The 72,089-nt window shown below is 25.9% G+C and overlaps 2 protein-coding genes across 2 annotated transcripts; one reads left to right on the plus strand and one right to left on the minus strand.

Moving 5' to 3' along the window:
• Positions 1–3,392: 3,392 nt before the first annotated feature.
• On the minus strand, positions 3,393–5,615 carry LOC145829720 (equilibrative nucleobase transporter 1-like). Its single transcript, XM_082937582.1, has 2 exons — positions 5,477–5,615; positions 3,393–4,934 (listed from the first exon to the last, which is right to left on the minus strand). Exon 2 carries the CDS (start codon positions 4,923–4,925, stop codon positions 3,489–3,491), a length of 1,437 nt encoding a protein of 478 aa, XP_082793708.1. The 5' UTR covers positions 4,926–4,934; positions 5,477–5,615; the 3' UTR covers positions 3,393–3,488.
• Positions 5,616–21,324: 15,709 nt separating this feature from the next.
• Positions 21,325–31,056, plus strand: LOC145829604 (general transcription factor IIF subunit 2-like). Its single transcript, XM_082937446.1, has 5 exons — positions 21,325–21,496; positions 27,685–27,830; positions 29,112–29,299; positions 29,572–29,715; positions 30,544–31,056. The coding sequence occupies exons 1-5, from the start codon at positions 21,345–21,347 to the stop codon at positions 30,640–30,642; spliced, it is 729 nt and encodes a 242-aa protein (XP_082793572.1). The 5' UTR covers positions 21,325–21,344; the 3' UTR covers positions 30,643–31,056.
• The last annotated feature ends 41,033 nt before the right edge of the window (positions 31,057–72,089 follow it).

The following is a 72,089-nucleotide window of genomic DNA, read 5'->3' on the forward strand; positions in this document are numbered from 1 at the left end:
CTACAGTATAAAGAAGTATTACTTTTATTTTACTAACTAATTACTGAGTTTTTTTTTTTTAATGCATACTATTTAAAACGAAAAAATATTTTCAAAAGTTAAAATCTTTTTAAATATGAAAATGTGGTTCATAATATAAAAAATGTATAAAAGTGACCCATAAATATTTTTCAAGCTGGGTTTTTATAGAGAGTTAGGTTGTAAGTAAAATATTAAAAATATTTTATTAAGTTTAACTTGTTAAGTGTTTAAGAAAGAACATATTTTATTAAGACTTAGTACATTAAACAATGTAAATTCTATTCCAATAAATATTTATATGCTATGTAGGCATTCTATGTGTAGTTAAAAGTCATTTAAAGTAATAAAGTGAATAAAAGTAAAACTATCTCTAGTGTGACCAAAACTAGTGCCAAAATATTATTCAAATATCACTAAAACTAAAACTGTGGCCCGCGAAGATTTTGAAAACTTGAAATTTGGCCCGCGAGCACCAACTGCCTGCCGACCCCTGCTCTAAACTAACAAACTATATTTTAATAGAAGCTTTATTTTATAGGAACACCTTACAAAGGTACAACTCCTGACAAATGCTAAATTAATAATTCAAACTGTTGTACATTTTAATTACTGAAATTTTAAAGTCCAAAGGAATTGTAAATGAAACTAAAAAGGCTTTTAGAATTATAAAAATTTGTAATAGTTTTAAATTAAAATAGTATTTTCAGCTATAAAACAATACGCTTTAAATCTAAAAATAAATACTTAAAATATACGATTATAATTGGTTAAATAAATGAAAAATATATAAACTTTTGTTATATACATTTTGATATATTCTTAAATGCGAAACACGTCAGAAATGAGAACGTAGCTTCAGTTTTTTTTTTCTAGTGGTTTCGGAATACTTTTATCTTGCAATTAACTTTTATTTTTTCACCGCTGGACTTGGTGAAACTACAGTTTTGACCTTTCTGCATTGGCATTAAAAACTAGAGCTGCTGAAAATATGCGACTATAACATCATTCATTACTTTTTGAATAAGGGTTATTTATGCTGGAGTTTTCACTTGACGCTTTTGAGTTTTTGTTTTTAATTATTTTGAAGTTAGTAGAGCTGTAACATTTTCAACGAAAATGCATGAAAATATATATTTTAGAAATAAAGTAAAATATTACATTATAAAATTATATTTTGTTTTCACTAACGTGTTTAACAGTGAAGAAAATATAAATTAAACTATGTCATATTTTTTACCAAACATGAAAAATTTCTTAAACAACACGTGAAATTAAAGCTATTTATTTAATAGATTACAAGTTTTATAACTATTATGAGTTATAAATACACATAAATAACTATTTTTAAATGTGCTTAGTAAAGCTTATTACATTTAAATTATCTTAAACCATTTTATCAAAATCATTTTTCTTATTCAAAAATGTAGTCAAAATAAATTTATATTTATATAAGTACTCTATTCTTTATAACTATAGGTTAAATTAAAACATATTGTTATAATTTTTTTTATATTATGTTCGAAAATAATAATTAGATAGAAGTACAATTAAGATGTTGGAAAAAAATAAGATTTTTTTACATCTGAGTTTATTATCATAGTATCTTGAACGACGAAAATAGACGCTCAAAAAGTTCGGTCTAAGGACCTGGTGCACAAAATAACTTTTAGGTTATCGAGTCGCACACCACGGATACCTTTTAGTATCTTGTCCACGGTAGTATTACTACAATGAAATAAACCAAACTAGAAACAAATTCAAATATAACAATTTACTTATCCGTTTAAAACTCAATTATTACTTTATAAATCAAGCTGTTAATTTTATTTTTTGTTAAATAAATAACTACTAATAATAAAAAAGTAAAACAACTTGCATACACAAACTAATATCTTAAACTTCACAAGCATCTTATAGAGTTTTACTAAATAAGAAATTATAGGTAAAATTGTAACTTTACCAATAGCTATACAATTAAGCTCTTATACTCATACATGTTAAGCATGCGATTGAAAATATCTAGTCAAAACTATGTAGTTCTAAAAAGTAATTTGTGCTTTTAGTGCTTTAATTTTACCATGCAAAACTTTGAAACTTTTATACTTTTAAATGTTATCTTTAGCTAATGTTTGTTTGGTTTAATTTATATTTCTAATTATCAATACTGCTATAACGTAGTCTAATAAATCTTTAATTTTATTCCACAATTAATTACGAAATGACTTCACTTGTTAATATCAGTAAAATACGTATGTCGTACAATGTATTGATACATGAATTTAGATAAGTGAGTAAGGCAGCATTATTATTTAAGTAACAAAAACATTAAAGTACACAAAATCATGATCAAAAAACTCATTAAAAATGTTTAATTAAAAATCAGCAGTTTATGCTTTAAGTGAGTGAGCTTTATATTTTTTAAACTTAAGAATGTTTTAAAGGATATACACAACATGAATATTTTAAAGCTTTTTTTAATTTCAAAAAACCAGTGAAGCATCAAAGGCGATAAAACTTCTAAGAAATAAAACATTGATTTTGAAAAATAATGCATTAGACTTCATTTAAAAACAACACTTTAGAAAAGTTTAAGTAAGATACGTATTTTTAAAAACCTTTGTAACTAAATCTTGTAATTTATATTGTTAAATGAATTGTAAATAAAAGTCATATATCAATAAATAAGAGTTTAAGATATACAAGTTATACGAAACCAGATATACAAAATCTTTATGCAACAACATCTATAAAACACCTCAACTATATAAAAATGTTTTATTAAAAACCTTCCTACAACTGAATAAAACCAATATATCTATGATATAAACCATTTATACATTATGCATTATTCAGCTGGTTTAAAAATACTTGAAATAAGTTAAAACATCTTGTAAGTAAACTGCTTAAAGTATGAAAAAAAAACTTTTAGAATTAGTTTTTTTTTAATATTACTGAAATATATGAATTATTTTTAGTATTATTGTTAATAATAATTTCTTACAAATATAAGGAAGCAGTATAAGTACAAAGTGCGAAAAATATTTTGGATACAAATCAAACTAATTTTAGAGACTTTATACTTATGCAAATATAGATTGCGTTACGCATCAGTTCAAAGTCTAAATAAAGTTTATTGATTTTATTAAAACCCTAAAATTAAAAAAACTTTTTAAAGTATTATAAAATAACAATGAAATTTGTATTGAACTACAAGAAGTTTTTATCATTATGACTTTTAAACTTAAGTATAGTTCACTCAGAAGGTGAAAAAAAAAGTTGTATAAAGTTATTATACGAAATTTTGTCTTTAAACAGAAAATTATTAAAATTAATACAACAAGTATTTAATTGTCTTTGCAGAAACAGTAAAACAATAATTAAAACTTTATTTTCATTTGTATTTTAGTGTTTAATTACAAATAAAAGTTTTATTAAAATGTATAAATCTAAGACTAATAACAAATTGACTACATTGTTGTCAACAATTTACTATTTGACTCAATTACCTCTTCTTTTTTCAAGCGTCTTTGTTTAGGCAAAGCTACGTATAGCTCGTACAATTTACTGGCCGGAAGCAGCAAAGTAAACAAACAGAGGCAAGCGAAGGCGTAGTTTGCATAAACAAAGTTGCCTTCAAAATATCTGGTCACGAGAAGGTTTATCGGGTAGTTGACAAACAAAAACAGCCCGCCGAGCGCAACTGAAATGCCGTACATTTTTCCAAAGTGCTCGGCGGGAAACAAAATTGCAATGTTGGAGCCCAGCGAACCGTACAAAACTGATCTGGACAGCAGAACGAAAAGATAAGTCAAGTAGCAGGACGGTTCGGAACTGATGGATGATGATAGAAACAAACACAGGCAGCTTATGTTGGAAAAGAGCATGAAGAATGCAGAGAGTTTTTCGCCAGCTGTTTTTTTGTTGTTTGACGATTGCAGTGCAAGATGAAGTCTGTCCATTAGAACTCCGCAAATCGGACAAATAAGAACTCCGCAAGATTGTATGATCACGTAGGTTCGTGTGTGAAAACTCACGTTGTTTTTTGGTACAACACGCGTAATGATTGAATTAAAGTTTCCGATGAAAAAAATTAAACCAAGTTGTAAAACACAAAAATGAAAAATATTTGTCAGCGTTTTTTTAATAAACAAATGTTGAGCAAATGTCTTTCTTTCTCCTTTTATACTATTCGAGTTTGCATCAAGCCCTTTAACTTTAGTATTACGACTCGTTTTATTGACTTTGTGCAGCTCGTGATATCCGTATTTAAAACCAGGCGGCAAAATCTCAGGCACCGTGTGACGCGGCATCAGCAAAAAGGTTCTTAAATGCAGCAAAATAGAAAAAAAAGCAGCGCACAAAAGTATCGACTTTAAACTGAATCCGAACGAAACATAAAAAATTTTGAAAATGCAAAAAACCACGCTCGAAGAAATAAAGCAACCGCAAAGGGTCGTTATCACCGCGGACCGGTACCTCGGGTACAAGTTGGCGATCTGCGAGTTGACGGTGAGCATTCCGTAGCCGCCGATGTCCAGCAGAGGCACGGCGAGGAACAATATGCTAGAGAAGGAAGTTCCAACGAGCGCGATGAGAAGGTAACCGGCGCATTGGAGAACGAGCAGCAGAGTTCGCGTCTTCCAGATACCCTTGCAGTCGAGCAGCGCGCCCGTGAAGAAGTTTGCGACAGGGGTGAAAGAAGTTGAGACTGTGAAGACCAAGCTCAGCTGGCTGTTTTGTTCCAAACTTGTTGTCGCGTTCGCAGTGCTGTTTTGCGGAAGGAAAAATCCCTCCTGAACGAATACTTTGTGTATTGAAGTCCAACCGTACACTACGCCTGAGTAGAGGAGAGTTTCCAAAATTGTCGTTACCAATGTTAGAACGAGCAGAATTTTTGATGCCATTTTTAAGCTCTGAAAAAAAAATTCAAATTTTTAAGTTCTAAAAGTGTCAAATTATAAATCATATGGTTTTGACACGTCGTAAAGTTTGCTTTATAAAGTTCTTTTTTGTTATTAAATATCAAACTTTAATTTATATTAAGCACTATATTTTTTGGTAAACTTTTAAAATGTTAGTTACTAACTTTTTTTTATGTAAAACTAAAAAAACCAGCTGCATGTACTTATAATTTAATGAAGGTAAAAAGAATGTATCAATATATACCTAATAAAAACGTTTTAAATTGCTTAAATTCATATTAGTCACAAGTATCTATTGGTGGTCAAAATGCGTCATAAATGTAAACATGAACTTACATTATTAGTGACTAATAATAGACCTTTGTTTTAAAAAGTGACGTGTATTCATTACGTAAATAAATGTTGCATTAAAGCAACTAACAAACATAACACTGTTCATTTTAAAAAGTCTTGTTTTCTAAATAAAACCTAAAAAAAATACAAAAACAAACAAAGCAAAATATTTTTCTACCGATTGTAGCAAACAAACTCACCTCAATATAAACTTTGCAAAGTTATACCATGCTGTAATCGACGCTGCAATTAGCATCCTTTCTCTAATGTTCTATTTACTCGTATTTCTTTACTTTAAGCAAAAGCTCTTCAAGTGCATTTATTTTAAAATTTTATTAAGTATCTGTAGAACATTGAACTTAAAAAACCAGAATTAATTAAGTTTTTTTATTTGTAGAGTAAAAAAGGTACGAAATATTTATATTTAATAAAAAGTTTCTAGTATATAGTAGTAAATTATATATACATAGAATTAAGTTATTTAACTTGATAAATCAAAATTTTCACACTGAGCCCACCTTAAGGGCTTTATTAATAAAAAGGTTAATTTCAAGATGTAAAACTCGAGTCCTTTGAGTTTTACATCTTGAAATAAACCATTTTATTTTATATATACATGTATACATAATGTATATAATATATATATATATATATATATTATATAGTAGTAATCATTGTAAAAAGTTTAGTATAAAACTTATTCAAACTTTTATTTATAAACCACAGTTTGAAAGTTTAATACACAACTAAAAATAAAAGTAAATCAACAAAAAAAGCTTTCGTATTAGGTTTAAATTTTTTGATATTGTGTTTTAATATTGTATAAGAGTTAAAGTAACGTAGCAGTTTATAAACAAGATTTCACAATGTCTAAAGTTGTGAATTTTAAAAACATAAACTAAAAGTAAATTTATAAACAATGCAAACAAACTGTTTTTCTTACAACATTAAACAATATCTTTAAATAAAAGCTTTCTCAGATTAAAACCATGTAAAAACTAAGTTTTATCATCATAAGTTTATAAGTAGTAACTTTTTCTTAAGGAATCAGTCAATAAAAAGGTGAAAAATGTAGTAATAAACAAATGATTTAAAAAATTAGGTTTATTATCTATGAACACTAAAAAATGAATTTAGCCATATAATATTTTTAATTTTATAAATACGCAATTATATTTTTATTTAAAAACGTATCAAATTTTAAAGATAATAGTGTATTTTTTTTTAGTTGCATGCGGAGGTAGAATTATGTAACAAACGACATATTTTAAACTTAATTTTGCATAACAAATAATTAAATTACTTTGTTATTATACCTAAGTTTACATTTCGCAAATACTTTAGTCACGTTCTGTCTGAAAAAAACAATACAAGCTTTATAAAACATTTTTATTATTATAGCACACTTTAACTGTTCTCTGAAGAACACTTAAAAATTGAAAACTTTACAGATAATTTAAATTCAATGCTTCACAAAAGTTCCTGTTTTTCTGACTATCTAGTTTGTTATTGTAGAGGCTGTTTAAAATTAAATTTTTGTGTTTAAGTTTAAAACATTAAACTTTGTTTATTTTTGGTCTTCATAAATCATCAAAAACCAAAAAATAGATTAGAAAATAAAAATTAATAAGACTTTTTTTTACTATATTCAACAAACAATTACAGGCATAAAACTGAAAACAAAATTTTAATCTGTTTAAGTTGTTGAAGAAAGCTGTATGAAAAGAATAAAAGAAAATATGTTCACCCTATGTTTTTCAGATTTTATTATATCAGAAAGGACCTAAATGTACTGTACTTATATTTTAATGTATATATATATATATATTTATTTATTTAATTATATAAAAACTATAATTCAAACAGCTGTTTCACACATTGAAATGTAAAATTTCATGTGATCTTCAGTGAGTTGTAGTTTATTATAATAGTGAACAGAAATTTCGATTTTAGAATTTTTTATAGTAATTATGACGTAGTAATGGTACAGTTTATTGTACGATTAGTTGAATTTGAAATACGCTGTAAATGTTATTCTATGCTTTTTAGGAAAGTTTAAAAAGGTTATTTTGGAAAAATGTTTTAAGCTATTAGAAAAATTTTTTAGGCTGTTGGGAAAAATGTTATAAAATGCTATAAAATATATATATATATACATGTTTTAATTCTAAAAGTTGCACTTACCACAACATCAATTTATATATTTACCACATGATAAATCTAAATAACTATAACTCTGTCAAAAGGTAGACGCTGTAAAGTATACAATTAAAAGCATGATAATAGATTAACATAAGTATTAGTGATAATATACATTTATAAGTATAGTGTTTATTATAGTTTTTAAGTAGAAGTAGTAACAACTTATTTACCATAATATACATTGTAGTTTATACTCATTTTGTTATGAATTTTAAACAATTGTCCTTTTGAAATATTTCAATGCCTGTAAAAAAATAATTTTAGAGCTTTTAGATACATAAAATGTTAAAAGAATAAAACTAAAGAATGATTTTTTTTATAATCAGAGTTTAAAAAAGTTAGAAATTAGTATGAATTAGAGTACTCAATACATAATAGCTTATCTGTTAAAATTCTATTCAACGATTATTACTTTACTTAGAAGATCCTTTTAGGAGAAATAGTGTCAGCTAAAGTCACAATTGTTGAATAAAATTTTAATAATTATAGTTTATAAAAGATTTATAACTCATATGTATACTAGTTATTGTGATTTTCAACGAGCTTTTATTTAATTATTTTCTAAAAGTTATATATACTATGCAGCCATGAAGAAGTTTTTGCCAAAAAACCAAATAATTAAAAAAACAACTTTAAATAAATAAGATAATACTTTTTTGTCCTATTAGACTTATTAAGTAAAAGGCTCTTATTAACAATTCAAGAAAATGTTATCTATTAATAAGAACATTTAAACTAAAAGTTCAAAAAGAAGAAATTGATTTATAATAAATTCATTTCTGATTATTTCTACATCAGTCTACTTTTTGTTGAGACTACTTTGTGATAATAACTAACTTACTGCAACAGCATAAATAAAATTTTAAATGACTGTTCTGATAGCTTTTGTCATTGGCAACTTAATTTCTAAATAGTAGTTTTATTTTCAAACTTATTTACAAAATAACTGTTATTTTAAACAATTTTCGAACTTTAGAAAATAAACCGATTGCATAATTTGATTCTTAAATACTACAAAGTAATCATAATGGATTCATAGCAGTTGAAAGTTTCAACTTGAAACGTTTTAAAAAGTGACGTGTATTCATTACGTAAATAAATGTTGCATTAAAGCAACTAACAAACATAACACTGTTCATTTTAAAAAGTCTTGTTTTCTAAATAAAACCTAAAAAAAATACAAAAACAAACAAAGCAAAATATTTTTCTACCGATTGTAGCAAACAAACTCACCTCAATATAAACTTTGCAAAGTTATACCATGCTGTAATCGACGCTGCAATTAGCATCCTTTCTCTAATGTTCTATTTACTCGTATTTCTTTACTTTAAGCAAAAGCTCTTCAAGTGCATTTATTTTAAAATTTTATTAAGTATCTGTAGAACTTGGTAAGTATTCTTCAAAATCTAATTTTATAGTAAAGTTTTTCAGTATACTATGTTTTGTACTAAAAATATTGTTATTTAAAACTAGTGTTTTTGAGAAAACATTCATTAAATAATTTTTTATACTTTTTCTCGTCGCTTGTGCACCACAGAAAAAGTTAAACCGAATCGAAAAATAAAAAATACATATAAAGCTTTGAAAGTTTTATAAAAAATATCAGAATTGTACAGATTCAAAAACCCGTTTTAGTATTGAAATACTTGCAATAAATAACAACTAAAACATTATGTTAATATCGAGCAAGCCGTAAAAACGGATTTAAAAGCAGATTCCAGCTTCTAATATTTCAGAAAAAATTTAAAAAATTAAACTGAAAAACAGTTTGGTCTATTTCAACAGATATCTTGTTTTTGTGCTCTAGTACAGCATTATTGAACTAGCTTAAGCTTTGTACTATTAAAGCATCATGTTGCATAATTGTTTTTTTAAGATTAGTTTTATAGCAAAGGTAATTTTTGAAAATAAACAAGTTTATCGAAAAAGTTTGAGGTTTTTTTTTATAAACAAGTATAAAGTTGATCACTGAAATCCTTAAATCAAAAGTTATTATGACTAAATGTGATTTGTACTACTATTTATAAAAAAGTTTTAAACTTTTAGATATAAGTTTGCTAAAAAAACTGCTTAGGTTAAAGACTAAGTTACAGAAAAATTGACTTTTTCGTATTTAGTTAATAAAAATATTTGTTCATGATAAAGACTTTTTTTAATCATTCTAAAGTTTACAGTTTTGTTAAAATTGTTTCTAGTATATTAATAATAGTATGAATTCTAATATTAAGCATAAAAATAAAACTTTTTAAGTAGAATCTTAAAAATATAATTTTAATTTTATGAATACCTTTTAGCTAATTTAATATAACCGAAAGATTTTTTCGTGCATCAGGTCCTGGGACCAAATATTTTGAGCGTCTTTTTTTTGTCGTCCAAAAAACATTGCATAATATGTATCAAATTTTCAATAAAGTAATGTATGGACTTTTTCAATGTTATGCTAAAAAATATGATTTAAAATTTATTTGGTTCCGTTGCAATAAAGATTATATGCATATGAAGAAAATAAATAACTATTTCGATCCTAAAATACTGATTTGTCTTCAGTTTTTATTATAAATTGCAGTTAATTTAGTTTGGAAATTTAGCAAAGTTTTTTACATAAACTTACGTGTCTCTTAGTGAATTAAAAAATTATATGTACTTTCAAAACATCAAAACGAAAGTCTACTAGAAATTTTGATAAGCTACTATTTTATTTTGTTCAACTAATTTCTTTGTGTTCTTGAATAGTTTATAACAGTTTTGTACAAGTAATTTTATAACAGTTTAAAAATAAAAACTATCAAATTGACTAAACTAGTTATACATAATTAAACTTAAATATACTAATTAACTACTATTTATAAATTATAAGTATAATATTCTATGTAAAATAATACAATAAAAATCCGTATATTTTAAAACGAAAGTGATTCATTTAGAAAAGGAAACATTCAAAACTTTTTGTACATATTTCCTTAGTACACTTTTTTCCATTAAACATGTTTTTCCTTTTCATACTTTGTGTAAGTATTCAATTTTGTTGGCAAAATAAACGTCGTAAGTTGAACAAAATATTTGTTCTAAATAATTATTTTATTTTATACTGCTTTGTTTATGTTTGTTTTAAATATTAGTTTAGATTTTACATAAATTTCTACTTCAGAATTAAACAACATGTTCAAGTTTAAAAAATTCGTTACCAATTTAAATAAGTTCTTGCAAGATTAACGTTTCCATTTTTTAATTTTATTTACTAATTTCTCAAATATCATACACTGGTAATTACAAACGTTTTTGTGTAAAATATGTTTTTCGTATAATAAAAAAAGTGATGACAAATCAATTTAATTCGAGAAAGTGTGAAATAATCTACTTTTATATCAAATAAAAGCATATATGTATATCAACTTTCTAATAAGTTATTTAAACCACAATTTTAAACATTTATATTTTTTCATTAGTTTTTGATCAGCAAATGGTTGTAAAAATTATATTTGCTATTAATCTATTGTACTAACATTAGTTTTAAGCAATGCATTAAGTTTCTACAAGTGGTCTTAACTTACTTTGTAAAGTTTTAATTGTTTGTTTCATTTTTTTAAACTCATTGTAACTTTAAAAAAAAACAAAAACAGGTAATGTTAAAATGAGAAGTGTAAAAAACTTTAAATATAAGTTATAACTATCTTTGAAACTTTACAACGAAGTAGTGATTCTAGAGTCTTAGAAAGATCAGGTTAATATCAAAAGGTTTTGAAAGCATATTAAAGTCTAGTTAAAATAGTCTACTTGATTCATTTTAGTTCAAAATTCAAAAATTAAATAAAAAGTTTAAAATGCAGTCTACATTAACTCAAAAATTACTTACTTGTTTTTGTGTTTATCTTTATAAAGTTCATAAACGTTTGATTTATTTAGTAATAAAATGTTTCCGTTATATAGTGCTTGAATTTTGTTCTTTACTATAAGCTTCATAGATAACAATAGATAAGACTAGTTTAGTAAAAGTCATATGATTGATGATAGTAAACGGTTAGTATATTTTTTTATTGGTAGGAAAATGTTTAAAAACGGAAGTTGTTATATTCTGTATATTTCAAAATAGCTTACAGAAATTGGCTTTGACACTTTGCTTAATTTTAATAAACTTTATTATTTATTATTCTTCACAACAGTTTTTACTAATATGGAATATAAATTACGAAACATCGGGTTTTACTTTTCCCTGGTTCTATAACAAAGTTGGTCAAAATCATTAAATTAGAAGTGATGTAACCGAAATCATTGAAATATTAACTAAAGGTTGTTTACTGAACGACAAAAAGTGCTCAATAAGTTTGGCCTGGGAATTTGACGTAGAAAAAAAAATTGTTAGTCATACACCACGGATACAGTTTATAAATTGTCAAGGAATAACATAAATAAAAGGCTATATTAAAAATAAATTTGTTGTGTTATTTAGCATTAACTGTCGTGAAAAACTTAAAATTATTAAAATTGTTCAAATAAAATTACGTTTCGGAAGATTAATGGTAGAAAATGAATTATTTAAATGTAAAAACTTTGAAACTGTCATCAGTATAAGTAAAACTTGATACATATATGTTTAATTACTAGAAATTAAAATTCACAATTATCATGTTTTTTAAAAGCAAAGATTCCGGGAATACTAAAAAACCTGCAACTAGTTTGCATATATCTAATTAATATTTAGATTATAAAAAACTAAAATTTACAAAACTTTTTCTTCGACTTATTTGTTGTATGTTTGGGTAAGGATGAAGATTTTTTTATGTATGAAATTATATATATATATATTTGTTTTGTTATATGGAAGTTTGTTGCAGGTTTTTGAATAAACCCAAGATACCTTCTAATAGTTTTATCGTTTTTATGTAGTGTTCCTTATTTAAATTACAAAAGTAAAAGACCCGAGAAATTTTTTCATACTAAGTCTTGTTAATTATATAAAGTTATCTAATATTCTTGTAAAATCATATAAGCCTGAAGTCGATTTGAAAAAAATATGCTTAAAATGTTTAAAGAATAGATTACGGAGTCTCAAAAAAGCTCTAAGAGTATCTAAAATTCTTAGAGCTTTAAGGCTTTATGAAACATATGTACCAGTACTTTTTAAATCGTACTTTTCCAACAAATTATTTAAAAGCCCTTCAAGTGGGCTCTGTAGAAGGTGTTTAAGTTTGAATAATAACCTTATTTTATATATATAAGATGAAACACTAAAAGGCGTAAAATCCTAGAGATCCTAATAAGCTAAGCTTATCGGAGTATATATATAATACATATATATATATATTTGAGAGCAGTTAAACGCCGTTAGTCGGAATAAAGTTTTAACAAAAAAACATCTGTGGTATATATATATATACGTGTCTTGACTTTTTTCAAAGGGGGTTCACAATTTTTTTTTGTTCTAAATTTCCCACTTAAGTACGCATTTCTTGGATATGCACTGCCAATTAAGTACGCAATATTTAGCCGAAAAACTCTGTGTTTAAAATGCTTTTTTCTGCTTAGAAAAAAAAAGTAGTAATGGGAAAATAATATATATATTATTAGTATAAAATATTATACTGTATTTAATTTAGATAAATTAAAACTGAAAGAGCCGGAAAAATAATTTTATAATAAAAACATTTTTTCAAGTAATTTAATCGATAAAAACTTTAATTTCACAAAAAAATTTGGGTAATTGCATAGGATGATGTCGCACCAATATCAAGCTAAAATTATTTTAAATTCAATGTTGTCAATTTTTTTAGGTAACCTCTTTTACCATAGTTATAGGCTAAAAAATTTTATTTTATAAATACATAAATAGAACTTATTTATCATAAACCAATAAAACTTAAATATTTAATTGCTTTTATGTTTAAAATAAAGAAAATGACACAATAACTTATATACATTACTATACTGTAAAATAAAATCAAACAAGTATTTTAATTTATAACAAATGAATTTAATTCTAACTATGTATTTATATAGCTTGTTTAAAACGAAGTACAATTTTAGATCAATCATACAAGGCCTAAAATATTGATTTTAAGCCTAAAATTATGGTTCAAAAAGATATTTAACACAATATAATTTCTGCTTGATATTGGTGCGACATTATCCTAGGTAATTACCAAAAATGTTTAGACTTTTACAACTAAATTAAAATATCTTTAAATTATAATTAAATGTTTGCCTAATGGTGCAGGAATTCTAATAATAATTTTGAAATCTGTCTGAGTTAAAAACTTCAAAAAATCAAGAATTAACTTTGTGGCCAACAGATATACAAAAATAAAATAACTTAAATAAAAAATATTAAAATACCATTTAATGATACAAGAATAAGTTGAACTTTTCAAGGTTTAAACCCAGTTGGTTGACACATAAACAAAAAATATAAATTTTAAAGTACAAAAGCTTCACACGACATTATTATATACAACCAAATAAGTAAAATTAAATTTAAGTGATTATATTGGACATTTTTCAAGTAAAATTGTACTTACTAGTTCAAAAACAATTCTGTATCAAAAGTTATTTACACTAAGTAACAATTTATAGTTGGAACTAAGAGCATCTTAGTAAAAAGTTTCCTAGAAAGAAAATGCTACTTTAAAAATTTTACCTATTATGACGTCACAATTGAAATTTCATTTAAAATCTATTTCAGCTGGGCAAAAAAGAGCATTTTTTGTTAAGGAAACTTTTTAATCTTTCAGTGTTATAAATTCAACATTCATTATTCAAGTTTATTTAATAACCAAAACAAAGTCACTAGACAACGTTTTTAGTGATATTCTAAAAATCTTTTTTTTTTCTTTTTCTTTTTTCAGGGGGTTCCTAGTAAACAGAAAACCAGTCAAAACACGCCCCTGATATAGAACTAAAATACACAAAATAAACTTTTGCTTGGGACAGCTGTTTCTGCGTTTAATACGCGTCTTCAGCCAAGTTTTATTCAATGAAAAGCAAACTTGTAAGTACAGCAATAAAATTATACAAAACTAGGTATTACGTAATAAAAGAATAGATATTTGATTTTAGACAAAATTATTAACAGAGTTTTTAGATAAATTGTTTACGATAATGTATGCAGCCAGTTTGTAATTCGTTTCTTTTGTTTAGAGATTCAGATTTTTTAACTTTTAAAGTTTCGTTTTTTTCCGCATTGCACAATTTATATCCGTTTTTTAAACTATATTTATTTTTCGTTCTTGTTAATATTTCCCACTGAATTTTAAAATTAACTTCGTTATTTTTTAGTTTCCAAATATACCGCGATAAAGTTGTCGTATATTTATGTTTTTGTTACTTTATATGTTACTTTATACATATATATACAGAACTAAAATACACAAAATAAACTTTTGCTTGGGACAGCTGTTTCTGCGTTTAATACACGTCTTCAGCAAAGTTTTATTAAATTATGAATATATATAACCTGTATTAAAACATATAATATAATCTAAACTACATATAACATTATAAATTTATTTAAAAAATGTAAGCTAGTTAATAGAAAAATGTACGCTTTTTAACAATATTATAAATTTTAAAACTTCAACAAATAAATATACTTACAGTTAGTAGGTTTGTACAATTGTTTTCGGCAGTAAATTTCTGAACAACAAAAACAAAACTCTTGCAACTTAAACACTACACTGAAAACTGTTTTTACTGCTTAAAAAAAGCCTACTAATTGTAAGTATGTTTATTTTTCGAAGTTTTAAAATTTATAATATTATTAAAAAGCTTACATTTTTCTAACCTTAACATCAAGTAACCTGGTAATATTATGATTTTCCTAAATTGATAGCTTTAAACTATAAGTTTTATTTTGTTTTTTTACACCTATATTCCAGTTTTATTTCAAGTTTAGCCTAATGTCTTCTTGCACGTTTATATAAAAACTATTTACACAGTTACTGATCTATAAAGTAAAAATTACACAATATTTTTGATATGGCTAAAATAGTATGAAAAAATAGTAATTTTAGTAATTAATTAAAATTATTTTTTTGAAAAAAAAATTGTTAATGATTATAAATTAGTTAGACCTACGTACGCATTTAAAAAAAATATATGTAGTTTTTTAAATTGTGGTGGCCTTTTAAACATTTTTTATAAGAGTATGAATTGTCGAAATTTGCGTTAGCTGAATTTGAATTATCATGTAACTATTAAACAGGATGCTGCATAAAAAATGTCAGACAAAAATTAAAGGCATTTATCTTTAATTTGTCTTTACTTAAATGTAATAAAGCAAAGAATACAAACTTCAAAAATATTTCTGCCTTAAAAACCAAACCCAAACATATTTAAAGCTTATGCTGAACTTAATATAAAAAAGCATTTTTTGAAAAAAGTCTAAATTAGCAATATAAATTAGAAAATTATAAGTCATAAAGTTTGGACTTTTCTTAAAACAAAAGTTACTTTCTCTCATTAGCATTGTTTATTGAACGACAAAAATACGCTCAAAAAATTTAGTCCAAGGACCTGGTGGTAAAAACCTTTTAGTTATCGAGTTGTACACAAGAACAGTTTAATTTCATGTCAAGGACATGGGTTTGTCTAAACAGGGTTGTCAAAACTCCAGAAATAAAGAATTGTGAACACTAAATAATCAATTATTGAGCATTAAAACTGAAGCACTTTTTTGGTTATTAAGTCTAAGGGTCCAATTGTAACACCAAGGGGTTTCACCTATCATTTGCTGAATCAGCAAACTTTTGTAAAGCTTTTTAATAATTAATATTAAAAATAACATGAATAAAAGCTTATTTTTTGCTGACTCAGCACAGCACCTCGGCGTTTCAACAAGACTGCGAGTCTAACACCTCTTGGATATAGTTTAATGTCTTGTCTTGGACCTGAACTATAAAAATTATTTATTTTAATTTAAAAAATTATGGGCTAGTAACTGATCAAAATTTCTATCATAGAAATATTGTAACTATGCTCTCTAAAGTAACGGTCTTGTTTTATACAGCTTAAGAAAGACAGCTTATAAAATTAGTCTTGTTTTGTAACTACTGAGCCAAGATTAGAAACATTGAACATTTAGTAAAAATTTATGTATATCATTAGATAATTTTGGTTGCTGCATTTGTAAAGGTACAACTAGAAAGAGTTACATTAGAAATCTACCACATGCATTTGATTTACTAAATGTCATATTTACCAAAGTTAGAAGAACAATTAGTTATACAATATTAGATTTTAATTAGTTCTACTATCAAAAATTAATTATTGAATATCAACTGCCTAACAAAAACAAAAGTTTTAGTATTTCTTTTGATGATCCTACTAGTTTGACATTCACACCCTTATTCCAAAACCACTTACACCCACATTAACATTATTACTGCATACTGGTTTTGAACCTTAAGCCTTAAACAGAGGTGCCACTCTTTGAGTCAAAATAACTATCCTGAGTGACCAAAAACTGCCCTAAATCATGAGTATTTTTAAAAACCCTTTAGAAAAAACTTGTAGCCTCTGTTGCAAACAACTTTTACCTCATGTTTATTTTTCATAATTAAGAAGAATATTGTATTTGTATGCTTCTGCATTAAATCTTCACTAAACATTAGAGAAATACCTTTTTTTTTGTGGTAGAAAAACATCAGACTCACACTTCCCTCTACAATAAAATTTTTTGAAGGTCAAGCAAGCAATTTTTCTTCACCTGTAAATCTACCTCCCCCTTTAAAATTAACATGAAAATAACCAAATAATTTTATATCTCCTTAACTGAAAAAAAAATCCCTTGGCGACTTGTCATTAGGCAAACACTCATTATAAACTACAAAGTGTGGGAAAATCATGAAGCTTAAATTCTTAAACAAGTATCTGCGGTTGCTACAACAAAAAACACATTAACAATTCAATCATGTGATCACTGCCACCAGTGTGAACTCACAATCTGCTGTTGCAAACTATCTAACTGAAAACACATCTTATATTCAAGCAAACCCTCAACTGCACTCAAAAATTCCTCTATTTTATAAGTATTTGCATTCAAACTTCTTATATTCATATATACAATACTGATACTATGTTTTTGTTTAATTTCACACTATACAAGTCTAAGTATCTCTCTTTTTTATTTATTTTAGAAACACTAGGCTTAACAGATTCATAAAAACAGTTATGATCAAAGTTATAAACATTCTGAAAGAGAAAAACAAACTCCTTACATTTATCACAATAAAACTTGTAATCACCTTGTTTGTATAGCCTTAGTTTCATTTTATTTCAGTAGAACACTCAACATAACATTTTTAAAAGCATAAAAAACAGGCTAAACAATTTTTTAAGCTTTTATAATAAAATTTACTTTTATAACAGCATACATTTTTAAACTGCAGGTTTCACAAAAAAAAGGTTAATTAATTTCTGCACATTTCTGCAAACTTTTAACTGATACCTTTGGAACATTTAGGATGTATGTATTTAAAGCAGATTTCACAAAACAAACAATCATCTAGAATAAAAAAAATTCAAAACAAGATTTGCAGAAATCATCACTCCCAACATTATTTAATCCTAGTTTTATTACACAGTCTATACAATAAAAAGGATCTTCATTATTAAAATTGCAGTTAAGTTCATATTCAGATATTACACAACACTTTAAATGGAACTATCTCTAACATTTCTCACAACAAATAAAATCAGTTTTTGGAGGTTCAAAATATTTTATCATACCCTGTATATAGAATCAATATTTTAAACAACCTAACTCTAAATTATACACACTCAACTAAATATATTCAACATGTAAGCGAAAAATAAGAACACAAACAAGTTAATTGTAAGTTTTTTTTAGAACATTTTATTAATCTTTTACACAAAAACTAAGACTGCCTTGCTTGTTTCCTTCTCACTCATCAAAATAACCCCACCAGGCGACCAAGAGAACTTCTAGTTATTAGCCTTTTTTAACCTTCTTATATGGTAAGGCCCCAGCTAAATGGTGACAGATTCTCATTGATATATACCTTCTCAACATATTTACTTATGAAGTTAAGATTAGCATTTGCCAACTTTATTTTTCTGTCATGATCTTAACCTTCTGCTCAAATGATCTAAATATAAGCATAACAGGATTAAATACCTTCTTCTTATCTTTAGCCAGTCCGTTTGGTTTCATCCTTCTAATTAAAATATATTTCTTTCTTTGAATACACGGATCAACTACTTTCAATGTAATCATTACAAAACTTTCTTAATTTTCATTATCTGCTACTGGTACCCCTTGTTTTTCAATATTTGACCTTCTTAAAATATTGTTATGCTGATTAACTTTCTAATACAGGTCACAGCCCTCCTCAACTTTAGCAACAGTTTCTGATAGTCTAATGATATCAGCTTTCAGCAATTCTGTTTGATATTTTATCGTTTACTTTTCATTATTAACTGTTTCAAAGCCACCACTAATAAAGCTAACAGACTCTTCTAAAACAATAACTGTTTTCTGGGTTGTGAGCTCCTCCTTCAGTTGCCTTATCACCTCAAAAAGACTCTTCTGACTTTTTCCAAGGTCAACTTTCAACTGCTTAAAATTTTTCCATTCATTTTCATTATAAATTTTTCTAAGCTCTTTAGTGTTGTTTTTGTAAAGACATTCTAGTTTATATTAAATGCATTTTACTCAAATAGAAAGATTCAACGTTGGATCTGTTTTGAAGATTCAACATTTAAACTTAAAGTAGTTGAAACTAAAAAACTAAATTTCTGGATAATACATGTAAGCATATTTATAGACCATTTGCAACTTATTATTAACAGATTACTCATTTTGTTTTATATTTTATTTCACAAAGCTTTTCAAAACTATACAAGTTCCATTTCAAGTGATAAATGTTAAATGAAATCTGAATTTTTTTTGGTTAATGAACAGCTCAAAATATAAGTTTAAATTATGATGTATGAATAAATTAAAATAAATACAAAATGTAGAGGTTTAGCAAGTAAAACTAAAGTAAAGGTATGTTTATTAATAAATTGTTAATAATTTGCTTTTCCATTTAATGTTATTTGCATATTTAACTTACGTTGCTCTTCCTCAATCAATATTGATTCCAGGCTGTAGAGTTTGCTTTGTTTACAGTGTTTCAAAACATTAAAGTTTTAAACTATGTCAGAGTTTTGACAGGGTGTGAAATTAAACAGATGTTCAAATATTGTGCTGTTTTTATCTGTTCTGCAGTGGTCTGTAATTTGTCCAAATAGTTGCTGTGGTGTTTCTCCAATATAAGAGATTCTCTGATCTGCAGAGCAGGTGTATTTATATATAACATTTGCGCCAAATACTTCTGAGCATTTTCTTTTGTTGTTGAAATAGTCAAAAACTTTTTTTGCTGGTGTAGGCCGGTTTAATATTAATGTTGTGTTTTTGAAATATGGATGCTATTTGTATTTAGAATCTTTTGAACAACTACCTATGTAATCTGGTGTGAAATAAGAGCAGTTTTGGGTTTCTGTTTTCTTTTCTTTTTTTGTGTTAATTTTTTCATTTCGTTTAAATGTTGAGTTGTCAATTTTGTAAACTTCTAGGAATTTGTTGTATATTATTATTATATTGATTTTGGACTCTATTAACTTTTTTGGATACTGGTTCTTAAGCAATAAGTTTTTAAATTTTGAAAGCTCATTATTGAAAGCGGTAAAATTTGAGCATATATATAGCACTCTGTTTAGATAAAATTTTATTAAGTTTCCAAGATTTTGGACAAATACTAGTTTATTCCATTATTAGACCTGTGTCTGTTGCTTTTCTGTACACATTTGTGTGTAGTTGGTTTGATACTTGTTTTAACCATCTAGAATGAGATTTAGTTGATTAGTTTCAATATTTTGTTTTTTATACTACTAATTTTGTTCAAGAACATGATTTTTATATGTTTTGAAAATGCTTGAGTAAAACATTTTTAGCCTTGCAGCTAGTACTTTACTATTTTAAAAATAATATTGTAGTTCTTTTTTTTTTTGATCTGAAGTTAATATTTATCATGATTTGAATTTATATTAAGCCGTTTAATTAAGATTGAAGTTAATAAACATGCATTCAATTTAATACTTTATGTGGCAAGATAAAAGTTAGTCAAATATATTTTTTCATTATATATAAAATTAACTAACATTGTTGCATAAAATTATTCACAACTTAATTTTTTAATCTTTATTGATTTAAACTTTTAACAATGAATCTTCAAAAATAGTATTTTTCATAAGTATAGTGACATCTAATGCAGAGGCATACATATAAAACCTTCCTTTTAATTATTAAGTATAAAAACGAACATGAGCTTTAAGTAGTTTGCGCAAAGGGCAAAAACAATATTTTTTAAGGGTTTGATAAAACTCAGGATGACTCAGGGTATTTTAAGGTCACCCAGGACAGTTTTTTTGACACAAAAAGTAGCAACCCTGTGTTTTATTTTTGTTAATTTTTGCCTGTTTTAATTGCTTGGTTAGTTGAAAAAAAAAACAAAAATAACGTTAACAGAATTTTTAGTCTCTGTTTTTTTATATGCATTGCATAATATGAAAATGATATAGTTTTTAAAGAAAAACAATATTTTGTTCTTATACTGCTAAAGGCTAATTTGGCCATAATTACATAAAAATTTTGCCCATCATGGTCGGATTAGCAAAGAAACACTGTACCTATTTTTTTATGCCTAAAAGAGTGTACCCTGAATATAGTAAACTAATATGTTAGATGTTATTTTTTAGTTAACTTAGTAAAATACACAACATAAAATATTAAATATGTTTTAAAATTTAAACAGTTATTTTTTTAATTTCAAGTTTTTAAATTATAGCCTGACCAAAACTTATTAGTAAATCATGAATGGAGAAAGCAGTAATAGTGATAGTGCATTGGACATAAAAGGAAAAGGAAATCATTTGTGGCTGGTAAAAGTTCCAAAGCATTTAGCTGAGAAGTGGTTGAGTTCAGAGGGTGGACAGAATGTTGGAAAATTGTCAATCAACAAATGGTCTGTTTATCTTAGTAGAGTTTGTCTTTATTTAATATTATTATGGTTTACTGTGCAAGCATTAGACTCAGGTATCAGAACTTGAGCATTTTTAAGCATGAAAGACAAAAATACTCTCTAAACATAGGTTGTTATTAAAATTAAAATAAAATGAAAATATAGTACATAAATTGAGCATAACATTTTAAGGCAAATAGATTTTGTAAAACTACTGTTAAAAAATGTATCACATGTAGTCAAAACAAACTTCATTGTCAATTAGAAAAGGGGACAGGTTCAAAATCCACCCAAAATCAAAATCCACCCGATCAAAATCCACCCAGCCAATTTTGAGAATTGCTTACCAATCGAGGGTAAGGGTTAGGGGTAACAATGATAGTGAAAAATAAATAAAAATTAAATAAACAAAAAGATAAAAATGTATAACATAAATAAATAAATAAACAAACAAACAAAAATCGAGTGGACTTTGAACGCAAGTGGATTTTGATAGTATACCTAGAAAAGATAGTTTAAAAGCCTCAAGTTTTAAACAAACTAGTTTTAACTCCAGAACAAAGCAATTAATAATTATAGAGTACATGCTTAAGGAAAAGTAAATATTTATAGTTTTTTTACATTAGTAGTATTTAATTGGGATAAAGGTAATTTTTTACTAAGTATTATTTATTCATAAATTTTTTTTTGGGGCTTTTACAGAATTTTACTAATAACTATACTTCAATTTTTTAAGGGCATATGGGGTCCAACATTTTTTTTTAAAACTAAAAATGACATTGGATCTTAAATGAAAGCTTGAAGTACAAACTACAAGCCAGTTTTTATAAAAATAAAAAATATTAATTAGCTTTTGATATATTGTAATTTTTATAAAAATGTTTGGATACAAATGTATAGACCGCAAGTTTTCTGGGGTCAACTTTCTCAGTAATTTAAAGAATCACTAAAAATCTATCTTCTCCTTAATTTTTTAAGCTAGACACCTCAAACTTTCAGAAAATGTTCCTTTTATACTTTATAGTTTAAAAGACTTTGAATGTTGGAATTTTTTAAAAGTTAAAAAATAAGAGTTTTAGATAAAAAAAGGTAGTTTTTTTTTAATAATATTTTTTTTTAAATTAAAAAAATCATGCATTCAATCTTTTTAGAATTTAATAATACACTTTCTGTGAAAATTTGACGAAGATTGCTTAAAAAATGAAGGAGGAGATAGATTTTTAATGAAATGGTCTTTTTTTACGTTTTTAGTTTGCGCCTTCCATATGGAACCTATTGAGGTCACCAACTTTGATCGCTAATATCTCAAAAATTACTTTAATATTTTTCAAGCGGTTAAAAATGTCTGATAGCTCAGATAAAACTCTATAAAATAAGATCAACTTGTAAAAATCAAGGCGGACCCCCCTATGCCCTTAACAAGTTTTAAACTAAACCCTCTCACACAAAACTACATCCAGTGGTAATTTTTTCCACTAATGACTAAATCATAGCTCTATGAAAAAAATAGTTTTTCACTTGTTATTTTTTAAATTTAAAGTTTAGTATTCATATTAGTATTAGTAACAAGTGATATTCATAATATTTTAATTCAGTTTATCAAAATTTAAAATAAAAAGCTATATAAAACAGGGTTGCCACACTCTCAGGGCAACTCAGGATATTTTTAATATTTTTTTACTCAGGCTGACTCAGAATAGTTTTGCTTTTTTATATAAACAACTCAAGATAGTTTTAAAACAATTAAAAATTAAATTTTGTGGAAGAACTTGATGTTTATTTTTATAATTCAAAAAGCTTAAAACAAAAATTTAATTTAGGATTTAAAAAAACTCAGGATGGCTCAGGACAGTTTTTTGAATTAAAGAGTGTCAACCCAGATAAAAACCTAAAAGTTTTAATTTAATCAATCTAACTTAATATTTATCATTATCTTGTAAAGAAAATAAATACAAAAACAAAGTTATTTAAATATAATATATAAACATTCTTTTTTGATAAAATGTGTTCAGTCATTAATATTTTTAAAAATCTTAAATTTGTAAAGTTCAATACAAGTGTGTTTTTTAAAATGCTATTAAAAAAAATATCTTGTTATGATTCTAGTAAAGAGTATTTTTTAAACTTATTTATAGAGGTAACAATATTAAAAGTTTTCGAAGCATTTACATCAAATTAAAGGATATTTTTTAGTTTAAACTACTTGCACAAATTGTTCATTTTTTAAACTAAGTTTTACTCCTAAAAATAACTTTTGATGGCAGCTTTTTTAAAAATTTATGTTGTTATAATTAAACTAGCGTGAACTTGGCTTGAATTGCTTTTTTTTGTATATTGGTTTTAACCAAACTTAAAAACCAATTATTTTCTAATTCTTTAATGCTAACTTGGAACTTTTTTCTTTTATTCTAAAGAACGTTCTTTTGCTTTGCTTTTCACAATAGTTTCCATCGAATTGGGGTTTGACTTTTGTAGTGGGCCCCCTTTAAATTTTAATTATTGTTTTTTTATTTTTTTTCTAATTTTACAAGTTTTTATCCGAAAATAATAATTTTTTTAAACTTTTTTTTTTCAACATACTTATTAAACTAAGTTTAAACGTGTAATTAATTTTTTATTTTTAATTTTTTTTTATACCATAAGCCTAAATAAATTTTTCTGAAAAGTTCTAATTTTGCACGATTTTCGATTTTTAGGTTTACAGACTTTTATGTAAAAGTTTTTTTTTTTAGTTTTTATTTTAACAGATTTGTATAATTAAGTTTCATGATATAATTATATTTTTCTCCCAATTAATTATTGTTTTTAGAATATATGACCCTCACAAGTTTTACCTAAACTCTTAGCAATTGAGCAAGAAGTCCCTCAAATAGCTTTGCTTAGAATTTAGGTAAAACTTGTATGGGTCACATATTTAAAAAACAACAATTAATTGGGAAAAAAATATAATTACATCTTGAAACTTAACTAAACAAATCTGTTAAAAATAAAAATTATTGAAAAAAAAAATTTTTTTGCATAAAAGTCTGTAAACCTTAAAATCGAAAATCCTGCAAAATTAGAATTTTTCTAAAAATATATTTAGGCTAATGGTATAAAAAAAAAGGAACAAAAAATTAATTACAAGTTTAAACTTAGTTTAATAAGTATGTTAAAAAAAAAATTATATAAAAATATTATTTTTAGAGAAACACTTGTAAAATCAAATAAATAGAAAAAAACTTAAAAATTTTAAAGGGGCCCACTACAAAAATCAAACCGCAATTCGATGGAAATTATTGTGAAAAGCAAAGAAAAAGAACGTTCTTTAGAATAAAAGTTAGCATTAAAGAATTTGAAAATAATTGGTTTTAAAGTTAGGTTAAAAAAAAATTACAAAAAAAGCCATTCAAGCCAAGTTGTTGCTCGTCAACATAATGGGGTTACATAAAAAAAGTTATTGAAACAAATTTCTACAATTAAATATTTTCTCAGTTTTTTATTTCTAATTGTCTTATTTTAAAAAATAATGATTCATGTGATATAGTTTTGTAAAAGAGGATAACATTTCTACGATAATCTTTATTTTATATCTTATCTAGCATATTAATACTTCAAAAGTAATTAAATAAAATAAAGTGATTTACATTTGTTGTTGAGAGAGGGATCAAAGTTATTAAACATAATAACAAGGTACTTAGTTTAAACATCAAAGTATTCTTTATCAAACTTTATATTAACAACACTATGATAATATATACTATTTAAATAGATAGTTCAAAAGACAGCTAATAGTACTATTATAATTATACTCTACATGAAATATTAAGAGAACATATATGTAAACTTTTGTCTTTAAAATAAACTAACTTTAAGACTTATGATTTTTCTTAGTGAGAGTATATGTAAAACACTACATAGTTCATTTTAGAATGACAATTTTTTGTTATATAAGTTAAATCTTTTATGTTTTTTTTATAATTTTTATAATATCAATAATGTGTTCTACTTAAAGAATTTAGTTTACAATTTGTTCAATCTTTTTTCAAAATATTAGTTTATACAGTTTTTCACTTGTATTTACTTCTTTAATAATTATTTGTAGTCTTTGAGTGGTAAAACTGTTTAAACTTAAGCATGCTGATTCATGTAGAGAAATGTTGTATAAGCAATATACAATAAACTTAATATATTTGTAAGATACAGAAAACAAATATCTTTCTTAAATTGCCATAAAACAGGGTTGCCACGCACTCAGGACATAATTTTTAAAGATCTTGAATGATACTTAGTTGATTTATTTTCTATATTTTACTATTTTTTATCCAATTTTGTTGAAGAACTTGATATTTAATAATTTTGGAATCTTTATTCAAAGATATGAAAAAACTCAGGATGAATCATGGCGGTTTAAGGTCACTCAGGACAGATTTTTGACTTAGAAGTGTGGCAACCCTGTATAAAATGTAATTAAGTAGTTTTTATATGTATCTAAGAGTAGGATTGCCATAAGTTGCCATGATTAGAGTTTTTTAAAGTATTGTTTCTTAAAAACAATTAAATCCAATGGAGTTTAATATTAATAATTCTATTACAAAACAGGTTGAGTTTTAGCAACCTAAGTATAAGATAACTTTATCTATTATAAGCTTGTTTTAAAAAGAACTGACTGCAGTCCCATTTGGATTTGCAAATAACAACTATGCTTAGTAGAGCACAGCAATGTTTAAGAAATTAATGTCTTTATTAAAAACTACACTGTAAAAAAGTTAAGTTTATTTAAATAAATCTATAAATACTTAGATAACATTTTTTATGCATTTATTTTTGTTTTGATTGACTTGTCTATCTTGAAAGTATTTCAATAAATGTATTTTATGCAAAATCTTGCTTAATTACTTTTAAGAATAATTTCAATAGTTTTGTATATTTGAAACTGTTTTCTGTTTTTAAAGTTAGAAAATAGCTTAGTCAATGGTTTTAAATTTTTTATATTAGTATTTTATTGTTTTTGTAGTAGTTATTTTAAATTTTACATTAGATATAAAGTTTTATAACTTATAGATAGTAAAGTTCTGATTTCTATTTGAACTTAGTTAAAACCACTTTCAGAAAAAAAAATTACATGCTATATACGTTTGCATCTTTATTATTTTATTTGTCGTATAGCTTTTAACTTAATATTTTGGCTTAACAATGAATACCTTATTTAGACATTTCATGATTTTTGCACTTGTTGTATTGTATAGTTCACACTTTTGTTCAAAGCTTTAGCATTCAAAGGTAAAACACATTAAGAATGCTTATTAGCTAATTTTAAACTGTTTAGTTTCTCTTTTATTTCTTGAGCTTTAAGGTTACACATGGATGCCCAAAAACTAGGAATTTTTAAACTTAGGCAAAAAACCTGGAATATGAGGAATTTTGAAAAAAACCCTGAAAGTCAAACAAAATCACAATAACTTGAAAAAACCGAAATTTTAAATATTTTTTTTCTAAATGATGATGTTTTGATTAGGTACAAAAAATCTATCAATTACAAACATTTTTTGTATTATTTACAAGTTTATTTATTATAAATTACATTTAAAGTAGCATTACAGTATCTTTTCAATGTTTTTAAACTATTTGAGACAGTCTTTTACATTGAACTTAATTTTATACTAAAAATGAACAAAAAACTTATACGTATAATAAGCTTGATAAAATTAATAAAACCTAAGAAAGTTTTCAAGAACCCTTTGCAACCCTGACTAAAAACAACAGACAAAAAAAATCATCTTATAACAATTAGGTAAATTTAAAGCTTACTGAATGAACTTTACAAACAAATGGTAACTATGTCATAGTTTAAAGGACTAATTAGTATTACCGTTTACAACACTTGATCAATAAACAAAATATATTTGCATATTGAAATAGTTATAACATTAGTACTTTTTTGTGACAATGTTCTTCCCTAAAAGTTTTTTATATTTTGTTTGCAAGCCTATATTCTAATGAAATTAACTAGCAATTTATAAGACTTAATTAGGCTTAAGTACATTTTATATAAAGTATTTTTTGTTTTTGCCCACTAGTGTGCACATGTATTCCAAGAAATATTCTAATCAATTAACTGCTGTTCACAGAAGAAAAATAAATAGAATAACATATCAACGTAAAAATATATGTTTTTAGTTTTCTTTTTTAATTTGAACTGATACCAGCAGTTCGAAGATAACATACACAGCAAGTAAACGTATTCGGAATAGTGGTCATCAAGATGAAATACCTGCAGATTATGAGTTCAAAATTACAAAGATCACAGATAGAGATCAAGCACTAGCAGTTTTTTCAGAAACGCCTGTGGATAATGGTTAGCTTTTGTGTTTGAAACAGTTAAGTGGCAGTTTGTAATGGTGTTACATGCAAATCTTAGTTGTTAAATTAAAAATATAGCCACTTACAAGTTATGAAGTTTTTTAGTTTAAAATACTATGTTTAGAGTTTGAAAAAACATTTAATAATATTTTGAGATAATAATTATATTTTTTCGTATGTATGGTACTTTATGCTAAAATTTGTTGATAAAATCCAATTTAAAAAAAACTACAATCACATACAAAAATTGTTGTCTATAATTTTTAAACACTATTAGAAAATTGAAAAAAAAATTACTCTATATATTTTTAACTAAGATTTGAGATTAACTTTAAAAAGATAAAATTTTTCATATATAAAGAAGTACAAATTCACGTAGTTGTATAAAAGATATATAAAAATTAGAATTTATTAAAGTCCTTTTTGAATATTAGTAAAATATTAAACTTATTTTATTTTTATTTTACGACAACTTTAAAAAGTTAAGTAAATCTTAAAGAAAAAAAAGTAATATCTGACCATACTTATAAACCTTACTAAAAATGTTATTCAAAGTAGTAAGAGCATAAAATGTTAAAAATAATTTGATTAATGTCACATTTTTGTCAAGTAAGAAAATTATCTTTCACTACACAGAATATTTCTAATTTACTTTTAATTTTAGTCTAAAAAATACTATTTATTTAGTTATATATACAGGGTTACTACTTTACCTGGAATCCTAGAAAAACCTGGAGTTTGACAACTTAGGCAAAAAAAACCTTGAAAAACCTGGAATTTTTAACAATTTTAACATGTTCAGTAGTAAAATTTCGATTTGACACAAAAAATCTACCATATAGATAAAAAAAATTGTTATCATCTATTATTTTTTATTTTTTTTAACACATTTAAAGTAGCTTTGCAGTATCTTTTCAATGTTTTTATACTATTTAACACAGTTTTTCACCTTCAGGTTAACTTTAAACTAAAAATAGACCCAAAAATGTGTACTTTTAAAAACCTGGAAGAATTTTGGAAAACCTGTAAAAAATTTTGAAAAAACGAGTGGCAACCCTGTAATATAATGTTTTTATCTTGTATTTCAATTCTTAGCTTATAAACTTTAAATGCAAAAATATGCCTTGCTGACAATAATTCATGAAAGCTGAGCATCGGATCAGACCAATTCAAACTTGCTATGAAAAGCAGTTTTAAACTCCCGCACTCTTAAACGATTTTTAAGGAACCTCATTGATATGCTTAAATGCAACCTGAGCGCGCGTGTTTCAAACAGACAAGTCGGCGCTGGCGCTGGAAGGCAAGGTGGTGCACAAGGCCGACTGCAAGCCGGTGTTCAACGAAACGTACAGGAACTTGAAGAGGAGGCAGCGGGAGTTGGCGAACAAGCCGGTGAGAGAGACGAAGCGCATCAACGAGAGCGACGTGCAAAAGTACAAGCCCATCAACATCACCAAGGAAGAGGTGTTTGTTTGTTTTTTATCAACTTTGTTAAGTTTTCATCAGTTTTTTATTAAACTTTATATTAAACTATTAGTTGAAGTTGAAAATAAGTTAGTTATTGACATCACCAAGGGAGAGGGTATTTGTATGCAAGTTGTAAAATATTCTATACTCAGTTGTTGACTTTGTTTAAAAAAGTATTAAACAAAAAGTAAATTTCAAACAATGACAATTTAAAAATTTTAAATATCAAAAAGGCTTGATGAAATTTTAAATCTGTATTCGACACACAGAGAGACGAGCAGATGCGGAAGAAGAGCAAGGGAAACAAGCTGCGGATCAGCAAGGACGAGCTGCAGAACAAGCTGTACGAGCTGTTCGAAGCCCATCAGTACTACTCCACCAAGAACCTCCACGCCATCACTCAGCAGCCTCAGGTACAGAAGTGTTTTTATTTCTTTGAGTTCAAGAAGAGTTTTTTTTTTGCAAAAAATGACGTTTGTCCTTATATTAACTCAGCAACTTCAAGTCTGCGCTGAGTGTGATAATTATAACGTTTAATGGTACAAAATTAATAAAGTTAGTTGTTTACAGTGATAATTTAATTTGCACTGTGTTTTATTAAATTTTTTAGTTTATTGTGTAAATGAAAATTAGTTCCAAATAAAAAACTTGTTCTCTACAGACTGTTCATAAATTTTTAAACATTAGACTGAAAATTAAAAAAAAAAAACGATTGCTTAAAAACTACAGGAGGAGAAAAATTGTTAGTGAAAGAGTTTCTTTTTTTGGCTACCATTAAGAACTTACCAAACTCTCTAGCTTTGATCGCTTAATCTTAAGAGTTTGAAAATAAACAACTAGTAACTTAGTTATTAATGTAAAAATATGACTTAATTTAAAAAAAGTAAAACTACCCTTACCTCAATGCCTTAAATATTAAGTGTTCTTGTTCAAGTAGACACTAAAAAAAAACCACAATCAAAAATTGTATAGACACTAAACTATTTGAATATTTTAACAATTACGTACATCATTTTTGCACTTAATTTTCCGAATGAAGTTATTTTTTTTATAATAAAAAACTATAAATTTAGTTAAATAGGTTACGTTTATATATAAAGAATAAATTGAACAGTTTTAAGCTGGAAGTCCAATGTTGCACCGGTTTTCTTCTATATAGCTGAAAACGATATTCAGATTTATTTCCAATACCGTTATTTGAATAATATTTTTATAACTTATTGAAAATCTCTCATTTCCAGAACTTTTTATCGGAAGTTCTCAGAGAGATGTGTGAGTATGGAAAATCTCCAGAGCACCCTCACATGTGGGAGTTGAAGGAAGAATACAGAAAATACTAACCGCTAGGTGACGCTGCTTCATATTTACTGGTTTCTCCTGAAATTTTACTTAGTTGTCCATTTCATGGTATTAGGTTTTTATTGGACTATTTGTTGCATTACTTTGGTAAAAAATTTTTTAAATATGTTTTTAAACTTTATTACATATTTAAGTAAATGATTTATTAAGAATCTTAAAAAAATGATTTTTTTTAGAAAACTTTGTTTTGAAAATTTTGTATGATTTTTTTTTTTGTTTCTATCTCAAAAATTATTACTTTTTAAATAAAAATTTTATGCTTTTAGTAAGCCTTATAAACTTTTTAATATTCTTAATTTTTTTGTAATTAAATGAATAGTAGATAAAGTACCTTCTAAATATTATTAAATTGACTAATGTAATTAGTTTTAAGGACTTTTTTGTAAAATTCCACAACACAACAATCTGTTTAAAAATAATAAATATAATTTTAACTGTTTTTTATTGAATTGTCTAAATCCGTATTATTTTATGCTCTGTAAATGTAATTTCCATATATTTGTTTTTAAAATTATTTATATTATACCTATTCTTAGCTACATTTTAAAATTACAAATGCGTAAGTTAATCTTAAAAAAATCCATTTGTACAAAAAGATATTGAACTAATCTTTAAGTTTGTAAAAAAGACAAATAAGTAAAAAAAAGAAAAGTACACTTGATTTTTAAACAACTTTTTTATAAGTTTCATTCTGATATTTAGTCTACTTTCATACACTTTAATTATGTAGGGTTTGTCACATATTCCTTAATCAACTACTTCAAATTTTTGAGTCCAGTTGACTCTTGTTAGAATTTTTTTTTATTGAAAATACTTTAATTAAGTACAAGATTTAAATTATTTTGATAAATAATAAGTTGAGATCGTAGTAGTGGTTAAAATGAATATATTTTTGTATTAAATAATATTTGTAGAAATTTTGTATTAAATAATATTTAAAAAAAGGCACCCTTATATTATTAATTAAGGGGTTATTATTTTTAAATTTATCCCAAGGGGGCGATCAAAAAACAAATTTGCTTTAAAGTTAAATAAACTCTTTCTTCTATTTTCTCAGGGTTGTAGTTAAAGACTACAAACTATTGTTATAGTTGAAACTTTACTTGAACTTTTTTAAAGTAAGCTAAATTTAAAAGCACACAGCAAAAAATTTTTAAATAGCTTATAATAATAACAAACTAAATAGAATTTTTTTTTATTACACTAACACATGTTTTTGTGTGTTAACCCTTTAACATACAGAAACATGTGTTAGTGTAATAAAGAAAGAATACTGTTTAGACTGTTAATATTATATATTCCAGTGAACTTTTTTCGCCCGGATCTTAGTTAACAAACTTATATTTTTTAATAGTTAAAATAGCTTATATAAATATTTAATTTATTATGAGCAACAGTTTGTATTCGTCTTGTTGCTTGCTTGTTAAACCATCTTATATAGTTTTTAAAAAACTACCCAAAGACCATTTTTTGCTCTTCGTCACAAACTCCAGAATATCTAGTGTGGGTCTCAAATAATAGCTTTATGGCTCCCTAACTTACTAAAATGACCCACTTTTGTAAGCCTCAATCTAGTGTAAGTTTCATTACTAACTTTGAATACGCCTAAGACGTTTTTTCTCTTCATCATGAATTCCAGAATATCCAATTACATTTCAAAATTTTCCCGTTAAATCTAGTGTAAGTTTTAAAACTACCCTTTGATACACTTGAAACCTTTCTTTTATGCTCTTCATCATGAACTCTGGAATACCTAGTTTTAGTTTTAAAGCTACCTTTTAAAACGCCTAAGATATTTTTTCGTCATCATAAACATAGAGTATAAATTTCCCATAATATGTAGTGTTAGTTTCAAAACCACCCTTAGATACGCTTTTTTAAGACCTTTTTTATTGCGCTTCATCATAAACTCCAGAATATCTAAAAGTAAGTTTCAAATTATTCTTTTATGCCCCCATGGCCCCTTTTCAGTTTATGGCTCCCAAAGGAGCTATATAGCTCTCTTTGGGAAATCCTGTTTTAGACACATGTCGCAAATATTAAGAAATAAATAAAAATACTAAATTAGACAAGTGAAAACTTTATTTTTTAATACCGAAAAGTGATATCTTCTGTTATAACCTCGAATTAAAACCTACTAAAATAAGCACCTATCGAAAGTGATCTACAGAGTCAAAAATTTCGAGTCTGAATCTGAATATTTAATTTATTAAGATCCGGCTGGATCCGGATAGTTTTTAATTTAAGGCCCGGTTGGGTTTTATATTGTAGTAGCTTAATCTTAAGTCGAATTAAAAAACTTTTTATTACATAAACAATTCCTATTCTATTTTAGGCTTTTACCATAGTTGATACCATGTCTGTACTTTTTGACGGCTTAACACTATTTTCAATTGTACTTTGTTTTATAATTTTAAACACTTGCGAAAGAAAATGTTCTAGTTCGTATGTTGTAAAAGTAAAAAATTAATCTTAAATGAACGTAAAATATTTTAACTTAGTTTGTAATTTGTTTTCTATTTTAAGCACTTGTTAGAATAAATATATTATTTTTTTTACCTAAAAAAAAAACAAGTTTATCGTAATAGTGGCTTGTACGCATATCAAAAAATTCAAACTAAGATCTTGTGTATGTAGCATAATTTTTTTATTTTTAGCAAGACGTTTGATTTTTGTTCGTTTTTAAAACAAATTATCCCAACAATACCAATGGATTTATTTTTTAAGACGTTAAAAAAAGTTTTCTAATAAATAAGTGATAATATAGTACATAATTATTATTTGTGAGGTTGTATTCTGTTTACATTACAAGCAACCTAAATCTTTAGAGTTTCAATTATAAAAATATCTGGATTCGGATCCGGTCGGACTTTAATTTGATAAAACATATGGATCAGTTGCGAGAGTTCATCACAGCTTAGTTGCCGTAAGAAATAGATTGTTTTTATTCATAAGGTAGACAAGTGCAGTATTTGACAGTCTGAGCAACAAGTTTTCCGAACTTAACTATCATTACTAGAAATAAGTGATTAGTTTTAATCGAAAATTCCTGGTCTGTGGAATCGATTAAAGTTAAAAAGGAACTTAAAGATTTTTTGTGTATAAAATTACCTAAGGTATAGTAAAAAAAATGTATTACTGACTAAAATTTTGTTTGTCTAATATAAATGGAATGGGTTTTTTCATAAAAAACACTCAATATTTTCTTAAAATTCTTAAAACCTTTTTCTTAAAATTTTTAAATTTATTTTCTACACGAAATATTTTTAAGCATCCAACATACAAAATGGATTTTCAATTTTTTTCTTAATGTAATAATAATAAATTCCTGAAAAGAATATTTGACTGTTCATTACAAACTTTAAATTAATATTTTTTAGTTTTTTATTTATATAAAATACTAGTTTAGTATTCATTAGTATATTGATAAACAATATTATTAAAGAATAGCAGTTCTTGGTAGCCACAAAAACTTTTATTATTTAAATAGTGTATTTGTTTTTAACTCGTTCATTTAAGTTTATTATAGTGGTTAACAAATACTTACATACTCGTTTATTAATATGGTTGTTAAGGAATATCCTAAAATCTTTAAAACTGTGTATGAATAAATAGAGAAACGAAAAAAACGGGTTAAAAATATGTGTGTTATGGGATTGTAAATAAACGTTTTTAGCAATTGTAGTAAAATTAGTTTTTTTCCGTTGCAAAATTTTCAGGTGAATCTCAACTCGATATTGACTTACTAGTAATTAAACATACTGTATTATTATAGTAATTATAGATAAATATATCAGTGAACAACGCTTACTACCTTAAAATTAAAAGTTATTACAAAGCTTAAAACTGTTTAAAGTATGTTTTTAATTACATTATAATTCAAATTTGTAGAAAAAATTTTAAGAAGTCCTTTCTCAAAAGTAATATTTGATAAAATCCCATCAATGCACATCTTTACCTAGGCCGTCTATTTTTTGTACGCATATCTCAAGTTGTTGTTTAATGTTTTGGTTGTAAAATGTTTTCTTTTAAAGTTTTTAAAGTATTTTAAAGATGTTCTTTTGCGAAAAACGTTTTTTTTTCACATGAAAGGTTTAAAAATAATTTTATTTACCCTCACGCTGTATTACTAGCTAGATTATTTGCTAAAGACCTCCTAAATAACTCAAGTGTCCTTAAAATTAGCATGTAACAAACATAAAAGCAAGAAAAAATACTGAAATTTAAGCAAATTTCGCTTTCCAAAGAAATTGAGTTAATTTTGCTTGAACTCTTGTTTGTTTAATAATTTATAACCTAACGCCTTATCTAAATAAAACATATACTTTAATAAAGAACAACTTTTCGTGAATCTTTCATTTAGTTTTGTAAAAGTCTTCTACTCTTATAACTTTTTATGTTAAAAAAACGAAGTTAAAAGTATAATTTTTTATTAAATCAAAAGTGTGCAAACTAATTTTTTTAATTAGCTGCATTGAAAACATTATGGTGATGTATGACTATTGACCTCGAAAGCTCTCTTTTACTATTGTTTATTGAACGACAGAAAAAAAATGCTCAAAAGGTTTGGTCTGAGGACCTGGTGTACAAAAAACTTTTAGGTTATGAAGGTTTACACCAGGTTGTAGACCAGTTTATTTATCATGTTCAATAAACTTTGAAAACACAACCATCTAACTGGGCTGAAAAGCCAACTTTAGAATATAACAGAAAAGTAACACAAACGGGCATGCATTACCTGTAAACAGTCGCAAACAGTAGTACATGGATAAAGCATTTTTTTGGATAAAAAAACAAAGCTTAATTAATTAGTAATAGTTTAATTTGACGTTTGAATTTAATATCGGCAACAATTTTTTCAACGTCGTATTTAAGGATGTCTTCTCAAATTGTTTGCAAAATAAATGTCTGTCAGTTTAATTTTGCAGTTTTGTTTTTTAATCCATGCAATAAAGTTAATTTGTATAGACAACAGTATTGAAGTAAAAAAAATACTTACAAGCTAAATCAACTCAAATCATTTTTTTCCTTGTTTTTTATTAATTTAAATTTTGGTTTATTTTATCAAATAAAACTTTTATTTTTGTCAATAGCAACTAAAGTATTTTTTCAAGTTGAAACTTTACTGAGCCATCTAAATTTTTTTAAACGTACTAGGTATTTTAATTTTATTTTACTCATTGCCAATTTTGTAAAATTATCCTATAAATTTGCAAAGACTTTGACCTCTTGATCTGAAGAAAAAAAATTTCTTTGTATGATTAGTCAACACAAGTTTTGTGCTTTGCTTTTGAGGACATATAAGCAAATGTAATTGGGTATCATTTGATGATTGACACTTTAAATTGATAAAAAAAAATTATATACTGATTCAAGACGATGAAACGTAACTTTAGTTATCATGTTTTACTTAAATTAATCTAATGAAACAAACTTGTACATGTACTTGCCTGTTGATTCGCAATTTTTTTAAACTAAAAAGATATTTTTTCGCCTTTTGTTTGCATACTTGAAAAGCACTTAGAATAATATGTTATAAGTATCTTCTAAGTAGCGATCTAATTCAATTTTTTTATAGTCAATTGACCGAAAAAAAAGACGTTCAAAATATTTGTTCCTAGGACGTGGTGCACGAAGAACCTTCCGGTTATTGATTCACACACCACGGATACCTTTTAATGTCTTGTCTAGGACAAGACTAGTGGATCCAATTAATTAGAATCTAAATCTGTATCTTCTTTAAAAAAATATCTTTATTTACAAAATAAAATCTTAGTCTAAATAACGCTAAATTATACTCCAAGTAGAACTTATCATAAGTTCTAACCAATCATTCGATGAATTTAGATATATGATATAAATTATCTTTTTTTTGATTTTAAGTATAATCAATTTTGACACAAACCAATGGTCGGCAAATTACGGCCCATCAAGCAAAATCTGTAGTGATCGATGCATTATAACAGTTTTGCTTAAAACAACTTGTAAAAGTAAGTAAGTTGTTATTTTATACTCTAACATACTTACAAGTATAGCTTTATATACTATAGAAAGTAATGATTGTATAACCCTTTATTTAACACAATTACGGTTTTGAATAGTTGTTATTTTTACTTAACGTAATTCTAAGATTTTTTTAACAAACTTGGCCAGTAAATTATTTTCTTATGTTAAATGTGGTCCATTGTTTTCAAAAGTCTGAATACAGTTGTTATAGAACATTAAATAAAGCTTACGAAGATTAATTAGCTAAGGAATAAAAAAAATCATAAAAATTTTTAAAAATCAAAAAAATACAGTATAAGTGTTGGTGTGTCATAAAATAAAAGGAGCTAAAACATTTTGTTGATGATTTGATTATAGCTTGTGTCTTTTTATGGAACTTTTTGTAATAAGTTTTGTGTAACTATACTTTTAAATCTAGAGCAGGGTTTCCCAAACTCATTTACTAAATCGCCTCTTAAAAAATTAAAAAAAAAAATCTTCCCCCATGATTTTAAACAGTTATTTTTCTCTTGATTTCGTTATTTTGAGCCAAAAAAGTTGTGTTTGAAATGAAATTTAGACTGGTACTTCTTAAGCACGCACTTTTGGGCTGTGTTCAAAGTAATTTACAGGGCTTGAGAAAACAATTTGCAGTTATTTTAATAATGAATGAACTTTACCGCAAGATCAAATCAACTTTACCGCAAGATCTTAATTATTATTGATAGCGCGAAACATCTCAACTTTGTCGATGATGGCCGTAATAACTACTGGTTAAAACAGTTACTTATTATAAGCCTGGTAAAGTGTTTTATAATACTTAATTATTTAAAAGCTTAATATTTTCTGTAATCATTTATGTTTAAATATAAATTGTTTTGAAACTAATGAAACTTTTAGATTAGTGTTAGACAACTTTTTTTGTTAGCAGGTCATATTTACCAAAAAAAATCCTTTATCGTGTCTACTTGTTAAAAAAGGTACTTGCGGGCTGAATTATTTAAAAAACTAACAAATAAGAAATTTAAAAAAACTCTGAGCAAAATTGTAATAAAATGATCTAGTGTTATTGTGATCTAGGAAGTACTATTGTGAACTTAAAACCGAATTGTAAGCGTATTTCAAAATATTAAGAATCAAAAAACTTAATTTTATTTATTTTGCACAAGTAGTTTTCAAGTTACTTAGCGGTCCTAAATTTGACTAGATCTGGACCTACCCATCTGAAATCTTAACTGAAACCTGACATTATAATAATATCTAATACAACGAATTTCGGACATTTAGTAGTTAATGCTAAGTAACTTATTTAAGCCGCACAGTATACTTAAATTATTGTGATTATTAAATACGTATAATAATAACTAATTTGCATATACACTACCTGGGAACGGGTCAAAATTGCACGAAGATACTTTTGCACGAAGACAAATTTGCAAAAGGGCACAAAATTGCACGAGGGAACAAAGTTGCACGAAGAAATTTTTGCGCTAAGGGTCAATTTTGCACGAGAGTAAAAAAAAAACAGAAAAAAAAAGATAAATTAATAAAAAAACAAAAGAAAAAAAAACTACCGACCGAGGGTTTGGGCTAACAGTGATAGTAAAAAAATAATAATTGAAAAAAAGAATTTAACCCGTGCAAAATTGTCTGCTCGTGCAAAAGTATCTTCGTGCAATTTTGTCCCCTCGAGCAAATCTGACAGCTACCCACACTTAAAATATTTGATTACCATGTGAGCACATGGCAATCAAAAGTTACATTTTTTTATTTATTAGTGCAAGCTCAAAAACAAAACATTGGTTTCAAAACATAACTTACAAAATATATCTTAATTAATTACAACAACTTTTTTATTCTATTGAAAAGTTGACCTTAATATAGTTTTATTTTTTAATCTAATTAAGTGAATTTTCAAAAAACAATTGGAAATATCCATGAGGTGATAGTTTGTAAAAGATTTTTACAAACAACTTATGATCCCAAATAGCATATATATCAGGTTATGGAATGGTAAGAGGGATTTCATTCATTTACGATCTATGTAGTTGTTAAATGAGAAAATATATGAATAAAAATATGTAGTTTACTTAAAAATAGTAGTCCTAAGCACTTAAACTTTTTTTTCTATATTTTACGTAAACAAAATAGACTTTTTTTGTTCAAAATTTACCTCAGGTTAAATATTCAATAACAAGTTACAATTAGTAAAATGGCAAGCTAAAAAGTAAAATTTCATGACTGCCCAAAATTTTAAAATCGCGCCCACGCCCTCTACTAATTAATGCCTCCCGACTTACTAAAATTGCCCCCAGGGAGCGGTACCGCCCACTTTGGGAAATCCTACTCTAGAGGTTTTGTTTATTTAAAAAGAAACGACTTGACTCATGCTCTTGTAGCAGTTGCTTCACTGCCTATTTAGCTGTATAGAAGTAGATTTTCGGAAAAAGATTCATTCTTAGGGCTTGAATTTGTTTTTTTTTCCTTGTACGTGGCTTTTGACAAATGGAAATTGCTTGAGCCATGATTTGCTTAGTATTACCTAGCTGACTATTAAGTGTGTTAACTTTGTATTTTTATTGTGTAACAAACTGTAAAAAAAAACATTTTTAACAGTACTTGTTTTAACATAATGAAAAGACGCTACTTAGAATAAGCAAGGTAAGCTCTATGTAGAAGTCATCAGAACATAATATCACTACACACTCTGTACTATTAATAGGATCTGGCTTGAAGCAACAAAATTGTTTGTTTATGGTTTAATACAGCTTAAATAAAACTTATGTGATCATTTAACTCAAAAAAAAACTTTTTGTTAATCTGATAGAAAATAGTAAGATAATATGCTATTTGTTACAATAACATAACACAATAGTAAAACGTTTGTACTAAATTTTTAATCTTATTTTAGTTTATTATCTGAAAAACTTAGAGCATTAAGCAACAAAATTGTTTTAAATACTTTTTATATTTACCATTATTATTAACATGCAATACTAGTTTCTTCATTCGAACAGCTAAAAAGTTAAAACAACCAGGAAGCAATAAAACAAAATAATATTGCAGATACCCTTCACAATTGATTATGGTTTACATAAAAATCTTAAAAAGACGAAAAAAACATGTGAAAATTTTTAAAATATAAGTTTTACCTACACGCAAATCATTAAAAAACTTTTCAACAAATGAGGAGAGGGTAAAATTTAAAAGAGTGTATATATTTTGTTTTGTTGCAACTTAAACTATTTGTTGTTTGTTCAAAACTCTAGTTTTAAATTAAACAAAGTTTTTATTTTTATTCAACTGTTATACTTAGTAATGTATTTTCAGTATATAGAGTCTACAAGATTTCTAAGTTGTAACACAAAGAAAAACTTACTCAAAAATCAATCTTATGTTTAAGCACTGTTCATTGTATATTTTATTATCTATTTGTAAACATTCTAAACACTCTATTTTAGAAATTGTTAGATTTTTAACAACTGGTTTTTTAATAAATTTTATGTAGTTTGTATTTTTTATTACATCGAATTGGAAAAATTTTTTTTAAACATTAAAGTTTATTTGCTTTTGAAGTTTGTTAAAACAAAGTCATTTTTACATCAGAATAATAATTTACACTTATGAAATCACTTTTATTTTCTTAAAGGTTAATAAAATTTCTTAAAAACATATATTTTATTTTAACTGTAATACTTAGTTTACCTAAAACATTTACTAAAGTTTACTAAAATAGTCAGTACACTACATATATGAAGTTATTTCAATAATTTTAATATCCCCCTCAAGGCTGTTTGTAAATATAAATGGAATTGTGTTTGTACTTTTTATTTCACCATACTTCAAGCCTGCATTTTCTGTTTGTAATAACGACTTGTTAAAAATCTTACTATATAAAATAAATTTACAATCAAAACTAGTAAAAATATTCTATGGTTTATTTTATAACAGTAGCTTTTAGTTAAAAATGTTAACACTAAAGTAATTAAATTTTACTTACCTAGCAAATTTGTAAAAAAATCGTAAGTTTCTTCATTACGGATAGTCGAGGCAATGTAAGCTACTTTCGTAGATTTCTTTTGCAAATAATAACTCAACGTATTTACTAAAAGTTTGATTGCTTCTTTATCAAATGTGATGTCTGCGGTTAAACAAAAATGTTACTATTTTTCAGTATACTGAGTATGTAGATAATAAATTATATAAAAAATATAAACAACTATAACTCTTAATAAGATACTCCTAACCTAAAAAATATTTTACTTACATTAACTATCATATAAACAGTTGGACTTCTAATTAAAAATAAAATATTTTTTTTCAAAGTATTTATTGATAAATTTTAGAAACGCAACTACGAGTTTGTTTTTAACAAATATAACAAGAAAAGTTTTCTTTTTAGTTTTCTAACATCTTATAATTTATAACCAACCTGATTTCTAATAAAAAAATATACTTAATGTTGATGGCGCAACATCTCAACTTTGTTAATGATGGTCGAAATAGATATTAGTTAAAATAAAATATACTAAAACTCAATTTTATACAATTATATTTGAATAAAAGTAACTATTCACCTGCTCCTATTATTACGTCACAGTCATTATTATCAACATAAGTTGATTCATCTCCCCAGTCAAGCAGGCTAGTGGAAGTACAATCTATAAAATATTGTCATTTTGATATAACTGAGTATAATTTATTTACAAAACTGTTTTTGGGCAGCTATGATACTAATCTTATTACAAAAATATAATTTCAAATTTACTTTTTACTTAATATTAATATTTTTCTTTATAATATGTCAACTTTCAAATTAGAACCTCGAGAAATATCATTTATCTCCAAGTTATGGTTTACGTGTTTTATTACGTCACTGTTGCAGTCCGTAAACGTGTATTTGTTGATACTTTTAATATTTTTGCAAATTGAAAGTCCGGTGAAGCCACAACCACATCCTAATTCAACGACTGATTTCGAAGCAAATTTGTCTTTGTTTTGTAATGACCACTCTGCTAAACAGAACGCTGCCTGGAAAATTTATATATTACAAAACCAGTTTATAAATTCATCTAACTATTTTTTCATAGGTTAAAGTATTAATCTATCATTGAAAAATTAACAACTTTTTAACAAGATGATAATTTGTTCTTATAAATATTTTCATGTCAAAAAAAAGAATCAAAGTTAAAAGTTTATTGTTTTAGCAAAATATAATACTTCACAAACCATAACTTGATAAATAAAAATACTAATCTATGGCTTACTTTATTGCTGAGATACTTATTAAATAAAAAAAAATTTCGTATTCATATCTTTCGAAAAACAATTATAAGCTTTCAATAAAGTCAATAACTTTTTGCCGAGCTTTTCAGCACAAGTCATTAAAATTTTATTGGTAAATTATAACTTTTTCAACTGTAAGTTATTTTAACACTGTAAAAAACATAAAGTTATATAGTGCTTAAGTTTTCTTTATCTTAATCTATTCTGCTTTACTGAACAGCGGTAAAAGTATTTAAGTTTAGGGTTTACAAACTACATATTTACAAGAAAAAAAATAAGTCAAAAATGGTATTTAAATTAATTAAAAAACTAAAGTTCTAAGAAAACTATTACTTCAATAACAAAGATTAAAGGACTACGAAAAGTATCTTTTAAATTGAAACATTTATAGAAAAACAGCACTTACAGTTAAAAATTATGGTTTATTTTATTTTCATTAATAAATTTTACCATAATTACGATATTCATTTTTCCTCGACACTTTAATATTTATTACTAAGCATTATAAAAATTTATATTCAAGGCTGAAAAAAGTAATAAATATTAAAATAATTAGTAAAGAACTAAGTATAAGCGAAACTATTTTTAGCATAGATATTAAAAGCTAAACATAAGGCAATAACGATTTTATTAAAGACACTATTGTTAATTTTATAAGCAAAGAAAGTACAAAATAAAAAAAAATAGAAACCAAATTGATTCTAATAAAAATAACGACAAAAACCAACAGCCCACGAAACTAATCCCGTTGTTCCTCCTGATAAAATATTTGTGTTTTCCAGTATTGATAAAAACGAATTTTCCTGTAATAAAAATGTTGAATCATTAAATAGTTTTCTACAATACGCTAAGTCATATTATCTGTATATTCTCTTACTCCTCAGTAACTAAGCATTTTTTTATATTTACAAAAGAATAAGTCTAGATGTTTTCTATCTTTTGAAAACGAAAAAGTTCCATAAAAATCTCTATTATCGAAAGTAAGCTTGCTCTTATAAACGTAGGCTTCTCCTATATTGATACAGTTTTATTTGTTACAGGTTTACGACTATTTTCACAAAATATTTAGCCACTACAAATTATCTTGAGTTTATCAAAAAACTCTTTTGTTAATAGATGGCCAATCAAATACGCAATGTATAAATTTTATCAACTAGTTTATCTTTACTAAATTAAGCGCAGAAAGTGTACGGGTATAAAGTAAGTAATACAAGGCAACTTTAAATGAAAAATAGAAAGATATTAATAAACCGTATAAAAGAAGAATCTATTGTAATTGTCGTGTATATGTATTTACTGAACACTGTCCCCACTAAGCTATGAAGTAGTTCTATTATTTTCAATGCTATCAAAACTAGATTTTAAAATATATTTCTGTGTAATGAAAAGAAGTAAGGATGCAATCGTGCAATAAAAATTTATATCTCATAATCTTATATTGCTTATATTTCAAAAGTTACTTAGAAATTTTTGATATTCTTAGCGGATAAAATTGTTAAAATTGTATGAAAGCTCAGATAAAACTCTACAAAATAAGATCAAATTATAAAAAACAAGGTTGACTCCCCTCCTCTATGCCCCTAATATTACTATCATAGTATGTAAGTAAGTAAAGTTTTAAAAGTTTTACTTAACCCAACTTTCTGAGAGCATTTAAATTACAGTAAACTCTCGCATTTTTACGCACTCATGACGTTACGCACTCTCGTTTAGTTACGCATTTTTTGAATTGAAAAATTCAAAAAATAAAAATTTTATTTTCAATTACTCAAAATTTTTATGGCATGAAATTTCATTCCTACTCAAAAAATCCATTAATATATCTTAAATACAATGCAAGACAAGTTTATCCTTATGTGGGCACAGGTCAAATTAAAAAAGTTGTAGTAATATAAATAATTTTTATTAAACATTTTTCCTATATTTTATATATATTTGTTCAAAAGAAGAAATCCATCACAGCACCTTTTGTAAAAGGCTGTAGAAACGAATTTTAATATAGACACCACACCATTTCATAATTGTAAACAAATGATTAACTATAATTTGAATTTTCTAAGTAGAATAGAATATAAATGTAAAGTATCAAATATGTCACATATAAATAAAGATAAAGATAAAATCTACTTATTTTTAAAATTAGTAAAATTTCTCTAGAAGTATTATTATTTTATATGAATTCAAATCTTTTTTTTTAATATATGTATAGTTTTATCTTTTGTTTTCATATTTATAAAAAAAAGTTAACAAATTGTTAAGAGTGGGAAAGTACCCAGTCTGCTTTTAACTAGAAGCAACATAAAAAAAACAGCCATTATAGTATGTATATTTGGTACCTCTCGTATCTTTACGCATTTTTTCTGTGGACACAATATGCGTAAATAAGCGAGAGGTTACTGTAATACTAAAAAGTTTATATATTGTTGCAGTATAAACTTTCAATTGAAAGATTACATAAAAACTTTTGAAATTTATTTATATAATAGTTAGAGGCAACTTTAATAACAGTTGTTATTTAGAGAGTTACTGAAGATTTTTGAAAAAAATTTTCAAGTTTTTATAAGTACAAGTTTTTTTTGTCCATTTTTACTATAATATTAAATTTAAGGTAAAAAAAACTGTTTTAATCGACTAAAAATGTTGAAAATATACTTTAAATGCTACTTTATATGTATAGAAAAAAAAAATCTAAATGGTACAAAAAAAAACTATTATTGTATAGGATCAAATTTTTCGTATCTAATAAAAGTTTCATCATTTATATGTAAAAATAGTTTAAAATTTCAGGTTTTCTAAGTTTTTTTTTCAAAAGTTCTCAAATTCAAGGTTTTTCCAGTTTTTTTTTGCCTATAACATTAAATCATTTTTTAGGATTCCAATTTGTTTGTCAACCCCATATCTAAGGAACTTGTGAAATTTTAAAAGCTATAGAGATTATTAGTGAATTTTATATTTTTGATAAATCTTTACTTGAGAACACACAAACAAGACAAATTTTTAAAACTTTATAACAATATTAAAACTGTTAAAACCAAAAGAAAAGCTAGTTTAAACTTTTTTTTTTGATATTGCAGTACAAAAAATATGTTACTATAAGTTTTTACAAAACTAAACTGAGTTGTATTATTCTTGACACTTTTACATGTTAACTTTTCCTAAATAACTAAATGATTCTTTGTGTTGTATATTAATTTAAATAACTAAGTAATAAAGAACATTAAACTAAACACATCTTGCAAATTAAAAGTGAAAAACAATTTTTTAAGACTAAAAATTTAAAACGCATTTTCTAAATTACTATAGATATAATAAGTTTTATAAAGTATAAACTTGTAGTTTTTTTAAATACCTTAACTTGACTCAAAATATTAATATAAATAAAAAATGCTTGAAATTTGAGAAACATTTTTTTGTTAAGTTTTTTTAAATATACTCATTTTGAAAGATCAGTGAAACTAATTACAAAAGGAAAAACAAAAAATTAAAAACTAATAAATCTGATAGTTTGTAGTTAAGTTATTACAAGTTAGTCTGAGACAGCATAACTTCACAGATAAAGTTTATTCATTTTGTGAGGCAAAAATTTAAAAATTTAATTGTTAATCAAACTAAAAAACTGCAAATTAACAAAAATAGATAACACTAATTATAGTAATAAAAACATGTATTATAATTTGAGTTTCAAGTTATAGAACAAAAATTAAAAACAAGCCTGAGTTATGCAAAAAATAAAACTTATTTGAGTTTTTTTGCAAAAACCTTAAATTAAACTTATTTAAACTGAGTTTATAAAAAGCTTTGAAAGTTACAAATAGCATATCTTTTTCATAAATTAAACGTAAGTGAGTAAAAAATAGATTTTATAATTAAAAAATAGCTACTTATAGCATATAACTTTATCTTAATAATTTAAAAATTTCAAAAACTCAAATAATAACACAATAAAAAGCTAAAGTACACTTAAAATTAATTATTCAAAAGTAAACTTTTTCTCATTCAATAAGGTATACCTGGTTGATTTAGCTAAAATACTTTTTATTGGAAATGAAAGTAAACACAAAAGTAATAAGAAAGTTTTTGATAACATTTTTTCTAACACACCCTTTTAAAGCTTTTACAAACTAAGCTTTATTTTTGTTAAAACAATAAAGCAGTATTACTTAAAGGAGGTCAAATTTTTGTTTAATAAATTATCATTTGAACTCGGTTTAAAAAGACAGACTAGGTAATTAATAGCATATTTAAACTAAATTACTTTGAATAAAAACTAACCACATAATAACTTTTGTAGGATGTGGATAATTCTTCTTCAGAAATGAATTTGATGTACTCTGTACATAGACTTTCACATGGAGACTGACCTTTGCTTTCTACCTAAAAAAAACTTAGTTTATAAAAAAATTAAATTTTATTTTTACTCGTAAAATCTCGTATTTTTACTCGTATTTGTTATAAATAAACATTTGATCGAACAATTTAAGATTTGTTAAACTGCTATTTTAAAAATAAAACGTTTAATTGACATAGCTTTGGAATAATTCTATATTTATAAAATAAAAGCAACTTATGCGTTGTAAATTTTTTAAGTAAAAGTTTACTGAGCTGTAAACAATTGATGGGTTATAAATATGAAAAAATCAAATGTTATTATAAACTTACTAGATTTGTTAGTCTTTTCAAAAAGGACTTTATATATTTGTTAGAAGGTGGCTTGCTTGTACATATTGGGTGATAAATGGTCTGAAAAAGTTAAATTTAAACAATTTATAACCAATAACATAACCCTATGTTACTTTACATTGTTTCAAAGCTTTTTTAACTAGGTTTTAAACACTATTTATTGAACTATAAATTTTCATAAAACGTACTAAGTGAAATAATTGAATTTTTTTTTTTTTTATAAAGTATAAGTTTAAGACAATTTTATAAAGTACAAAACATTTTAAAACAGCCTTTAAACATGAGTGAGATTTTTAATGCACTTTTATTATTTTAAAAACCATAAAACTTTATACACAAGAGAAATTAAAAAAAAACTACTTTGGTAAATTAAAAAACGCTATACATAGTTGAAAAATCTTAATTAAATAATTAAAATAATATGACAACAAAATTAAGATCATATGAAAAAAATAAAAAGTATAAAAAATTGAAATAAACTGTTTTTGAATATGCACTTAACTAAATTTTAATTTAAAAAGTGAATTTGTTTCATAATGTATGAAAAATAACAATAATAAATTACCTTATTTAATATCTGGAGTTGATGTTCTTCATTAAAGATTTCTTCAGAAGGTCTAATCTAAAAATAAACTCAAGAATTTGAAATATGTTAACTACCTTTATTAGAACAATAAATGTGTAATAAGAAAATAAGTGTAAAAAAGAAACTGCAAAATTTTGAAAAAAAATTATGTTTACACAGCAGCAGGGTTGCTATGGATACTGAACACTGAATACTTAAGTAAAATTTATTTTTCAAATTAAAGTTTCTTACCTGAGTAGTTTTTTTAATCAAAGAAATTAAAAATAGCAAATTTGCACATTTATATTTTATGATTTATGTACTGACTACATTAATAATTTTTTTTTTTAACCTTGCAGTAGTTAATAAAAACTATAACTTTTTTTAGAGATTCACAAAAGTTTTTCATTTCCTTTATTACATAAGTATTCTTTGTTATACACAAAAATGAATGGCATAAGTATTGGTGTAATAAAAGGGTACTGCTTGTAATAATTAAACTTAATTAGTTAAAATCCATTATGTATCAAGTTCATAAACTTTAAAATAATATTTAAGTAATTTTGTTTTTTGACCTAAAGTAAATAAAATCATAAAAAACTTTCTTATACAAGTGCCAATTAGATCAAACACTTTTTTTCAAAAATTATCACAGGCTTTTATTTGAATTGGTAAAGTACATACTATAATTTCTTTTTCTATAGGATAAAAAAATTCAATTAGCCTTAAAGATATAATCTGTTTTACAAATAGTAATTAATACAATCTTATGAAGGGAATTTTTTTATGGTCACATTTCTTTGAACTTTAAAAAAATTACTAAAAACCATCACCTCTAATACATGGTTTAAAAGTTGTTTGCCTCAAAATTTCAAGAAATATTCCTTGAAAAATTTTAAAAACATACTGAAGAAAGCAGTTTTTGGAAAAACAAAAAAGTTATGTTTAAAATTAAAAGACATATTCAGTTTGTTTTTGAAAAATAGATGCTTCTAGTTGAAAAATATTAGAGTTCCTAGCCTAAATTTTTTTTTGTAATTTTTTGTAGTTTCTAATAACTAATAATTAGACTGAGAAATTTTTCAAATGACTGCTCTAAAAATAGAAGAGGAGATAATTTTAAATTAAATACCCTTTTTCAGTTTTTTTTTAGTTATTGCTTTCCATAAGATACTAATGAAATTTCCAATTTCAATTGCTTATATCTCAAAATACTTAAAAGTTTTAAAATAATTAAAATCAACTAGTACCTTAGGTATTTACAGAAAAATAATAATTAAATTTTTTTATAATGATTTATCTCACGGTTCCATATATGACCCTAATATCTATTTTTTGATTGACATTATTAGAGCATAGGGAATGAGTAAAAACTTTTTTTTACAAAATTTAACTTTGGTTTTTATATGAATGCTTGAAGTATAAACTATAAGTCAGTTTTTAAAATTATAAAAAAAAATATTTATTTTTGAGATTTATACAAATTAGTAAAAAGTTTCCAACACAACAGATAGAAATTTTCTAATTGTAAATTTTCATGGAAACTTAGAAATTAACTAAAAATCTATCTTCTTCTTTCATTTTTTGAGCTTTAGATCTCAGGTTTTAAGGAAAAATTCCTTATACAGTTTAACAGATTCTAAGTGTTTGAATTTCATATCAATTTAATAAAAAATAAGTCTTAAGAAAAAAATAAACCTAAAATTAATGTTTTTTTTTATTACTACAATTCAAAATAAAAAATTCCTGCATTAAATTTACTATAGTATTAGTAATGGACATACTGTGAAAATTTCAAGAATCTTGAGTAAAAATTAAAGAGAAGATTTATTTTTAGAGAAATAGTAACTAATTTACACAGTACTCTTTATTTATTAAACTATACATGTTTCTGTGTGTTAACAAGTTAACAAACTTCAACAGAGCTTTGTAAAAAATACTGCAAGGAAAGAAAAGAATCTAAAGTAGGTGTATATGTTTTTTTTAATAAGAAGAATTACTACCGATTATTGTAGATTAGTGGTTAATAACAGATACAATATATAAGGTTAAATCCTACTTATAAAACTATACAATATTTGTGATTATTAAATCTAAAATATAATAAAGTAGACTTAGAAAGAAAAAAAAAACTACTTGTTAACACACAGATACATGTGTTACTTTAATAAAGAAAGAGTACTGTTTAAATTTGCTATTATATGTTCCAGTGATCTTGTTTTGCTAGGATCTCTATTAGAAAACAACTAACTTTAAATTTTGAATAGTTTTTTAGTGAATCAGTATTTTTTTACATTTTGGTTTCCCCTTTTTTTAGAAAACTATTGAATTATCACCACTTTGATCGCTTATATCTCAAAAGTTTTATTGAACTTTTTTAACTGATTAAAATGCCTGATAGCTTAAACAAGATTATAAAAATAAGATCAACTTGTAAAAATTAAGATGGATCCTCTATGCTATGCCAAGAATAATGCCTATTATTAATAGTAAATATGCCAATTATGTAATTTTCTTAAGTTTGTATCAATTTTTTAACTATTTTAAATTTAAAGTTAATTTTAATAGAGATCCTAGTGAAGTAAGTTCACTGGAGTCTATAAAATAAAAAATTGTAAATACATAAAATTTTTACTCACAAAAAAATACTTTTTAGTAGTCATCTTAAATTAAGTTTTTGTCATACATTCCACATCAAATTAATTATTAAAAATAGTTATTTTTGAATGAGTAATACAAACAGAGTCCATATATATACAATATTAGACTTAGATTCCTCTTTAAGACTGACATTTTCTCAAGCCTTTGATAGTTGTCATGAAGTTAGGTTTATATCCAGATGAAACTATGTAGCCTTTTAGTTTAGTTTTAAATATATAGACTATTATTAATAAAAAAAATGTTTTTTTTTCTTCAATTTTAGATTATTTTAACTAGATATGGCTACTGGAAAATAATTATAAAAATATGAGTTGCCTGAACTCGAATTACTATGTACAGGGTTCCCAATAAACTTCAGGGATAAAAGTGTAGGGAACTCCATGTAATAGCTAAAATATTGTGAAAATTTTCAAAAACCTATAACTTAAATTTAGAATCAAGCCACCTTAATTTGAAAACAAAAATGAAACTGTTGTATGCCAACTATTTTTAAAAAAATCCTCTGCAAGCACCAACATTGTGAAAAAAAGTGCAAGTATTTGAGCAATCTTTTTAATTTGTAGCATGTTGTTTATGCTCCTTTTTGAAATTTCAATGAAGAAAATGTAGGTTACAATTAACTTGTTGAAGAGTTTGGGTAGTTTTTAGTTACAAAAATATCAGGAAACATTGCTTAAACTAGTTTTGCAAGATGAGTTAAAATAATAACTACTCGATACTCTTTTTAATACCCAACGAATTTTAGCTGCTACACAATCTATTAGAACCAAGAAAACGTTGATTGTTACATAGGGTAAAGTTTTAGACTGATGTTAAAAAAAAACTATTAGATATTGGTAATACTATGAATATGTAGGATTGAACAATAAAGTAAGTATAGTTTTTTTAATATTCCAGCATTAAATAACACTTTTCGAACAACTTACATCTACAAAATTAAGTGTGTTCCAATCAAAAAGCGAATAGGTACACAAGAAAGAAAATGCAGTGTAAGATGAGTGTTTTCAGGTTGATCTTTAACCATTTTTAAACTTAGAACTAGAATTTCAAATATTTTTATTTTTTAGTAAAGCAACCTATTCTTGAAGTAGGGAAACTACCTTTAAAAGATCATTTACTTTCCTGCAAATATTGGTAGTAAAGATCTTGTTTTGATAGGAAAGAAATTAAAAAAATATTATTGTTTATTGAACGATAAAAAAGGGCTCAAAAAGTTTGGTCTAAGGACCTGGTGTACAAAGGAACCTTTCGATAATTTTCATTATAAAATTTTTTTTTTCTAACTTCTTTGTTGAAATATTTTTTAAAGTTATCTGAAAAATTTATGACTTTTTTACTTAGATAACAGATAAATTGTGTACATTTTGACAATAACAGCTTTAATTAACACTATTGCATAAAAACTGAACAAAAAGTTATTTCAAAATTACTGCCTTTCTTTAGTAACTTTAATACTCCTTCATAAGCAAAGTTCCAAAACTAAATAAAATTTACACTGTAGACTCTAAATTACAGTGTAGAGAATAAAAACAAGAATGTTTTAAGTAAATTTTAAGTTGTTTTTATCTTTTCTTCAAATTGAACTTTGAAATATTTTAGTTAAAGTCGGAGAGCACAAAGTTTTATGTGAGGTAAGCACAAAATGATTTAACAAAAAAGAAATTAATTATTTATATCCAATTTCATTTTTTAGGCAAATACATTCAAGTTTTCAGGTAAACTTGCTTACACAACAAAATAAAATAGATTACTGACAGTTCTTATACTTCAACTTATCTCAACCTGTATTTAAACTCACAAATTTCACGCATTTATTTTTAAAGTTGTTAATAAGTTTTATATAGAAAGTTCGTTATGGGCATTGCTAAGTTATTTGATAAAAAAAAAGTTTACCGTGTATTTATTTTTCTACATTTCAATAAAATAAAATAGAAGAAGTAAAAGCATATTATCCAGATGTAGAGTGTAGAAATCTAGTTAATGATTTGAAAACCTCTAAAAAATACATAAGTGTGGTCTGGTTAAAATTTTGGGAGACATAGAAAAAAAAATTGTTTAAGTCATTTACTTAAATCGCAAAGCTTTTGAACATACTAATAACAATGCCGCTGTGTTAAACAGAGGCTGAAAGAAAATTTTCAGCTCTCAAAAGAATAAAAACTTATCTGAAAAACACTATGGGTCAGTCAAGACTTAATCCCTTAAGTATGTTATCAATTGGTCGAGATCTAATAAGTGATTTTGAAAGTTTTAATTCGAGGGTTATGGAAATATTTATTAAAAAAAAAGAAGGATGCATTTCACCTATAAAGGTGAAAAATAATATTCCTATTATCATTAAAAAATTAAACATAGTTAAGTTAGTATTGATTAAGGTTTTTGATTAATATTTGTTGTTGTTAAGTATCATGGTTTAAGGGTTACCTTTAAACTTTTAATTTTATAATTTTGCAAGTAGTAAACTACTAAAAATATTTTACTTATATTCTAATACTGTGTATTTAGTGCTAACTCTGACTAAATTTTCATTTTCATTTCTTTTCAGATACAGTATATGTTTTTAGTTAGTATTTCATTTATTAGATGTAAATGCTTATAGGTTATTTTACAATTTTTAGTTTTGTTAGTTTGCAATTTTTATCTACTGTAAAGATTTAACTTTATTTGTTAATTTTGTATACTAAAACTAGTTCTGTTTTGACTTCGATTTTGTTTGTATAAAAGTTAGTTGTTTTAGATAATTACTTCTTGATGTTAAATATAAATTTTCAAAGCTTTTTTTACAACTTTTAGTTATTTAGTTTACAAAAAAAGAATTAAACAATTTTTTTATTGTTTGTTTATTGTCTGAAAGCTATGTCTGACTAAACTTTTCTTTTTAGATTTTTTTAAAGTTATTGAAAGTATTTAGATATTTTATATAAGCTTTACATTTATTATAGAACTTTTTTTCGATTTCTAATATTATTACATGTAGATTGTTTAAAGTTTTTTCTATTGAGTCTGAAACTTTAAGTCATTACCTTTTATTTTGTTGTTTATATTAAAAAATTTAGATGTTGTAGAAAAGTATTTTTTAAATTTTTTTTAATAACCTTGTTATTTCTTATCAAATTTCTAGCACAAAGTTTATTTTTTTTAAACTTTGTTTTTTTATTGCATGTTAGATAAGTTTTAATTTTAAGCTAGTAATTTTATTAATTTTTAAATACAGAAACTATCACGGTTTTAAATTTACAAAAAAGTAGCTATAGTTGTTAAGAAAGAGTTATGATACATAAAGGTATAAGGTATTTTTCTTTAATATACTAAAGTTAAATGAACTCAAAGTTGAGTAAGTATATAACATTTAAAACGTTATTTTATTAATGAAAAAGTATAAATCCACTACACTTCCATATTTCTAGGACTTAAAAACTTATCAGTAATAAGTATATAATATTTTTGTAATTATATAAGGATGGCAATTTTACCTTGAAACCTGGAGTTCTAAATAACTTTTATGTGTAAATTAACAAATTTAGATTAGAAATAGCTGCTGTACAAAACAATAAACTTTTATATTATTAGGTTTTCACACACTTAAAATAACTCATACTTTTTTGTAAAATGGCTAGTTTGACGTTTTTATTTAAACTCAGGCTTGTATAATTTCATTCGCAAAATTCATGCTAGTTTGAGTTTTTAGTTTTATCCAATAGATCTCAGCATATTTTTATGACTTTTTCTGGTAAAAACTGTTTTTAGTATTTGGCTCGTATAATTTTTTTGTTTTTAAGTTTTATTTTAAACACAGGCTAGTTTCGTGCTACTTATGACATACTTTATCACTCAATTTTTTTTTGCACCAAAAAAGGCAACCTTGATTAGAATTTTTATAAGAGTTCATTAAACATGGTTGATAAAAACATGGAGTTTGAAAATTTAGGCTCAAAAACCTGGAATTTGAGAAATTAGATTTGAGAAATTAAAAAAAATAAAACTAGAAAAACCTGGAATTTTGAACAAAAAATACTAAAAAACCTGGAATTTCAAACAAAATTCACTGTTTATTAATAAACACATTTAAGAGGCTTTAAGATATCTTTTCAATGTCGTTATACTATTTGACACAGTTTTATACTTTGGACTTAATTTTAAACTAAAAATAGACCCTAAAATGTGTAATTGTAAAAACGTCGACTAAATTTTGAAAACCGGGAGAAAATTTGCCAAAAACATTTGGCAACCCTGAATATGCTCCTCAATGAACCTTTAAGTCAAAAAGTTTTATGCTAAAAAAGCTGTGTTTTAACTGACCGATGTTCTATTCAATATAAGTTTTAAAACAAACAGTTTCTGAAAAATCTATTTTCTTGAAACAATTTAATTTCATGTTTTAAAGAAAACTAAAGGTTTAGATTTAAGTAAAATAATTGAAACATAAAAAAAAGAAAAAACATTTATTTTTGCACTGTAAGTATCATATATTTGTTTTTAAACTAAAAATAAATTTATTTTTAATAGAGTAGCATAGAAACTCTATTTTTTTATAACTTAATAACTTTAAAAAGATAATGAATTTAAAATGATTATAAGCACGTATATTAAAATTTTTAAACTAAATAGATGGAATCATAATCATGAAACAGTAAGGTTAATGCGGTATATTAGGTTTTTTTCATAAATAATTTCTTTTAGCCTTGGGTTTACTTAAACTGTTAATCAAATTCAAATTTTGAAGAAAGTCTTGCTTAGCAGGGTCCGAGCCAAAAAGAAAATAAGTTTTGGTTATTAAAAAATATAGAAAAAAATCTTTCAGCAGATATGTTTTTGATAGAAAAAAGTTATTAGCTGTTAATTAGAACTAAAACTATGGAAACATTACAAAAAAGGTTATTTAATTGTACAGTTAAACTAAACTTTTTTTTAAGTTTATCTGATTTAATTAAGTCTTGTACTAAAAATATTTACATATAATACTAGAAGATAGTGTATTTTAAGTTTAATTAGAGCTTTTTTTTAATTTTACAATTATTGAAGTATCCGAACTTCTTATACAGAACTTTAACCTAGTAACCAATTAAAGTACTTATTTAGAGCCTACTTTTTTAGTTTTCCAAACACTTTTTTGTACTATACAATAAAAGTATATTCCATACTAAGTTAAAATGTTGCTTCGTTTGAAATAGTCAACCGTTTAGAATCTAGTTTTAATATGTTAGGTTTTAATAAAAATGTAAGCTTCTACTTTAAGATGTTTTTTTATTAATTTATACCTACGAAGAGTTTAAAAATTTGTTTTAATTAATTTGTACTTTGCATCTTTTACTGACCATTTAAAAACAAATAAAATGTTAAGTTTGAAAAGTATAATAATACTAATTTATGATTTAATAACTTTAAATAACATTATGATTTTTTTTTACATTTTTGAATAAAGTTACAAAACTTTGTTTTAATTATAAAATGTTTAAATTTAAGTTTTATGATAGCTAGCTATTAAGTTTTTTGTACACAGTTAAGCAATAAGCTGTAATAAACATTGTTGACTGCTTAATTTAAAATCAATCTTTTTCACATACACTTTTTTTAATAAAAATTCCTTAAAAAAAGATTCAAACACTGTTTTATTGTTTTAAAACTCAAAAACATACAAAAAAAATCTATGCTTATGTTTTATATTTGTTAAATAGTTTATTATTCTAAAGGATTATCAAATAATATTTGAAACATTAGCATAGCAATACATCGGCTTTAAAAACAAATGAGAAAATAACTGAGTATAATCAGAATTTTATACCTTTGTAATTTTTGTATGTTTTTTTTTTGCAAATAAAATGTTTCTTTTAATTATTTTCAACTTTTTTTTTTAATTTATTAGGACAAAGTCTTGTTTAAGACGTGTCAAAACTTAAACGTAAGCTTTTAACAATTGCTCTTTTTGAAAATTGTAATTTATTTCAAAGTCCGATATTTTTTTAGTTTGATATTTAGTTTAAGAAAAAGACTTCTAAGTTAATACTAGTGATGTACCGGACCCGGATCCGGACTTTTTTTTCAAATTAGAATCCGGCCGGAACCGGATCCAGACTTTTTTTTAAAACTAGAATCCGGCCGGAACTGGATCCGGACTTTTTTTTCAAATTAGAATCCGGCCGGAACCGAATCCGGACTTTATTTTCAAATTAGAATCCGGCCGGATCCGGATATCAGACAAAAATGGCAATATCCGGCCGGACCCGGACCCGGATAGTGAGTCCGGTACATCACTATTATTAACTAGCCTGAGTTAGAATGAGGTTTTTTAAAACTGAAAAAAAAATAATTTAATAATAAGTAGAATAGCTAGTCACAGGTTGACAAATTTAGGTGTTATTTACAATTAAAAATCTGAAATCAAGTTCTTGAACAAAATACACTAGAAAATTACAAAATATTGCAAACTGGATCAGCTCAAACTCATTCAAAATCTAAAAGAAAACTAGCCTGAGTTTTTTAAAAACTAAACTAGCCTGAGGCAGTCCAAGATTTCCTAAAATTCCCAAAAACTTTCAAACTAGCAGGGTTGCCACTGTTTAAGTCAATAAAACTAGCTAGAGTGAGTATAAACAAGCCTGAGTCAGAATGAGGTTTTTAAAAACTGAAAAAAATACTTTAATCTAATAATCCGTAGAACAGCTAGCAAAGGTTGACAATTTGGTAGTAAAGTCGTAGAATGACTGTAGTTTACTTAACTTATTAGTACTACCCATCATAATTAAATCCTACCTTATTTAATTAATATCTAACAAATACTAAGTTATAACTGAGACTACTTTCTATAATCAGACACGGCAGTTTTAAGTGATGAATATTTTATATAAAACACAACAAGAAATACTAGTATATACAAGATTATTAATTAATTTAGTAACACTTTAAAAACTAAAAGCTATTTAAATCTATATCAAAAGACTTAAAACAATAAACTAAAAATTAAATAAAACGTTTAGTAAACAAAAAACTGTAAATTTTTTAATAAACTATTAAACTATAAATCTGGCTTAAATATTTTAACAATTAAATACCAGTTGAAATATTCACTTTTAAAACAAAACAATACATACAACAAGCATTCACAAAAAAGTTCAAGATATTTTGTTACTTCAAGCTGCACACAAAACTAACTGACTCACTGCTTACATAAAAACTGCCTGTCATGTTCTGATGTTTTGTTGCAACAGTATTTAGTTTGAAATATTTCGTCATATGATTCTCATTGGCTCGTACATTCAACCGTATTAACTCTAAATATTCTCTGAGCTCAACTTTAAACAATAAATAATGCAAGTATTTATTCAAAAGTTTTCAATTTTACAACATATGTAAAGAGTTGCATTTCTGAAATGTTTATTTTATAGTTTAAATACAAACAAATGTAAATTAGTCACGTGTACAAAATGAGCCAATGACGGTAGGTGTTTAATTTTAACTGACGTAAATTACTCTTAAAAATTTACACAGGGTTTGTTTTTGAAAAAATACTTTTCAGTATGCTCTTTTTTTCTAACTAGATCCGGGTCCGGCCGAATCTTTGTTAGGATCCGGCCGGACCCGGATCCGGACTTTTTTTTTCAAATTAGAATCCGGCCGGATCCGGATATCAGACAAAACTGGCAATATCCGGCCGGACCCGGACCCGGATAGTGAGTCCGGTACATCACTAGTTAATACGTATTAAATGGGTACTTAACATATAAATTTTAAATAAGCTACGAGTGTTATATTGAGGTATTTTGTAAGTGTTTTTAAGAAAATTAAATCTGTACATAATTTTTTGAAATTTTTCAACATTATGAAAATAAACATAAGAAAAATAGATACCTACAAAGTTACTTTAATAAAGACTAGTGAGTTATTAGTGAGTAATAAATATGATTTTAAACTCTAATTCATTTCAGAAAATATGTTTATGTCATTTTTAAGTTTTCGATTTTTTTATTAAAAGACATTAACATAAATTGAAACTACGAAATAAGAAACTAAGTAAAATCTCTAAAATTAAACAAACTTACCTTTAACATTTATCAATACAAATTAAAGTATAGTAAAATCTTTTTTTTAAGAAAACTACTTATGTTTTTAATGTAGTTTCTTTAGATAAAAGTATTTAAAGTACTCTAAAGTAATAATTAAGTTGTGTTCTTAAAATTATGGATACCTTTTGTAATATAAAATGTTTAAGTTACTACTGCTTAATTTATAACCTTAGTTAGTTAACTGTCAAACTAGTTTACACATTGTTTACAATAGAGAATTAGCAAGTTCTAAAAAACTTACCTAAATTTCCAGTATTTATCGAAAAAAGATCCACTTTACAATCTACAACTAAAAGTTATGTATTGTTATAAAAATATCTAAACTGTGTTTTAATAAATTTTATATTTACTATACCATATGAAAACTCAATAATTGTAGTGAGTAAATGTAAGTTGGAAAAACAACTTTGTTAGTACTGTTGAATTCATATTGACAAATATAATAGTGTTAATAAATGCTATAAGTTGTTGAAATAAAAATACTTACAATTTAAATAAGTAAACCTCTGAAATTACAACTATCAGTTTATCTATTTTGTCTAACTTTTTTTGACAACTCTTTATAAAAGGTTAATAACATTAATTTGGTTGTAAATAGTTTATTTGGTTATAAATAATGCCGGCAAACTTTCAATTTTCGCGCAAAAATTTTACTTTAAAACCAGTAGAACTGAATCGCTATTAAGAAAAAACAGCTTACACCAGAAAAGTTAACGTTTCTTTTTAAACGTAAAAACACACTGTAAACCAACAGTTTCAGCTTGTTTTACTCAAAATGCTCTCAGTGATGATTTAAACAAATTAGTTCTGGTAAATAAAATAAGCTTTTTTGTAGATAAGAAGGTTTTAAGCTGTTTTATGATTTTAAAAATTGGTTATCTAATTATCTTAATTATTGCCAATTTCATTATATTACTTGTTTTAATAATATTAAGCTAATCTGATAATTAGTTTAAAATAGTAATAATAATAAAAAGCTAATTTAACATATAATTACTTTTATTAGTTTAAATCTTCATTATGTACTTAAATCTAAAAAATTAGAATAATTACTTTAAATTTGCTTAAAAGTAAATAAGCATAATCAGTCCATAAACTAGTACTAAAAAATTAAAGACACTTAATAACATGTATACAAACGAACGTTGAAAATAAGCAAGCTTTTTATATGATTTATAAAAATTTCAAACTTAATATTTTACCAAATAATAAAACGAAGCTTCAACAAAAAACTTTTTTTTACAGCTAGTATACTTTTTTTCAACTTAAGAGCTAAATTTAACTTTTTAATACATGATTTGTAATATACAAAATTTTGACTTAAAGTAAACTGATTTTTAAACTAAGCTATTCGTCAATAATCATTAAAAAACATTTTACTCATTATTTAGTGCTTATAAATCTCATTTTAGAAATGATTATACTTTAGTAAAGATACTAAAAATAACTAAAGCTATTGACAATGATTTAGTATTAGCAAGTATTGTCTTATTTAAGAGTTTTAAAGAATTATAAACGTATCAGAGTACTTAGTATTAACAGAATTTTGTTAAAAGTATTTCAATGATAAAATCGTGCTAGTAAAAGATTTACAAGTAGAACTTTTTTTAAATCAATCTCAAAAACTTGTTTTACTGATCTGAATAACTGCATTGAAGACTTTTTAACGTTAATAGCTACACATAAATAACTACAGACAAGTTACTACGGAAAGTATTTAAGTTTTGCTAGTTACTGTATTAACACAAAGAAAAAATATGAACAGTAATTTACTTTATTTTTTGATAAATTTTGGATATTTTGAGCATGTTAAAAAGTTATTATTTAAAGTTGAAAACAGTCTTTCGTTATCTATTTAAATTGCTTGAAATTGAAGCCGTGGTATAACAAAACAATCATTGGTTTAATTATCTAAATGAGCTATGACTATTATAAAGTTGATATATAACAAAGCTGTCATTTTTGTAATTATCTAAATGATCTAAACAATAAAGGCTGTAGAATAAAACAGAAATTACTCACAAGAAAATGGAAATTAAAACTGGTTATATCATATTGGCTCTCAGTATAAATGATGCGCTAACAAAAAAGAAGAAAACACAGTGAAATGGCAAGTAAACGAGTAAGAACCAATGTTGCTGTATAAAAAACACATTCGCAAGAAACTAGTTGAGTTTTTAAAAATTTTAAATTTTTTATCAGTGTTTGTGTTTTTCATGTGTTTTCTTTTTTTTTTCCTTGCAGTTAAAAATATTAAAGATATAAGTTTATGTTTATTCATTTTGGTTTAGCTTTTTTTCGGTAATGTTTAGCTTGTAGATTGTGTAAATTATAATAGTTGCTTCAATAAAATGCCGCTTACGTTAAACTGTATCTAACAGTTATTACTTTTGTTAGGTTTTATGTAAAGTTGTTGATACTTTTTGAAATTATTTTGCATTTAGGGTGTATTTTTTAATAAGTAAATAGCAAACTTAGCTCTTACTTCTAGTTTTTTGGAGTTTATATATTGTATATAAAACTTAACTTTGTATTTACATTATTAAAAAACAATTTTTAACTCTCTCAATTTTTTTAAAAGCTTTAATTTTAGCTCTACGTAAAAATGACTTTAAACATTATTCGGCCGTAGAATTTAACTTTGATGTTTTTCTCCTCAAACAATGTTGTACGGAAGTTTTTAAAACATACTTAAGTTAAAACTAGCTTGAATAAGCTTAAAAATATTATCTTGTTTCAATTTTTCGATAAGTACACTTGTAATTTTTTTTATCATTAGACAAAAGACTTGTTTATGTTTTGTGTAACAATCAAATAGTTAAAACTTAACTCGGAAGTGAAAGAATAAATTAAATGTTTATTTTTGAATTTAATAACATTTTAAACTTTAAACTTTAGTAGTAATAAAATGGTAAGCAATCTAAATAGTAATTGTTGGAGATTTAGATCGGTATTTTTGTTTGTAGGTATATAAAGTACTTAGAGCAGTAAAAAAAATCAATAAGTTTTATTACGTTTTAAAAAATCTGTGTTAAGCTATTAAACAAAACAACAAACTGTACTTACTATATTATGTACTAAGTTATATGTACTGTATTAACTTAATAAGGTTTTAAATATACAAAATAAACGAAAAAATTTTAATTTTTTATAAGCAGTTTTTTGTGATCTTAAATAATAAATTTACAAAAGTTTAAGATTTTAATAAAAAAAAAAGCGTAAAATCAAATAAAAGCTTTTAAACACTTTTTAAATAAAACACTGTTTGCAAACATAAAAAAATACTAGTTTTAAACAAATAGTTAAAAAACATAATTTAGTTTTATTAACTACTACTTTAAAGTTTAAGTTAAGTAGGTAGTTAAGATTATAATGTTATTATTACTAATTAAAACATAATATAAGAGTCTTAAATTTTAAAAGGAAAAAATAAAAAAAGTGTTTCATTAAGCTAATTAGATAATCAAACCGAATAAACTGAATTACATTAAGTAGTTTTTACTGTTATATTACTTATTGGCGCCTAAAGTAGGCCCAAAATTTAAAAGGCTTATTATCCATTTAAAAGTGGAAATTAGAACCAGTTAAGTTATAATCGCCGCGTGCATATATAGCACGCTGGCTGTGAGTTGCAAACACAGAGAGCACTGACAGGCGAGGTGCTAGCAGCAAAATTTGCAGCATATATTTGAAAACACATCGCCAAAAAACATTAGTTGCGTCTGACCACACTATAGATACTTGTCATTGATATTAGTAAACATATTTTTGTGCCGTTTAGATGTAGGATAAAGTAAAAAAGTATTTGAATTATAGTGTTCTGAATAAGCCGTTTATTTTTAGCAAAAAGTAGTTTGTTTATAATAGGATTCAGTTTTATTTTTTAGTTTAGTTATTTTAGTAACTCAACTTCTACTTTTTTATTAAAAGTCTATTATAAAAGTTTAAGGAATTACTCTAAAAGTAAGCATAACATTTTAAATTTGACCAATGTTTTATGTTTAATATGATTTTCTCTTTTAGTTTCATTTTACGGAAATTGTAACTAGAGTCTAGACTTCTTGGTTTATAACTTATTTAAACTGAAGCTTAATTTTGTTTTTGTGTGTATAAACAACTTGCTGCTATTTCAAAACAATACTAAATTTACATAAGATTATTAAGAAAAAGTACAAACAAATAAAAAGTTTTATCGAAGCTATGATGCGGAAGTTTAGTAACAAACATTGAGTACATAAACATTAATTAAAATACTAAATTTAAAAAGTTAAACTATTGAATCAATAAAGTAATCTTTTTTTTAATACTTTCTACAAACAAAAGTGAACGAAGTTTTGTGACAGTTTTTTTTTCATACTTGCTCAGAGTTACTTTCTTAAAGATTAAATAAACACTTTATTTATTGATATAAGTTTAAAAAAATATATTTATCATACTTTAAATTATTGTTTTTATTCAAAAACAAAAATATTTCATAGTTTTTTGATTGAAATCTAAAATCAAAATTGCTTTTTAGGAATGAGAAATATATTTTTAAAACAAATTTTAAAGTATATAAAGAGACATATAAACTGTTTGAAATTTAACTAGTTTTTACTTTAAATAGGTAATTAGTTAAAGTTGTTTGCAACAAATTTTCAGTTTGCGCACAAAACTTTTTACTTTAATATCGGTAGAATTGAATCGCTTATAATAAATACGCTAAGACCATATAATTGAAATTATTATAAAACTATACACTGTTTACCATTAGTAACAGTCTGTTTTATTAAAAATTATTAAAATCATGTTTTTAGTTTATATTGTATTTATTGATTCTAATACCAAATTTCATTTGAAGTTCTTATAGAATTACTAAGTGTTATAAAGTTTTATATTAGATTTGTTTTAAATATACACAAGTTAATATAATAATTAGTTTTAAATTAATTTAAATTTAAAACAATTTGAATCAACTGGCATCTTATCACAATTTGTTGTCTTATCAGCCCTAAAAACTTATTTACTATTTTATGGTAAGACTTAAACTTTTAAAATAACTAGTTTAGTTTAGCTTTTTAGTGTTTGATCTATTACACAGTGAACTAGCTTAACTTTACAATAGCAGTAATTTTTTCATTCAAAAATTGTACTTTGTGTAAGAAACTTTCTAATACGAGTCTCTTAAGCTCTTTAAAAAATACAGTTTTTGAAATAGCATTAAGCGTTTAGTAAAAATACAAATAAAAAAGTTATTTTGTACATTAACAAAATTAATTACAAATTCTAAAAAACATGAAAGTTTAGACTAAGTATATTCGGCCTTTGTCAATAAGAAAGTATCAAAAACTATAATTTGTAAGAAATCATATATAAAGAAGTTAAATTCAACAAGAAAGTAATTTTCAACGTAAAATGCTTAGTTGCGCACAAATTAAACAAAACTGTTTATGTTTAAAACTATGTTCAGCCATATAACAAATCTATTCGAACAGATTTTTATTCACTATGTCACCGCAACCAAACGACAGTTACTTCAGCATGCCAATGGCCAGTTCAAGCCAGAAGCTGCCCAGCGTGAGAAGCGTTCTGAACAACAACCGGTACCGCCCGTACCCACAAAGTCAGCATCCGAACAATGCTGCTCACAATGCTCGGCAAGCAAGCCAAAATCCTCAGGGTCAGAATGCAGCTCAGGGCAATAACGATTTGAACCGCGCTGCCGAAAGCAAGAAGAGAGAAACTAGCTTTTATAAGGATTTTGATAACTTGTGCAAAAGCACGTTTGGAGCTGACTACGACGACACCAACTTGAAAGTTTCTCCCAAAACAAATGTGATCCAAAACAACGGAAACTACAAGCTGCCGAACATTTCAGCAGCTGACGCGGAAGCTGTACTGGCTCCTAATAAAAACCAGTACGTTGGCCCGCATGTTAACAATTTTTCCCAAATGCCTTTACCGGCGCAAAATGCAGTTCCGAGACAAAATGCAGGGACCGTCAGCCAAGTAAGACGTCAACAAGCCCCGTTGCCAAGTCCTTACAAGCAGCCAGTTTTGCCCCCACTCATTCAAAGTAAAACCAACGTGACCAAGTTCAAACACCCGGCGCCTGTAACAAGGCAAAACCATGTGCAGCAAGCGTTGGTGACCAAACAGAGTCCGAGCTTGTACCAACGCAACCAGTTGACCAACCGCAGCTTGGCGAACAAACCATTCCCTCGGCAGCCGGTAAGCAACGTTGCGACCTACCACGTGTCCACGCCGAGTTTCCTACAAAACCATCACAACATGCAGCCGAAAATCGTTCAAGCACCGATGCAAGTGCAGCACCATCACATGCCACCTCAGGTAAACGTGCCGATGATTTCCGCGGCAGGCTTGCCGCACAACCAGATGGTAGGAGGGCAGTTTTTAAACCACCCACAGCAACAGTTTCAACAGTTGGTGCCGCACAACCAGTTTCAGGTGATGCCGCAACCGCCCGTGAGGGGAGTGTACGGCATCAACAGACCGCAGCAGTTCAACTTTCAGTCGCAAGTGGCGGCCATGCCGTCCAAGTACAACATAACGGACGAGCAGCTCGTTCAGTCCGGCAACAACAAGCGGTTCAACGGCAACTACAAGCTCGTGAGCAGGCTCGGAAAAGGGGGGCAAGGAAGCGTTTACTTAGGTTTGTTTCAAAAAGTACCAAAAAATATAAAAAGTTTTAACTTAATTTTTATTCAATAAAAAAAAAACTATTTATATCAGGCATTGACCTCAACACAAGCGAAGAAGTGGCAGTGAAAGTTGTTGAGATCAACAACAACACGGAGCGCATTCAAACACCCGAGGGAAATTTTCTGCCATCGGAAATTGTGCTGCACATGCAAGCGGCGCAGTCGCGTGTCAAAACCAGCTGGAACATCAACAACGGTTTGTTTTTAGTTGAAAGAATAACATAACCATTTAAATCCTATCCTATGATAACAATAATGTACCAAAATGTTATATTACTAAAGTTTCTAATACAGGAGTAGTTAAAGTTCTCAATTGGTTCATTTATCCATCTTGGTATATAATAGTCATGGAGAAGCCTAAAGGTTTCGTAGAACTCGGAAGTTACGTTAAAGATAACGGACCTTTGCAAGAAAAGACTGCAAGAAAAATATTTAGTGCTGTGAGTTACTTTTTACAGTTTGATTTTTTAATTATTCAAATGAAGTTCCTAGTTTATTTCTAAAATTCAAAGTTCCGCTTTCAACAAGTACATTTAAACAGTTATGGAACATTGTTCTTCTTGTACATTACGAAGGTGTCATCCATAGAGACATAAAATCTGAAAACATCCTCTACAACCCTGAAACTGAACAAATAAAAATTTTTGACTTCGGCTGCGCTGCCCTCAATCAGGTAAATTTCAATTATTTAGTGTTAACTGTTGAGAAAACGTAAGACTAGAAAAAAAAAACTTCCGTTTTAAAGACTAAAACACCATTGAAACTTATTTTATGCAAAAACATTAATCAACTGTTGATGTTTCCGACAGAAAAACGACTTCGACAAGTTCTCGGGCACGCAGAACTGCTACCCTCCCGAGTACTTCCTCAACCGCCGGTACAACGGGGAGGAGCTGGACTACTGGGGCAGCGCGCTGGTCCTCTACTACATCCTGGAGAGGAGGCTGGCGTTCAGCAAGCCGGAGCAGGTGGTGCAGATGGACGTCAGCTTCCACAACGACAAGAACAGCAGGCTGGCGCACGACCTGGTGTGCAGGATGCTGAACAAGAGCAGGGCGGACCGGCTGGGCAGGGACAAGCTGAAGGAGCACCCGTGGTTCAGGGCGCTGCTCATGTGAACAAAGTTCCTGTGAAAATACAATTAAAATGAACTTTTGAGCGCGTGCTCCTGGTAGGTCGAGAGCGCGAAAGTCGATTTAGGTTTTTTAGGTTAAAAAGCTTCAGGCCGCTATTTGGTTTTGAAAGCGAAATCGTCAAGATAAAGCGAACGACTTTGCTGCTCAGCTTTTTAGGAAACAGGAGCAGAAAACAAATAAAAGATTAGAGCTTCTAAAACTTTTGACTTTATTTTTTGAAGGAAAAAAAACTGCTGAGCTTATTTAAGTAATTTTATTAACTTTTGAAGTGTCTTTTTTGGTATTTGTCGTGAATTTATAGCCTTAGTTTAAAAAAAATCATTGTGAAGTATTCTTGGTCTATTTCAACTTTTAGTGCCCTATTTTGTTCAAGTTCAGTCGTACAGTATTAATTAAAAGTTTTTTATATCTAATGGTTATAAAGATCAGCTTTTCAGATTGATAAGTTTATATTTTAAGTTGTTGTATGTTTTAGAAAATTTTGTTTATCTGTAAAAGTGTTTTTTAGTTGATCATTATGCGTCAACTTACTTTCGACTTTTTAAACTTATTTTTTGATTTATTTGTAGTTTAGTGATATTTAGATTTTAAATATTATATTCGACAAATATAAATTGGTAAAAAGTGTTACTAATTTGTCTTTGAAAGCTTTCAAGTTATATAAAACCAAACTACCTAAAGATTTACTACCAATACCTCTTTTTACTTGTATAATATTATTTGGTGCATCACTTTGAATAAATTTTGTTTCAGAAAATTGCTTTTTTTATTAACCAGTTATAAAGCTAAAAGTCATATGAATTCAAAAAGCGCTATATTTTGAAAAATTTTAGTGTTATTTTTTAAATATGATTTTTAAACTTAAAGCGTAAATTATACCTATTTTTATCAAAACTTTTTAAATTTAAACAGCCAAACTTTTTTATTTTTTTTAGCAATCTTTTTTATTTGTAAAAAAAATACAGACACAGCTGGACGATACTACGAGTAAATCTTTTAATGATTATCTTAAAAATAACTTTTTTTTATGCAAAAATTACTTATAGAGTAAAGTTATTAAAGTACTCTTTTTATTTAAAATTGAGTCTCGATTACTAATTATTCTAATAAACTTAAAAGAAAAATGCGTTAATTGTGTTTTAGAGTTTTGTAACCTAACAAGACTAAAACATTCTTAGCTTCCAAATTGACTTTGTAGCACAGGGGCGTGTCTAGACATTTTTAAAAGGGGGTTCACAATTTTTTTTTTCTTAATTTTCCGCTTAAGTACGCATTTCTTAGGTATGCACTGCCAGTTAAGTACGCAATATTTAGTCGAAACAGTCAAAACACGCCCCTGCTGTAGCATTATAACATTCATAAACTTAAATTAATCATAAATTTCATAAATTATACATTTCTTTTACGTTAAGGTTGTTCAAAAGTTTTTTTATAATAAAAGTCTATTATCTATAAAATTACGGATTTAATTCAACAACTAAACTAAGTGACGAGATATTCTAGGATTCGATATGAAATAAAAAAAAAGGTCTTAGTCTCAGGTAAATTTCACGCTAAATTCAAAAATAACACTAGTTATATCGGATCCGCTATGAACAATAAAAAACAAAGCTATATCTATGATCCAAGATTTTTTTCCTTCGAAATTTTGTTAGCAACTTTTAAATGCCTGCTGATTGCTGTTATGAAATAAATTTTCTAACGTACAATTTTTACTATAAAAGCTATATCATCACCAACTAAAAAGTTAGATTCTTAAAAATTATTAAGAATATGTTAATATGTATTAATTATACTGCTCAACACATAAAAATTAAGAGAGAAAATTTTCAACAAGATTTAAACTGGAGTTTTTTAACTCATTCTGTTATGTTTTTACAGTGAAACAATGCGGATTTAACAAAATTCACTAGTTTAAAACTTATCCAGAACTTTTAATAAATTCATAAAGATATTTTTAAAAGAACAATTAATCTATATTTGAATTCTTACCTTATCAAGTAACATTTAATTAAAATGAATTAAATTAGGCTCCAAATACTTTCTTTGAAAACATTACCTTTCCTATTTTGAAAATAGTTTTGTAAACCTTCTTTTATTTAAACAAACTTTTATAAAGTAATTTTGTTTAATTTTTAAAATTTACAGCTTAGTTTTCAACTTTATGTCGAAGTCGTTAAATATAATTGTCGTGGTGTAAAATAACGAATAAATGAACTAATAATTTCTTTGATGAAACTAACAACAATAATAAATGGTAAATTTGTTATACTTTTGTGCTGAATTTGTAACTAATTTTGTATTTTACTTTCACCAAGTTTAGCTGAAAGATATTTTGAATTATTTTTATTAAGCAAAAAAGTTTTTATGCATTTGTGCAATGTGAATTTAGTTTTTCCTTATTTAAAAAGTGTATTTCATTTTTTCAGCAGTCAATAAAAGAAGTGATGTTAAAAATAAATTATAAACTATACAAAAACTAATCTTCAAAACCATAAAATTAAAAATAAAGCATGCATAACTAGAACTTTATATTCTTTAAAAATAATAAATGCTTTTCTAAAGTTTTATTATTAATTACTTTTTTAACCTTCTTCTAAAACAAACAAAAATAAAATAAAATTTACGAATCCAGATTATTGTTTATTGAGTATACTACGTACACTACTAAAACTGCTCTAATTTTTCATAAATTATTTTAAAATATTAAAGCAATTTTTAAGAATTTTTCTATTTTTCCGATAAAAAGTTCAACTTAAGTTACTTTGACAACATCCGAAAAATAAAAAAGTACTGTTATGACGTTCTAAATTATTTTAGTTGAAAATATTTTCCAAACATATTTAATTCCAAACTATTTAATTAATTGCATCCAGTTGTTAAAATTAAGTGAATCTATCATAATGCCAGTTGTATATTCGAAAGTAGTTTCGTTGGAAACCCAGCTTAAATCACTACAAGTTAGTTTGTTTATTTAGTTGTAAATTTTATCAGCCTTCACAGTTTACATTATGAAGCTTAGAACAAATTTTAAACATAAAAAATTATGAACATAAGGCAGCTTATGTGCTATAGTATTCATACCTACATACCGTTTAGATAAACTTTTAAAATTGTAGAGGAAATAGTATAAATTTGTGTTTTAAAGTTCAAGCAACTTTTTTATAATTATGAAATTACAAACTTGAATGGTTAAACTTGAAAGAGGTAACTCTTGCTTCTCACAAATACAACATTTTGATTTTTTTTTGTTTTTTTATCTTCTCATTATAAACTTCGTTGCTTTAAGGTTTAGATAAATAAGTTAAATTTTCGAATTTATTCAAGTTAAGTTGTGTTTAATTACTTCATTTTCACAGAAAGAAAATTTAAGAAAGGAGAATGTGATCGTAAAACTTCACAATGAAAAGAGAAATTTTAGAAAGACTGTAATAAAGTTGAAAAAGATGATAACAAAAGGTAATTTAAAAATGGAAATAATTCAAAATGAGAACAAAATAGTAAGAAATAAATTAGATATGGAAAAAGACTTTAAACTCAAAAATCAAAAACTAATAAAAACTAATGAATACTTGTTAAATGAAATAGCTATGTTAAAAAAGTATCTAAATCAAAAAAATGAGAAAATGAAGATCCTCATTACCAACAATGAAGGACTGAAACTGAATTATTCAGTACTTTTAAAGGATAACGACAGTTTGCTACATAGTAAAGAGCAGTCTGAAATTGATTTAAATGAAAATCGCTGTGTAATTAACATGCTAAAAAACAAAGAGGAAGAGTTGAAGTTAGAGAAAAGTGTTATGTTGAAGGAGAATGAAAGGTTGCTAAATAAGAAAGAGCAAGCTGAACTGGATTTGAAAGAAAAGAGCTGTGTAATTAATAGACTAAAGAACAAAGAGGAAGAGTTGAAGCTGGAGAAAACTATTATGTTGAAGGAGAATGAAAGGTTGCTAAATAAGAAAGAGCAAGCTGAACTGGATTTAAAAGAAAAGAGCTGTGTAATCAACAGGCTAAAGAACAGAGAGGAAGAATTGAAGCTAGAGAAAACTATTTTGTTGAAGGAGAATGAAAGGTTGCTAAACAAAAAGGAAGAGGCTGAGAGTGGTTTTTTGAAATTTAAGGAAGAGACTACAAAGAACGTACAAGAGAAAGTGGCACAAGTTAGGGAGCTAACAAACATTTTTAAGGATTTGAAAGTAGACCATGTTAGTTTAGCAGAAAAGTTTAAAACGACGGAAAGTGAAAACATCAGATTAGGTAGCGAGGTAAAAATGTTGAAGAACGAAAAGATCAAGGTAGCTGGTGAAAGTAAGAAAGTTGAACTCGAGTTACAAAGTATTAAAAACGAAAAGAAGCAAACTGAAAAAGATCTTCAGGATCTGTTGAAAAACTGCGAGACAAAAAACAAAAAACAAGAAAATAATGTAGAAGTTAGGGACTTTAAAAGTCAAACTGAGAAAATTGATTTAAACAAAGGTAGCCAAACTGAAGTGAACCTTGAAGACATTACAAAAAAAGGTGAAAACATGATTGCTGATAAAAAACAAGTAGTAAAAAAGAACAAAAAGAAAAGGAGAAAGTTTTTTTGTTTCTAACTTGAAAACGACTATATTTTTGTGTTTTGAATGTCTTGTTTTTACTTTTGATTGTGATAAGAAAGCGTTCGATGCCCTCCATCAAAGATTGCCAGTTTAAATGAGATCATGTGAAATCTGGATAACTTGTGTTGATGTATTCGTCAAAATATGTAATAGCTGCTGACAAGGGATGATATACAATACACGCTTTTAACAATTGAAAGTTGCTAAAAGTCAAATGTATGGCTTCAATAGCTAGTGCTAGATGTCGTTGTTTAGATAGAAACTGCTCACGTTGAAGCGTACAAATTGACAAGGGTGGTCAGTATTTTTGTTTACTGCGTAGGTTTTTGATCATCTCAAAGGAGTCCTTAGCATTGAATAACCCTTTTTTATTGTTGACAGTTCTAACAATTTAAGTTCTAAGGGTTTAAAATTTAAAAATAAATCAGGAACAAAAACTAAAGACTCGCGCTTCAACAAAGCGGTGGCATATTTTCTGTTTTGTGTTAACGAAAATAAAAAATAAGTTCTATTTATGTTTTGATGTTTGCTTGTCCATCTTGTATATCAGCAAAAATTTTACTAAAAACATTTTTAAAACCATGAAATGGTTTTAGCTTTTCATATAACAAAAGTACAGAAAGGTAACGAAGCTTCAAATACATAGTATCCAACTAGAAGGATTGATTAGAAGCATTGAAAAGGTGCTTTACAAGAGCTTGTGGGATATTTCCTTTTAAATGTAAAAAGCTTACGCTTATATTTCAGTTGAAAGTATTTTAATTTCTAGTTGAAATAAAAGACTTTCGTATTTTATGTTGAATGACTCTGTCTATTTCAAATTGAAAAGTTTAGTGTGACAAACTTAAACAAAGTGCTTCTATAATGCTTAATTTGCAGTTATTTTTTCAAAAGCAACCAAATTATTTTCAAAAAGTAGTTTGTGTTCATAGTTTTAGTTTAGTACTTAGAAAAAGAAATCAAAAGAGTGATCAGTCTCTTTGTACTATTTTTTATTGTGTTACTATGAACTTTTTATATTTCAGAAGGCATTATCAACATGAGTTAAACTTTATATAGTCTTAGTACTCTGCTTTAATCTCTTAATGGTTAATTTAGTTTTAAATATTTATGTCACACAAAAATAAAATCCTTGCAACAGCTTTACTTCAGTCAAGCTAACATGACTGAATTTTTTATCTGTGTTGTGTCTACGCCAAGGTAAAACTTTTACTATACTGTTATGTTTGACCATTTATCTTGTGCATTAAAAGACATTATATAAAAATCTTGCTTAAAATAATGCAATGATGGTATCTTTCCAGGATCAGCAATCCCGTTTCAATTTGGAGTCAGGTTTGTTGCAAAATCACAGCTTGCAAATTACATTAATTTATATGAAATAGACCTTTTGTACTTTAAGTACGTTGCTTTCATTTCTAAGTGGGGGTAATACAATTAGAGCTCGAAGACATATCTCACACATAAAATTAAACTCTGTCTCAAACTTTACTCCAATAAATCTGTAGCTTATATTTATTTCTTTTTCGTGTCAACAAAAAAATGTTCCATAGAAACAAAAAACAATCCAATGACTTGCTTGTTCCAGGGTCAACAACACCGTTTAAATTTGAATTCAGTTTTGTTGCAGAATTACAGCTTGCAAAATCTGCCCAAGTTGTTCATACTCCAGATTTTTTTTCAGAGTTTGATACCGAAGCCTTTCATTATAAGGCAAGACAGTGTAGCTGTATATTAATATCGCTTGTCT

The sequence above is a fragment of the Thalia democratica genome, chromosome 2 (assembly GCF_965202585.1).
Source record: "Thalia democratica chromosome 2, ktThaDemo2.hap1.1, whole genome shotgun sequence".
Taxonomy (NCBI): Eukaryota; Metazoa; Chordata; class Thaliacea; order Salpida; family Salpidae; genus Thalia; species Thalia democratica.

Excerpts from the sequence above, each read along its gene's own strand:
- LOC145829720 (XM_082937582.1), bottom strand. The coding sequence starts at position 4,925 with ATGGCATCAAAAATTCTGCTCGTTCTAACATTGGTAACGACAATTTTG.
- LOC145829604 (XM_082937446.1), top strand. The coding sequence starts at position 21,345 with ATGAATGGAGAAAGCAGTAATAGTGATAGTGCATTGGACATAAAAGGA. Across the intron at positions 29,300-29,571 it reads TCAACATCACCAAGGAAGAG|AGAGACGAGCAGATGCGGAA; the intron begins GTGTTTGTTTGT and ends TTCGACACACAG. Across the intron at positions 29,716-30,543 it reads CCATCACTCAGCAGCCTCAG|AACTTTTTATCGGAAGTTCT; the intron begins GTACAGAAGTGT and ends TCTCATTTCCAG.